General features: G+C 41.7%; 2 protein-coding genes across 2 annotated transcripts; one reads left to right on the forward strand and one right to left on the reverse strand.

The window, feature by feature from the left end:
* Positions 1-12,823: 12,823 nt before the first annotated feature.
* kcnc4 (potassium voltage-gated channel, Shaw-related subfamily, member 4) lies at positions 12,824-50,409 on the reverse strand. Its single transcript, XM_088921890.1, has 3 exons — positions 48,258-50,409; positions 21,579-22,515; positions 12,824-20,851 (listed from the first exon to the last, which is right to left on the reverse strand). The coding sequence occupies exons 1-3, from the start codon at positions 48,861-48,863 to the stop codon at positions 20,631-20,633; spliced, it is 1,764 nt and encodes a 587-aa protein (XP_088778016.1). The 5' UTR covers positions 48,864-50,409; the 3' UTR covers positions 12,824-20,630.
* A 12,246-nt stretch (positions 50,410-62,655) lies between these two features.
* rbm15 (RNA binding motif protein 15) lies at positions 62,656-70,257 on the forward strand. The gene has a single exon (XM_088922176.1). It carries the CDS (start codon positions 62,847-62,849, stop codon positions 65,457-65,459), a length of 2,613 nt encoding a protein of 870 aa, XP_088778302.1. The 5' UTR covers positions 62,656-62,846; the 3' UTR covers positions 65,460-70,257.
* The last annotated feature ends 1,832 nt before the right edge of the window (positions 70,258-72,089 follow it).

The raw sequence follows: 72,089 nt of genomic DNA on the forward strand, positions 1-72,089 counted from the left end.
GGACAGGTCAGAACTGTGGACAGCTGAATCACTATTCAGAACTAGCTCTTCATCAGGAACGAACCGGTCCTCTTCCTGACTTGCTGGGATCCACAGTCATCTTTTCTCCTGTGCACAAACTTTGCTAGTTAAAGCCAACACTAACTAGCCGGTCAGTGAGCATCAGCAGCGCACCGTCGCAAGCCGCACAGCACAGCCTGGCACGGAGCCAGAGAGCGCGGATTGGACAGCAACAAGCCTGCAGCTGATTGTTTGTGCCTGCAGGAGATCTGAATCCCCAGAAATTGGATGAGTATTCAACTTCAATGCATTACAGCTCGAGAATTCAATTGCTATCCCAACCAGTTGATATCAATTTAATTCCTAAGGGTTATGTACTTGTTTTGAGTATCTAATGTAGAAGTTGTAACCAAGTTCACTTTACGAAACGGTCTTAATGAATGATATACTGAACGTATGTCCTCTTGATGTGTAACACTTCGTAACTGATTGAATATATACCTTTTGTATTCTGATAACCCTCTCGATAAGATCTGTTAGGTTTATATGCATATTCTATGTATTAATAAATTTATCCTCGTGTATTAGTACCTGTGTGTGCGCGTTGTTTGAGTTATGTCGCGTGGTTGGATTCTAAAGCCATCAAAAGAATCAACTTTGTGATTTACTGCTACAATTGATAATTGTCTCAGTAAATGCCCAAACCCTACAGAACTGGTGCCTTCAGAGAGCCACTATGATTACATATTTGGCGTCCCTGAACGGCTATGAAACACTACATGTGTCTGTGTAACAGGGTCCAGAGTGCATAGCGAGTCCTGTGTGATAAGAGCATAAGAAAATAAGAATGGTTACCAGTGACAGGGGGTTATGCATAAAAAGTGCCTCTGGCTCTCAGTTTTAATTGCGCTTTCATGTAGTTGCCACTGCTATCCTTTGGTTTTTGTTTCACTGTTTATTCTAAAGCAGTCCACTGGGTTGACTTTGCCAATGCCTGCTGATCTCACTCCCTGTGGGACTGTGATCCTGGGAGTCCTGGGAGAGTTCAAACCCTCTGAGCTGAGGGACCTGACCAGGGGGCTATGTGGTTCAGGGGTGTTCAAGAAGCAGCAGCTCAGATCTAGATTCCAAAGGCATGAGGTAGACATGGGGGAATGCTCAGCACTGAAAGAGTCCCTTTAAAATAACAATGATCACCCTGGGGAGTGATGTGGCAACTGTATCTGGTTTGCTCTGTAACACACTAGGAACTGGAAACACACTAAAAAAACATGAGGTACTGATAACTGTTATTACTAAGGGTTTGGTCTGGGCTCCCTCTCTCATGTTTTGCTACAGGGGTTGGGGAAAATGAATGAGTACGTTTTTAGTTCTTCCATTTTTGGCTATTAGCAGAGAGAAAAGATTTGCATTGTTCTTGCTTTCTGAGGTTGATAGGTGTGATTAGCTGGGCCCGGTGCAGTTGCTTCTCGTGCCCTAGGTACCCAGAGATGGGACAAGGGCCGGTTGTGGGCGGTAGCTCATGACATAACTAGTGCTGGCCCTTTTCCGCTACAGAGTATGGGGATAGCTCTGATCAAGAACAGCTTGGTTAGTTAGTTGATCCAAGGATCTCATCTAGTCATGTCTTGAAAGATCCCAGGAAATCTGCCTCAACAACTTGGCGGTTTAGCATTTCACAGTCACCCACCACTTTGTGTGTAAAGAAGTGCTTCCTGTTTAAATGTTTATTCGTGTTCCAGGGTCACATCTTCAGTCCTGGCATAAGAACACTCAATCCTGATCTAGTCTCCAGACAGACATAAAGATACAGTATAGGAAAAAAGCATAAGATCCACATGCCACAACAGTTGCATTATTGCGAGAAATCAGCAGCACACAACACCTTTAGTCCCTCTGGGATAGGAAAAAAGGTACAGACGTTTTGGAGCCCAAGCCCCCTGGTACTTGGCTAATTGTGCCCTACTATTCACAGCACATTAATGAAAAAAATGCGAAGCCAGTTGGCAGGTGACCCAGCCTGATTCTGTTGGACCAAGACAAACAGCAGAGAAGGAAATATACTCTTAATATGCAATTAAATTTCCTGTTACTTTTGTGCGAAACTTGGAACTAGTTAAGAAAAAAAAATGGGTTCCAAACCAGAAATTAACGCGGAAAGAGAGACTGGCTCTGATTATGCATACCTGACAAGTGAGTAATAAGGAGCACTGGCCACCAGTCTGGATCTCCACTCTGGTAAATCTAGGACTGGGAATAGTGACACCCTGGAGCACATCTCCATGGCAACCCTTTGTGTCTTCATTTCCCTTTAGTTTGTGTTCAGGAGAAGCTGAATGGAGAAGACTGTTTGAGGGGAGAGGAGGCTGTTAGAATACTGATGCGCCGAGGTGTCTAGGATACAGTCTGCAACAGGACACACAGCAAGAGCTCCTGGAGCCTGATTGGCTCATTGCTTGTCTTCTTGTTCCGCTGCAGTTTCTCTCCTAGGCTCCAGCTTATTCTGAGAAGACCCGTAGAGTGACTCTCGTTATCATGGAAATCACGAGAGCAGCTTTTTTTTTGTAGTTTGAAGGAAAGTGCTTCTTCAATTTCGGCAAAACTGCTTTTCACGGATTCTTGCTGCTTAAGAGCTGTTTTTAATTTGCTGTAATGAAGCAAGTGAATCTGTTGCACAGGAAAAGCGACAGGCCACGGACTTCAACACTGTCGCACATACAGTAAAGAACAATGACAGCACACTGCAACAGGGAAGAATGTAATTGGTCCTTGCTGGCAGCAGCTCTTGCTGGCAATGCGCAAGCTTCCAGGCGGCTGGCAAGGTCCAGAAGGCCACTGCAGCATGGCACACTGAGAGTACCTTGCCAGGCTGGAGCCCAAGCCCACTGGTGCTCAGTTAATTGTGCCCCTACTAATGAAAGTAATAACACAGTCTAGGTTTGAATAGGCCATTTCTGGAATATAAGGCTCAACTTTCACTCCTCTGCTAGCTGAGACACTAATGGATTTTATTCGGACCTTAAATGATAGAAGCAGGTGTGCATACAGAGAGCCAGGAATGGAGGCACAAAATGAAAGGTACAGAACACGGACAGGATGGGAGTATATTGCAGTGCACACACTCACATAAGAACGATTTAGAGAGATCATTTAACCTACAGTAGGAAGCATGGAAACCAGAGCACCTGGTGAAAACCCACACAAACATGAAAACTCCACATATTAGAGATCTCATCCCAGAATCGAACCCAGGACCCAAGCAATAACAGCAAGGCTGCAGCACTAACTGCCACAGCACTATGTCAGCCCCCCTTTGTATTGCTGCCTCAACATATCCAGAGCCCTATTAATGTAAAAGCCATTAGTGTCAATGTGTGCTGGTTGATGAAAATGGATTTCCCAGCAAGGAGGCAATGATAGGGCGTACGGATGAAATTGTGATTAAGCTGCTATTAGCAAGGAGGACGGGGGAACAGATCTATTACCTGTAGATGCTAAAGACTGCTTGCCTAAGGATGGCTTTGACAAGGGGGAGAAAGAAAATAGCCTGCAGGTGGGTTTAATCCTAATGTCCCTTACACCACAGCCAGCTTGGAGGATGGACGTCTGCCTAATCATCTGGCAATGGCCCCTGTTTTTAGTGTGTGTGTGCAACAGCTTCATTGCACATCTGTGAGACCAAGAGGGAAAAGATGCAACATCACAAGTGTACCAGTAATTGAATGACCAAGTATTCCCTTCTGCTGACAGGACATTAAATGCTCTTTCCTATCAGAATCCCATTTGGGAGCCTGCAAAGATGCCAGTTCTTAACTAGCAGGTAATATTTAAATTCTCACATGGTGCTCGATAACATTTACACTGAATTCTCTACCATGCTCTATCTTGCAGGACGGTGTGCACTGCCCTAATTTCAGCACACTCTGAATGTAATGTAAATGCTGGCTCTTACAGACATGCTCCTAACAATGCAGTACTGTAGTGGGCTTTGCAAGACACTGCTGTAAATTATGTCAGTACAAATGAGAACTAGTTAGGGGACATGTGGTAGAGGGAGTTGCACAACTGACTATGGTTTGGGAGACCGTAGAGATAGAAATGAAATTGATGTCACGCTCCTAAAAATGCCAAACGTAATCCCAATTGGTGAAAATAAGTAAATAAACTCTTAGGAAAACAATTTATTTAGGGAAAAGTACTTTTGAAAAGATTGATGCATGCATGCAAACAAAAATAAATGAAAAACAAATAGCAAGTACAGCTTGCACACACAGCGATAAAACAGCTCCAGAAAGACCAAGCCCAAAACAGAGACACAGGCGCACCTCGAGTATCACGTAGAGCACCATGAGAGGATCTTGGTCTGGAGTATCATACGGGACCTGATTCTCCTGTTTTTAAGGTCACAAATGAGGAAGAACTAAGGGAAAACTGGATGATTCTCTTTTCTGGGGGGGGGGGGGGGAGAGGGGGGAGAGGATGGGCTCGCTGCAATGTATGTTTAGCTTTGCAGTTTGCTGTCAATAATATACTGTATGCACTAACGAGTTGAGAACTGGTGTCAGCAGCCCCTATCCCCTGGCAGCTACTTTAGCTGCTCAGTAATTAGGAGTGAAAGTGCTGCGAGCTGCTTGGCAGCGGTGAGGATTGGCAGGGCTCAGCCGAGCAGAACCTTGGCAGAGACCAAGGCACGGATTTTTCTCTGTCTTCTAACAAGGAGAGGGGTCCATATGTAACATGTACAAGACAATGCAGCTGCATAGCTTGTGCCACTTTCCAGTCACGCTGTTTATGGCAGATTTACATTCTTTTACGAGGTGGTCAAACGCACAGAAAACAGATGGTTGGACTGATGGATCTGGGTGTGGGCGACGGTTCACAGGGTGTGTTAAGTATTAAAGGATTCGGTTCAGAGATGGCTGGAGATTTGGGGCAAACAAATTTGAAAGAGGTGCATTTGTCTGGGTAAAAACAAGCTTGTTCATGGAAAAAAAGGCTGTTAGTGCAGTGTGGAGATACTAACAGATTTCCATTAGGAGGCAATATTATACAGTAGGTGTTATGTTACTTAGGGCAACAACAGTTAGTTTCACTTGATGAAGTATCATTCAAGCATATATAATATAAAAATAATAAAACCATCATACCAAAGCACTCAAAAATTAGTTCCTGTCTGTGAGTGGAGTTTCTCATTTGTCTCCCCCCATAAAGGCACGTACGTCCAGGTTCAGAGACAGTTTCTTCCCACAAGCTGTCAGATTACTGAACTCTACCCCTACCGCTGGCTCACATGGATGTGTTTTTTTTCTAAGATGTATATTATTTAACTTGTTGATGCTTCTGCTGCTGTTCTGTGTTTTTGTGTTAGGTGTTTCCTTAATGTCTTTGTATTCTTTGTATTGGAACATACATGCAACTGCGCATTTCATTGCACTTGTGCATCTGACAATAAACTGAACTGAGTATACAGACGTGCACTAAGCGCAGCAACAGAGGCGTGTGTGCCGAACTTTCAGCTTGGCTAATGCTCAGTACAGCAGCTGACAGGAGGAAAGCATGTCCTTGGGTTCTCCAGTCCCCTTAGGAGTCCTGATTGATGTTCCTCTTGAAAGTCGCTTCCAGGGAAGAGAAGCAGTGAGTGCGGTGAGGTCCTCTCGCTGGTGTGAGGGCAAGAGACAGGGAGATGACACAATCTGTGGGATCCGCCCACCATCGCGCCACCACCCCACAGCCCACAGCTGGGGTTAATTGAATCCACAGGCACAGCTCATCCTTCCTCACTCCCAGAGGCAGCGCGGCGTCAAGCTGAGCTTGAAGGGATACAGCTGGATAGGCTCTTCCCTTAAAACTGCACAGAGAGGAGAGAACTAATCGGTAAACTGGTTGTCAGCTGTAATAAATATCACCCCGTATTTGACAATTAACTCAGACCGTGAGCTGGAGATGAAAAAATCAAAGACGCTGAACAAAGAACAAAAGGAACTACCGAGACCATTATTGAGTTAAATATTGCTGGACTCTGCCTTTTCTACTGCGATGACTCTGGGATGAATGAAGATCTATATACCCTCACTCTCCGTCAATGTTCTGTTGTCTGAGCTTTCTTTTTAATTGTTTCAAAATCTGGAGTCATCCCAAATGCCACCAGGGAAGGATGGGAATAGCTGGGGAGGTCCTTCTTGACTGCAAATAACCATTTCCGAATCGCTTTGCTGGGCTCCTGCAGGCTTGAAGTAATATCAGTGAAACAAACATGTCTCCTCCAATCACTGTGGACTCTCTTTTCATAGTGTGTCAAATGGTGAATGGCTCCACCAGCGGGCACGTGAGTGGGGCATGCCTGCATATCTCACTCCCTCCCTCCCAAAGCTCATCTTTAGAGCTAAGGGTCAAGTACGAAAACAACTGGCAAATTCCAGACTGGATGGGCAGATCATAAAATAAGGGCAACAAGGTGGCGCACTGGTCAGCATTGCCACCTCACACCACTGGGGCCCTGGGTTCAGTTCTAGACCTGGGCTGCTGTCTGCGTGGAGTTTGAATGCTCTCCCTGTGCTTGCGCGAGTTTCCTTGAGGTGCTCTTGTTTCCTCCCACGGTCCAAAGACATATTAGCAGCTTAATTGTCTGCTTGGAAAAGTGTCCCTGGTGTGAATGTGTGCGTGTGTGCGTGTTTGTGTTTGTGTGCATGTGCTTTGCAATGGGCCGTTGTCCTGTATGTCCAGGGGTGTAGCGTGCCTTGCTGGAATAGACTCTGGCTCCCCTGCGACCCTGAATTAGAAGAAGAGGTTATGAGATAGTTGGATAATGTAACAACAAAAAAATAGGCAATCCAAAAATGGAATCATTCATTCTTTTTTTCATTTTATGCCCTTTCCAAATCTGGAACCATCAGCGGGTCATTTGCTGTGCCTCAGTGAGTCTTTCATCAACACAGGTGTGACAAAATCAGTGTACACACCTACATTCTGAACACACTGTGAATGCATGACTGCCCAACATGCTGCAGTGGGTGCTATTGGTCACATTGCCAGGGATACCTGGCACTATGGTATTAATTCAGATGAATTACAGTGGCAGATGGCTAATGAAGTAACCCAGACTCAAAGTGACAGCGTCTGAACTAAAGGCCTCAACACACATCCATGTGTCTTTTGTAGCTGAGTCACTCTGAGCCCCCTTCTTGGGAGATTTCTATGGACTATAGGGCAGTAGAGGAGTTTTTGTGTACAGAGCACATGGATCCCTTGTGCTGTGTTATTGCATGGTGTTATGCATAACTGCAGCTGTTATTCTCAAAATTGTGAACTTTGGAAATTACAGCATGCAGTCACTCTTACTTTTGTACTTGAAATTTTATTTTTTCCAGTATCTATTTTCTAATAATTTCCTCTTAGATAAAAAACAAGAGGCCCATTAAGGAATTTTAATGTGTCCAGTTACCTGCAAATTAAATAAAACTATCAGCATTTACTATGCGTATGAGGGAAGAAGTGAAAATCTTAATAGCTACAGGATACATAAGATGCAATGCACTGCATGGTCCCAAGCTGCGTACTGACAGCTTTAGTGTGGTTTCTGTCCCTATAAAGCCCGTTTTTACCCTCCTTGACATGAACCTGCATTGTGGGTGATAGAATAATTAGTAAGCTCTACTGATATAGGGGGCAAAAGGCAACTACATTATTTAGTTTGTATATACCAGTTCTATTGGTACACTTCCAGTCCTAGATTGTTGCAATGTCAGCATATTTTTAATTCCAATGAAGCATCTAATTGAGGTCAATATTAACTTTACTGTACCAGTTTAAGAGTTTTCCAAGGTCTTCAGTTGCTGGCAAATCAAACAGACCACAAAAATATGCTGGAATCTGGCTCTCTGGAATTTGCTTGATCTATATACATTCAGTTCGGAAGGAAAGAATCCCAGCACTGTCTCCCTACTAAAGGAATAACACATTCCGATTAATCTACAGTAAATTACCAGCTATGGCTTTCCTAGAAGACACAGCTCTGCGATTTTCCACTGCAGGCAACATGCCCATCTGATTTATTTACTATAAAGTGGCATTGTGCCCACAGTGGAAAAAAAGGACTGCAATCTATTTCCAAGACCTTTTAGTTATATGTCAGTATCAGGATTTTCTTTCAGTATTAATCAAACACTTCAGAAGACTTAATAAACCAAGGGAAACAAACATTAGTTTGGGGACCAATTGCTTGAAACAGCAGATTGTTCTGGTCTGTGTGCCTGGATGGACAGAGAAGATTATGTTCAGTGTCGTTTAACCGATGTTCCCCCCAGACTCTGCCCCCCCCCCAGCACCTGGAGGGTTAAACTCAGTTAGCTGTGTGACCTGGCTTAAGCCGTAGAAGAAGAGCTCTCCATGGAAACCATGTTCGATATCACCGTGGCAACGCTCTTTATTTACAAAAAAAAGTGCCCTCTCTGGTGGTTAACATGATCTCAGTCTCTAAACAGGAGCAAGCAGTGTCTGTTTTCACAATGACTGCATTATTTCATGCGTTGCGGCTTCGGTAATACAATAAGCACGAGGATACGCTTCACGTTGGGAGATTTAAACTTTCCTTTCCTGAGCAGCTCTCTCGTTTCGCTGACAGGGAAACTCTCCACAGAACCAGGTGGCAAGTGGGGAGGAAATCCAGCAATTAAACACACTTGCAGGTGGCTGCAGTGCATGCTGATCACCAGGTCGAGCAAACAGAATTGGAGTAGAGGGGGGCAGGGTTTCAAGGGGAAGAAATAAATAACTACGACAGCAGCAACAACGCAGACATTAATTGGCACTGAAAATTCTGCATGTGGAAAAGTGCACAGAGCATCTTGTCTGTTTGGAAAAACAAGGCACCTTTAATAGACAAAACTGTCTTTGGACTCCCAAGCTAAAGCTATACCTAAAATAAATTTCCTTCGTCAAATATCTTCCTAACTGAAGTGCGACTATCCTCAGCTTCTTCTTCTAGCTCATTGGTATTTTCAGTCAACGACTGACTGGCACTACAAACAATTGTTTAAGACTGTGGTATCAACCAAAGAGACTGCAGCTGAAGCACAGCTGTTGAACCTGGGGGACTCTTTGCTGAAATTCATCTGCTACTTATGGTGCACATGGCTATTAAGGCCTAGTTAACAAACAGAGCAGCAATCCCCATTGTTAGTTTTGGACAGCATCCGTGTCTGCTTGTTTCCATTCTAACTGAGCTCCTAATTAGTAGAATGTATTAAGTATTGGCTTAATAAGCATTAATTACAATGTTTTCCTATATTTCAGTCACTGACATTGGGTTAGTTGTTGATTAAACGTGCAGGGCTGTTGCTCTCTAGAACCATAAGCAAGGATCACCTGATTAGACCATTAAAAGATAGGTGGGAATACTCTTTTTTGTCTAGCCCTCCAGCTAGACAATAGGCATATAAAAATGAAAAAAAACGTAGTTCTACATGACTGCTAACATCAAAGCACGAAGAGGCTCTCTTGCAGCCAGGAAGCTTGTAATGTGCTTGATGCAGATTGTTCCTTTAAGACGTTTGACAAAGACATGTCATGCGATGGCATATTACACTTCTTTATCTCATAAGCTTTTAATTTGTGTAGTTACATACTGGAGAGTCAATCACCTCCTCGTCATTTTCAATTGAAACCAAGTTAAATTCTTTTAAATTGGCGAATGGACACTGGCTTAAAGGAATAGAAACGTCTGAAGAGAAATCATTCCTACCCATTGTAAATTGTAAACACAAAAAATATATATAAATCATATATACAGCATATACTGTACACTCATATGTATTCATATATAAAGTACTTATACCAGTGAGAAAATGAACAAGTTACTCCACAGCTGAAACAGTGTGTTTTTTAATCTGTTTGTTCCCACGTATACTGGCGACACTAGCTGTTGCTTGTTTTAATAAACACTACAGCGCTCTAGTTTCAGATACATACACCCAAAAGAATGTTAGACTTCAGGTCACTGCCTTTGGATAATTGTTTAATTGCACAGTGTTTAATTGTAGTAAATGACTGGAAATTTATCTGCCACAGGGTTCTTTCAGAGTCGTTTGCGTTAGACACAGGGATGCTGGTGGTAAAGTGCACTGTTCAAATGAGTTCTGTTACAGGATTTCTTCCCAGAAAGATGTATGGCCCTGTGGTGGCTTTCATTGTGTAAAATTAAATTTCCATACAGAATTATAAAGAACGAACAGCAAACAAGTTTACAAATGTGCTTTTACTTTTAATATATTTATGATAAAATGCATTTTTTCTGCACCAATCAAATTCTGATTTTTGCCTGCCAGCAACTTAGAGGAGCAACACACATACCAATATATGACTGATCAGCAACAGTGACAGCAAGATAATTTTATCCCCAGAAAGAGAATTTACTTTTAATTGGAGAATTTAGTTTCAAGCGGGCAATCATGTGTTTTTCTTTGGCTCTCGTTTCGTTTTCATTGCTCAGATGAGTCATGCTGTTCCATGCACACTAACCCATCCCACTATAAGTCCCTTGTCACTCTCTACAGCTCCAGCACATCTCATCTCCTATGACAATGAGACTCTAGGTCCCCTTGCACAGGTGAACACTTGGAGATGATGTTGAGAGATTGCAGTAATTAGTATTACCTGTCCTTCAAATCCTCAGTGGGAAGTTCCTATAAGTATTCGCTTCTATACCAATGTTTAAATACTCATGCTATGAATGTTCTAGATCACACGTGTAAACACATAATCTTCCATCACATAATCAGAAGACAGAACAGCACCATCTCAAATGCCCCCCCCCGAAAGTAATTCAGCGGTGTTATTAATGTGTCATAAAGCATAGTGCACCTTGTGTTGAAAGGACTACAATTATACAATGCAAAAACTTGCAACTTGCAGCCACTTACCAGCATTGAATTATGGAAAAGCTGATCTCACTGTGATCAGGTTAATTGAGGCAATTAAAAATAAACATATAGGACAAAAATATTGGCTGATGGCACATGGTTCTAAATGCAGATGAAAATTGTGCAATGAGCCATCAAGTTATTTAAAATACAAAATTAAGTGTATCCTACTTATAATAATTGCTTTTCCAAAAATGTGCAATACAGAGAGATCAGGGGCCATTATCATATACAACACACTATGACAGCCTAAAGAGCTTGATTGAATTTTTAGAACTATAATCATTTAAAATAATTGAATCCACCCAATACAGAAAAAACCCAATATTTTGGCTGTAGAGCTTTCTTCAGGTGATGAATAAACCTGAAGCCTTCTTTTCAGCATGGAATGAACCTTTACTTGTTCCTTATGCATCCTGACACAGCTACCTACTTGAATATCAGAAAACTATTCCTGGCAGGGCTCTTGTGATCCAGGGCTTACTCCCATTGCAGGGCCATGGTGAAGGCAACGATATAGAACAGCCAATCAAATCTGGACAGCGTGTCTCTTGGAGATGGGAGGGCACAACATCTTGCGAAGGCCCATGCAAACTTCAGGACAACGTGCAGTTTCCACACCGAAAGATTACCAGGCTGGAATCGAACCCAGGACCCAAGCACTGTGAAGCAGCAGCATCAACTGCCACATCCCCTGTGCCTCCCAGTGAAGAAATCCATCTTGTATTGCATTTCCCTGTGCTTCTGTCTCAGTGAGTGCGGATCCCACATGTTCATGCTGAAAATGATCAATAAATAAAAGAATAAAAGACAACCCCCGCAGCAGGACACCCTGAGAAGAGGTGCTAATAATTCATTTTGCAGGCAACAGAGAAAGGCAAAGTGTCAAATTCCACCTCTCCAGCAGATTGGAAATATCAACCAGCATTGTTAAAGAGCATTAAAAAACACTTATGTGGATAGGATCCACATCCGATTCTACAGCAGTGTGAAAAAGCCTAGAATGTAAAATACTGGACTCCATCCAGGCTTCTGATGTAAATATTCTGTACAGACTCCTTTAACACCTTACGTGCCAGCTTAGCAAAACTTTACAGCAGAAGTTCTCAAGACATATCTTAGAGGTGAGGGACACACACCAAAAAATAAATCTCACACCTGAAGAAGGCACCATGGCCGAAACTGTTTTTTTTCTTCTTTTTTTCAGCATGGAATAAACCTATTACTTGTTCCTTTACAGTATATCGATGACCCCTGCTCAGTGAGTGTCCGCAAAAGCAAGCATGAGATTTTCAGGCATCGCTAGAACAGACCTCAACGCCATATGCTCAATACCACAATTTAACAATCTGACACATTTGTGAGAAGCTAATGCAAAGTTCATTATTTGGGACAGAAATATATTAGCTGTTCAATGCTCAAAACTAGGAATGTCTGCGCAGTCCAGGCAGGTTAGGAAAAAAAATGCTTTTTATTTTGGAGGACTTTGCCCCAATTTTTCCCCAAGCGTACAGTAGGTCTCGCATTCGAGATTTGTGATGTTGTGAACTGGTCTCTCATGTCTGGACGGCGTTACCTGTAATAGACACTAATGTGGGTGTACAGTAGTTCTACCAAACCAACGCTGGGAGAAGATGGGAAGTACTGTAGCTCTCAGCTGTGTTGATGCTGGATTGTAAATGGGAGGTGAAAGCACTTGAACCTTTCGACCTCCAAAAACTGGCAACCTGTTGAAACCAAAGAAACTCCTGAAAAGGCCTCTCATAGCGTGGGAAACCTACACTAGCTACACTTTAACCAGCAGCACAGGAGCAGAGGTCAAAACCAGAAGCAGGAATTACCAACAAGAACAAAAAAAAAAGATGATCACTGTGACAGGAACACAACACAGCACAGCAGACAAAATTGCATTTGGAAATTCTTTTTATTGGTATTCCGGCAGAGATGCATAGAAATACATGCCTACAGGATACAAGATTGTAACCATATTGCCTTAGACACTTGTTACAGTATATGGCAGCTTCAGGAGAAATCACCCAAGGCAGCAGCCACCAGAAGCACTGGGCTCCAGGGAGAGAGCCCAGTACTTAGAGTGGCTTGTCTCTGAAGAAACGTGCTGCTCACCCATTTGGTGCTTAAAACACAACAATAAAATAACCGCAAGCAGTGCAAACCGATAGAATACAGCGTGGTGTATCCATCTAGCTAAGCGTGCTTCCATCCTGTCAAGTACTTTGTTCGGATAGGTCAATTTCGAACAGCAAGCTGATTGCTGTGAATCTTCATCAGCTGTAGGACCTGTATACTGTAACATCACATGGCTACCTCCTCCTACTAGGAAGCGGTATTCAGTTACCGCTGGGGTCTGGTTTCAGTTACAGCTGGGTTAAGACAAAAACTAAAAAGCAATCTAATAATAATTCCTTACACTTAAATAGAATTTTTCTGGACAATCTACACAAACTGCTTTACAGGTACTGGGGACTCCCCTCGACCACCACCAATGTGCGCACATACAGCTATAGTGCACCAGTACGCTCACCACACAGCTAACAGTGGGGAGGAGAACACAGTGATGATGCCAGTTCATAGATGTGGAGAAACTTGGCCAGGTTAGGGTAACAATCCTACTCTTTTTGAGAGACACCCTGGCATTTTTAATAAGCATGGAGAGTCAAGACCTTGGTTTTAAGTCTCATCCAAAGGATGGTGCCCCCATCACTATACTGGAGCATTACGACCCACACAGACCGCAGGGTGAGCGCCCCCTACTGGCCCCACTAACACCACTTCCAACAGCAACCTTAGCTTTCCCAGGAGGTCTTCCATCCAGGTACTGACTAGGCTCACACCTGCTGAGCTCCAGTGGGCTGCCAGTTGTGAGTTGCACTGACCTCTCCACCTCTTCCCTTTACAGACTGAGACATGGATCTTGTAACCATTTACTGATGAGATTATTATTATAGTGCTGACAAACTCCAGGAAACGGTCATTTTTTTATCCAAGTTAAAATATTATACAACGTACATATAAAATCAAAACTTGAAAAAACACAATCAAAACCCAGCTGTCACGGTTTCAACATAGGACCTGGAGGTAGCCTTTTGTTTTACAACATAAAAAGGCCAATGAGAAGTAATTGGTAATGTACGATAAACGTACGCAGCGTCTTCAAATTGCTGATGTGGTCTCGGCCTCTTTGACCCCATCGATGCCGCTGGGCTGTTTTCAGTGGAACCGCATCCTCCACAGCGCTCCTCGGGCTCTTTGGTCGATTGTTTTTAACTGTCAAGCTTTTTTTTTCTCGCTGAGGTATCGCACGCTGTAGCTTGGAAACACCGTTTCTAAGAAATACAGCTTGTACTGTAAGTTACCGGCGAAGGAAGCAGCATGCGTTCACACTTTTACTGTTATGTTTTAAACCAGGTAAAACCATTCAGCCGACCAGAATCCGCGAGACAACTTGGAACAGAGGATAAAAGATTTGAGTCTAGTTCACAGTCACAAATTACACCGTAATATTCAAACACACATTTCCATTGTATTCTAGGATACATTTAGTACGTTTTTATGGATGAAAGCCTGACTTGCACTGAAATACCGTCGTTACATGTTCTTTTTTCTTCCTCAAAAGAAAAATAAAATAAAGGATAATGAACAACAGTTGAGATTGTCCGTTACACAGCTGAAACAGCATTGTTACACCAAATGCGTGGAAGGTTCTTGCGGCAGTTTTTTAACGTTTTTTTTTGGTAAAATAACTGTCGCTGGGTAACTTTAACTCATGAGAAAATGTTAACAACAACGTTAACAATGTTTAAAGAGTTACTTCAATTGAATACACCTAGTTAGATGTTGCCTATATATCAATTACACTGAAGAGGTTTGCTACTTTCTGTCATGATACACGTTGTACAGTGACATTCCATGCAGCACATGCAGAACATTGGAAACAGACAGATGTGTACACAGTGATGTCTTTAGAAGCAATTACATCATAGTCAGTATAGGAATGTCCCACCACGAGAGCACTGATGTTCCGATTTTGGAGAAAAATATTCCTTTTTGACGTTCTCGGGGTAACACTATTGCACTACCAACTTCTGTCCAGTGCTTGCTCACCCTAACGCGATCGCTACCTATCAGGAAGGAGCGGCGACCTCTGCTTGAGAGCTCTCAGCAGAAGACAAGAGGGCGTCGCTGCAGTTTCGAAATACAGAAGTGTATGAAAACAAACAAAACATCGCCTGAAATCCCTTTTCTATTGCACATCAAAGAAGGATAAAGCTTAAGAGAACCATTCAATTCAATTCTGAAGTACGAACCTCAAAAAATATTGCTGCAAAAATATACGATCCTTTCTGGAAAAGCAAGACAAGTATTGCTTTTGGTAAAACGGAGGAAACACAAAAAGGAAAATAAATTACAAAGAGGGTGTTTTGTCGGATTTCTTTGATTGCAGATTTGCAAATGTGCAAAGGCAGAATGAAAACTTAACGGCAGCAATGAGAAACTTTGCTTTTTTCAAGGAAAACCAACATTCGTAGCTGCAGATCATGAATTTGTGCAGCTAAGAAAGGGTTTTCTCAATAGACTTGATTAATGAAGTTGTCATCACTATCGCCTTGCTGATACTGAATTACAGTCTAAATTAAAATGTCAACAACACGTTTCATCGTCTTTGTGCCAGAACGTGAATATTACATCACTGTGACCGTGGGTTTGTGCAGATACAGGTTTTGCAGGGAACCTGTGAGCAAACAGCTTTTGTAAGCTTCATTAAAGCAGGAATGGGGAGCTGTACAGGCTGACACTGAGTTTCGAAGTTCAACCCCAGCAGGAATAACGTACAGTATGATGACATAACTGATCTATTTGCAAAACGTCTGCTTCAGTGTGTCACGTATTGAGTTAATCCGCGTTATGCTGTTCAAAGATGATAAAAGAGAGCAGTGCTCTTAAATTTCTCCAGAGTGCTTTCTTAAAAAATAACATAACTAAAATACCGAAATCAACAGCGCACTCCAATTACGGCTCCAAAACGATTTCATTGAAATAAACGAAGCAAGAAACTTTAGGTCATTTCAGGAATCCGTAAAGTGAAAGGGTTCATTAAAATACATTTCTAAATAAGTTATCAGACTGTTCATTTACTGGTGCGGTATTCAAAGACAGAAGGGGAACATAACTTATATACAAAGGGGAGGCCGAAGGAACCGAGCTAAGCAGTAGTATCCACGGTTTATGTATCATACAGTGTCTGCGGGTGTGTTGAAAGCCATCAACACACACAGACCTGGAGAACAGCAACATCTTTGGAGCCGAATACTGGAACCACACACCTTTCATCAGATTTGAATTCGGAGACCTTGACTAAAATAGTTGTCCTGAAATAAAATGCAGAACTCTGGATCAAATATATTTACATATGCATAAAGAATCTTTGAAAAGTAACAGGAACTCTAACGACTGTTCCGCCTTAATTTATTATTTCAAAAGGAAGCACATCCCCTCAGCTCTTTTCAAATGTATTCCTTTGTAACTTCAGCTTGTTAAGGTCAGCTTTCTAAATTGAGTTTGTGCAGTCAATTTGGATCGACAATGGCCGATATCACTGTTCACTGATATCCTGCAAGACAAGGCCGACCTTCGGGGTCATGAAAAACATACATATGTACTGTATTATTTTTAATGACGGAAAAGTCAGAAGATCCCAGGAAGAACCCTTCAGAGGAAACCACGTGGAAGCGTCACCTTGGAATAAAAGCGCAGTCTACCCCTCACGTCTTTATTATCCGTGTTACTGACTGATATGCATCATAATTATACAGCAATCATCCAGTAATTAATATGTCATTAGTAAGTAACTAAGCACTTAATTGGGTTTACAGTTATAAATAGACTCGGGAACAGGGCATCTATTCTTTATTTAGAAACAGAAACAAAATGGTTCTTCTGAGAGTTCTTCTTTTTTAAAAAGTAAAATGCCCAACAGGAGGCCTAAGAGCACTGAAAAGCAGCAGTACATAGATGATACTGTGATCAATTCGTGTCCTTTTGTAATTATCAGTAAACCTAAGTGAGATTACACGTCAAGTATAGGGATTTAGTTTCAATCCCAACCCACATGGCAGAAAGTGAAGTGGAATTAACAACCAAAAATAAAATACTATGAATGTCTTCCGCTTATAACATTACATCTGGAAGAATAGCAGCTGGATTGTTTTTGAAGTTTGCATTTGGAGAGTTATTACCAATATTATTATTGATAATTACAGCATAGCACAAGCCAGTTGCCTTTTGCATTTCCACATGGAAAGATTTTGCTGTGCACAGTGCATTTTTGAAATGCCCATCGCACACCATGTTCATGAAGAAACCATGGCAACCAGGGACAGGACCAATTGGGTGAATGATGCAGGGCACCTTCAGACTGGCATGTAATTGGATTGGCTGTCCTGTGCAGAAAACCCACTGAGGTATAATTAAAATGATCTTTACGGGAAGGGTCCTACACAGAATGACAGTATTGAAAGGTGCTACTCACATCCACAGGTGAGAAGGAGAATCTCCTCTATGTCAGGCTGAGACAGTCTTTAAGATGCAGCAGGACAGGTGTGGCAGCAGACATTACTGAACAGATTGATATCAGCCCCATGCTACACTTGACTTTGGATTAAATCTAGTTGACCTTACTTGATCACTTTTATGTCTCAACATCACATTTTATCTGGCAAAGCATTTTTATTCCAACTGTGATCATTGTTTATACATTGAAGACTGCAAAGGATATTCTTCTCAATCTAAATTTAGCCACGTCCACAGCTGTATGGATGGGAATCTAAATTTTCCAAAGCTCTTTATCCAGTACAGGGTTGCGGGGGGAAAGGAGGGATACACCCTGGACAGGATGCTGGTCCATCAAAGGGCACACACAGACACAAGCATGCACACACCCACACCGGGGCCAATTTTACAGAAACTGACAGTATACCTTTGGACGTTGGGAAGAATCCAGAGCACCTGGAGGAAACCCAAATGAACATGGGGGGGAATATACAAACTCCATGACCCCCAGGAATTGAACCCGGGACCCCAGCACTGCAAGTCAGCAATGATAACAACTATGCCACCATCCTGCCCTCTAGTTATCCGATCACAGTTAATTATTCAATTGATGATTTGTTGGTATATCCAGAAGCATGGGCTGTAAGGTGCGATAGCACCCTGGTCAGGACACTGCTTGTTTGCAGAACCCCCTTACTCACAGGACTAGAGAGGCACCAACTAACTCAGCTAGCATGTCTTTGGGAGGAGGGAGGAAACCACATGGCCACAAGAAGAACATGCAAACTCCATGCAGAGGGTTTCACAGACTGGAGTCAAACACAGAACCTGAGAGCTATGAGGCTTACGAGTCACTGAGCTGTCCTAGGCATATACAGTTGTTTTACAGGGGGCAGGGGCAAAACAATACAGCAGATGCTAGAATCCTGAGGGATTCATTGGTATGACTGAAATCAGGGAAGAAAATATTTTGGACAAATTAAATAAACAAGGCAATTAAGCAATTACATCATGCACTGGAGCAAAAATTCAGAAGTGCCCCCGAGTGTAATAAACAAAAAGAAGGTGAAAGAAGCACACACACACACACACACACACACACACACACACACACACAGTTTACACACACCGCTCTCTTCTGTTGGAATGGCTGAACTAAACCTCTGAAGCTGCTCTAGCCTTCCAGAGGATAGAAAACAAAACAGAAGCTGCCTTTTCCTTCTTTCCTTTAAGTTAAGAAGTGGAAAGATTTCATCTCGACGGGGACCTGCCGACTGAGATACTCTTATCAGCTTGTTTGTCTCAACATTATCTTGCTAATGAGTTTTGACTGAAGTCTGCACCCAAACAATATCAGCTTCCAACAATCACCTCCCCCCAACACACACACACAGCACCACTCTCAGCCTCCTTCAGATTTGGCCAATTGCAGATAAGACGGTAAAACTAAGTGTGCTCACCAGAGTGCTTGCTGAGCCTGACAGCAGAGATCCATTCTTTCCAAAAATAGGGCCTGAACTGAAGCTTTTGTGAATGAATGCACAAGAAACAAAATGTGGAGCCAACACAGACCTTAGTGCAGAGATTAATTTCTGCTTTTGAAAATCTGGTGGGAGTGCTTCTAATTAAATACACCTTTTTTCCCCATTCACATCCCCTGGCCTAGCATACACATCCATACAACCTCAGAAGACACTTTAATATTTAATTCGTGCAAAACTGAATACTCTGTAATTACTTTTTGCCTTATTAACAAGAAGGAAATGTATGGGGTTTAGCGCAGAACAGAGTTATTTCAGAGAGAGAAGAATAAAGGGTTTTTAGTGGCTCTTTATTAAGATGATGGGTTTGACTGGTGCAGCAATAAAAACGTTTTCTGCAATTCTTCGACAAGCAGATCAAGTTGTAGTGCTTAGTTTCAACAAATGAAAGCCATATGCTTATTTGAAAGCTACAGTTGTACAGCTACCCATTTAAATTAAATGTAATTGCCAAATCTATGTACTGCTGCTCTTCATTGGAATTCCCAGAGTCTTAGACACTATCAAACAGCAAATGTTTGAATTTCTCCAGGTAATAACAATCCAAACATTACACCCAATAGATATATTACTGGAGTATATTGAAACTGAGTGACCATTCAATTAATGCCTTGCTGTTAAGAAACCCATGTTGTCCAATTAATGTTCACCACAGTTCTGAGATTAGCAGCAACATTCCAGAGCTGCCAGATGTGTCAGGGAAAAAGTAATTTCAGAAAAAAAACAACATCTTTTAAAACAGGGTTTTTTAATGCACATTTTTGCATTAAGGTGACTGGCTGTAACATGTATCAGGCAGAGCAATAACTGCAAGTCAGCCAAATTAGTTTGTACTATAACAATGTGACTGGCCGGGTATTAGTAAGACAATGTATAGCATACCTATAAAGAAGGCTATAGAAAATGAGTTTTTTTTGTTATAATAAGTACAATTCTAAAATTCTACTTCGAAATTGGTATATAGTTTAAGGGGTCTAGAATGTTTTGGTTAGCTGTTAATAACTAAAATAAAACAGAAAATGAACTGAACTGGCAGATAAGTAACAAACTGAAGTCTGTGTAGATGGATTTCTGTGCATATATTGATTTCAATTTACTGTTAGCCACCTGTCCTCTTGAGACAGGTTTGCACATGCATGACTTGAGGCATGAGGTGAAGTGAATGACAGGGATAAAAAAAACATCCTATGCATTTCAGTTCCTCACCCCTGCAAGGAGAGAAGGTAGAAGGTACTGAAGTACATTGGAAACTGGCTGTCATGCTTGTAAAAATCCACCCTTTTCTCTTTCCTATCCCATATCGCATTGGTTTTCCTCCTAACCAATGCATTGTGGCTCCCTCTGGGCCTGGGAATGTGAAGACATGCATGTGGAGTAATGCCCCCAAACTCTGACAGAACGAAGGAGGTGTGTGAGCAGAATGGGCCCTCCTGTTTCCTGTTAGTCCTCACCGCTTCTATGCAAAGAGTCAGTCAGTAAAAGCAGTTCCTTTGCAAATTGACTGGGAATCTGAAGAAATCCAGTCAGTCAGGGCCGCATGGGAGATGGGTGGAGGGGAACTCCCCAGGAGGGGAAACTGGCCATCAAGCCTATCCTACACACTGTCCTATAGGAAGTTCTCTTTTCCGTTCCTCTCCCAGTTACCTGTACCAGTGCGGACGCCGCCGTCGGCAGCACAGGAGAACTCTCCTGCTGTCAACAGGAAGCAGGTGGCCTCTTTCTTGTTCTTCTCCCTAGTGCTGGAGCGTCTCATTGGCCACTTGTCGCCAGGGGACAGGGGCTCCTCTTCTGACATGACCACACCAGCATCGCCATTCTGCTTGGAGTCTGTCAGACCAAGAACAGGCCAGGTCACGATGACGTCATGGTCACCACTCTCACTATTGATTGGTACTGAAATGTTCTGCATTTTGGCTGCAGTTACATTTACTTAACATTTTACAAAAAAACAAACCACCAAACCTTACAATAAGTGCCTTTGAACTTTAAGATAAGATTCTCAGATTAACATTAAAAAAAACAAGCCTGCTTGGTTCTGCATGGTTCATTGCAAATACCCAACTAAATGAATATTTAAAAAACAGCATCTAAATATATTCCTTCCATGTTCTGGCAGATTACATTTTTTATATTCTTTGATATTAAGTTCTCCCATCTTTTTCACAATCAATTTAAAAATCAATCAAGTTTTAATTGCTTTGTGCAATTAGAACAAAATCACAATAGATTGCACATTCTTTAAACGATGTTAGGTCACTCCTGTTCCCCTATTCCACCCCCATTCAATCCCTACTCAGAGTGCAGGGCAATAAGAAGGTGAGGCTCAATACTCTTCTTCATGGAGATCACTGATCATACAAGTTGCAGCAGCCAATCATACCTAACCTGCATATATTCGGGAGGTGGTAAGAAACCAGAGGACCTAGTAAAATCCCATGAAAAAACAGGGTGAACAGGCTGGATTTGAACTCGAGATCTTGGAGCTGTGAAACAGTACTGAACATGTGCCTGTGTCTTTGAAAGTTTAAGAGTTGATTTGAACGGTACTCCCTACCTGAGCGATTCCTTCCGATTGCCTCCTCTGTTGCCAGTGGACAGGTGTCGCTCTGGGTGCTGTCTCGGGGAGAGCTGCTCATGGACTTGCCAAAGGTTGGCGAATCTGGCTGGGTGTTAGGATTGGGATTGTGCTTTTTCTTCTTTTTTGGCAGCTTCTGCTTGGCCATGGCCAAGGAGTAGTACATCCCAAAATTGTTGACAATGACGGGCACGGGCATGGCGATGGTCAGCACACCCGCCAGAGCACATAAAGCACCCACAACCATGCCTGACCACGTCTGGGGGTACATGTCCCCATAGCCCAAGGTGGTCATGGTCACCACAGCCCACCAGAAACTGATGGGAATGTTCTTGAAGTGAGTGTGTTTGTTGGCCATGGGGTCAGAAGACGTGGCTCCTATCCTCTCAGCGTAGTAGATCATGGTAGCAAATATTAGGACCCCCAGCGCCAAGAAGATGATAAGCAGGCAGAACTCATTGATGCTGGCCCTCAAAGTGTGGCCGAGCACTCTCAGGCCCACAAAGTGTCGGGTCAGCTTAAAGATCCTGAGGATCCGCACAAAGCGGACCACTCGCAGGAAGCCCAGCACGTCCCTGGCTGCCTTGGAGGACAGGCCACTCAGCCCCACCTCCAGGTAGAAGGGCAGGATGGCCACGAAGTCAATGATGTTCAACAGGTTCTTGATGAATAGAAGCTTGTCCGGGCAACAGATGACACGCACCAGGAACTCGAAGGTGAACCAGACCACACAGACGCCCTCCACCATAGTCAGCACAGGCTTGGTCACCACTTCCAGTGTCACCACCCATTTTGTGTTGTTGTGGACAGTCACCAGCTCTGTGCGGTTATGCAGCTCATTGAAGGCCTCGTGAGTCTCCAGGCAGAAGGTGGTGATAGAAACCAGGATGAAGAACAAGGACACAAACGCAATGATCTAGAAGAAATGAAAAGAACTGTCAAAGTGCAAGCACGGCCCTGGGTGAAATAATATTATAGCTCTTGTAGTTCGTTGCAAAGCAAGTATGGTTTTCATTGCATGTGCATCAGTGATCTTCAGGTAGCACTATGTACCTTAGTAACATGCAATTCTCAATGGAGATCAACGGTGAAACACAAACCGGAGGCCACAAGTGAAAACTACACAGAAGTGCATTTAAAAGTGAGAAAAGGAGGCACTTCCTAACACAAAGAGTTGTAGCTGTTATCTGAATTATTTTAAGAAACAGCTGGATGAGCACTTTTTGCAACTTTTTTATGTTACAGAACACAAAAAGACGTGCCACTCTGTAAGTTTATGGGGAAATTAGGTTTCAGAAATGTATGGATTTTTCATGTGTGGAACACAACCAGCCCATAAAAACAATAATTTTGTTATTATTTAAAAGGTGATACTTTTATAAGCGTAACTGTAACTTCTAGGTTACTTGCCTATTTAATAATTTTGCAATTTAGATACTTTATCTAAAACCACATAGAGGAGAACATTCTCTATGTTAAAATAATGCTGATTATTTTTATATGGACCAAAAGAGAAGAAAGACATGCTTTTATTTTTAAAGTTAAGTTAATTAATTTGAAATTAGTTATGTTAAATTGCCACACTAAAAGAAATCAGATGTAATACAAAAACATTCATGGTTTTGGTAGGTGTTTACAATAAATGTTGATTAAATTAAGGACAACTAAACTATTTTTGTTATGTCTTTAACATGGACAAAAATAATAAAGTAGGAAACCCCACAATGTAATATTAAGGAAACATGAATAGGTAGCTAGGATCAAAACACAATTTAATAGAAATTAGAGCTTGAGAATCCAATTTGTGAAAAATGACAGATGTCACCTGTGAAAGCATTTAAAATCTTCCTTGCCGCTCTATTCTGTGTAGTGATGTCCAGTGTTCTGACACTGAGGGGAATCCTGGGACTAATCATTTTCTCCCATGGAGACAGGATTTGACTGAAAAGAAGCTATGGTATCTAAAGAAAATGAACGAGCTGATAAAAAACCTTCAACCACCACTGAAACATGAATCGAGTCCCGAGTTCAACTACACAGAGAAAGGAAAAATGAATGTTTTGTGAAGACTGATTTTTTTAAATCACATTTCTGTATGTTCACATCTCTGGTATGAATTAATTTATAATAACAGGTTTAATAGATTAGTTTTCTCTTGTAAAGAACCGTAGTTTATGTATTGTTTGTTTTGCTCAAAAGAAATTGAAAAGACTTTCTACATTTCCATGAAATGTTACTAATACATAAAGTGGTTTATTTCAGGTGTCATAAACAATTGATTTTTTTGCATTTTTAAACTGCTGCAATGAATGTGACTAGAAACAGGAAAATTAGGTCAAAAGAAAGAGGCAGTGAGGAGAAAAAGACCCATTTAAAACCTGCATTTGGCGTCCTTGTCACAGCAAATATTGTTCATCTGAGTGCAATTTTAAACGAAGGAAAATAAACCTGGCATTATAAACCTTGACATATCATAAAATGAAAAATGGATTTAATTAAAAATATTTAATGCAAGGAAATAATGACTGTGTAAAGGCTTTCAAATTGTGTGCATAGAGAGCATTGCACAGTACACACAGGCTTATTCAATTAAGTGTGAATGGAGAGCTTCTGTTCTTCCCTTCTGTAATCAAACCCTAGCCAGCATACATTTAAACCCACAGTGTTGATTCTAGAGATAATGGAATAAGATATAATCACTTCTGACAATTAATTAGGCAAATCTTTCGGTAAACAGACTGTATAGAATCCAACCCATGTGCTTTGCAAAACAACAACACACAAATAAAAACTGAGCAGTGAGTTGTGCAGGGGTTTGCATTTTGCAGAAGAAAGAAGGTTCTGGGGAAAAAGCCCATACTGTTGACAATAAATTTGATAATGCAACACCTGTCCATAAAAAAGGAGGCAAAAATTGAACCAAGCAATTACAGACCAACAGAATCACTTCTATCACACACCTGTGTTTGGAAACAATATTTAGAACAAAACCTCAGGATCATCTGTTTGGCATGATAGTTAACATGGTTTTAGCAGCGTGACAGACAGAAAGAGCATAGGATATGGCATATTTAGATTTTTAAACTGCTTCCGATAAAGTTCCATATAAAAGCTTAATTCTTAAGTTGAAGTCCATAAGTAAAGAAGTGCATGTATTTGGATTGTCAATGGATAGAAACAGGCAGGACATTATTAAGTTGTGAAAGCTCAAATTGGGGTGATGTACAGTAATTAGAGGAGTAGCACAGAAATCTGTATTAAGACCACTGCTCTACCTGATTTCAATGAATGATGAGTCTCGTATAGTTAGTACACTATTCAAAGAGATTTAGGAAAAAATAATAAGATGACATTTATTGTACGCAATTGCGGTGCATTACATTCAGATAGCAAAAATGTAAACTATGAATAAGGTTGAAAGCACCAAGTAATAAAAAAAATCAAGCATTTGAAAAAGTTGTGTTTATACTGACAAAAAGGTTAGGATATACAGTACAGTTGTGTATAATGTGTATCAAAGGATGTTTCTTTACAACTGTACAATGTAACAGTAAGATTACATTTTAAAATATTCTGCTCAATTTTTGGTCAGTATGTAGCAAAAGATATTGCTGACCTGGAGTCAGTGCTGAAAAAAGTAAACCAGGCATAAATGAATATCTAATTCTGCAGACTGAGGGAAGTGAATCTTTGTAGTTTAGAAGAGAGAAAACTACATGGAATCCTGATTCCAGTATTCGAATTCCTGAAGACCATGGGCAAAGTTAACCCACTAGACCTCTCCTGTATCAACGGTGAAAGACAAACCAGAGGAGGAAGCCATAGGGAACGGCACTGCATACTATGACCCTCAGATCAATTAGCTATTAGTGACCAAATGGACTATATGGGCAGGCCGTCTTCCTCACGTTTATTACCCTTCTGATGTTCAAATGCTGAGTTAAGTTCTATGATAAGGTGATCCAATGATTCCAATGATCATCAGGACACATGAATAATCACCTACTTTAGGATGTGATCTGAGATCAGACATCTGACTTCTCTGATTTTTAATGCAGAGGAGATTAGCCAAAGTTACGCATCAGGGAGGTTGAAAAGCATGAAGAAAATGGATCAAGCTGACAACCCTGGGAAACGGAGCTAATGAAGTTATATGAGCTTAAGCCGCTAATGATCGTGAATGTTGATATGCTAACAATATCTTACTGGGCACCAGCTAGAAGTGATTCTCAATCAGAGAAGATTTATGAATAAAGTGAAGCTGTCAGGGCCTCATAGGCTGGAAAGCACAGAAAGGGCGACATGCCAAGGAAACGTGTCTCTGAAAAGAGCACTTCCTTCTTCACTTCCCACTTTGGTTGGTAAGAGAAAGTTCAGGTCTACAGAGGGTAGATGCCGACATGGCCTCTACACTTGCTGAGAATTGCATTGGTTCATAATTGTAAAGCACTCTGAGCTGATTGTGCTGCATGACAAAGTAACTGGGCACCTAGTTTTGTACCTGCAAAAGAAGCAGGGTTTCAAGCTCAGTGGCTACCTTGTGTACAGGAGCATTTTCTTCAGAGCAGCAGTAAGGCAAACTGCAAGAAAACAGGATGTTTTCCACCAAAAAGTGGACAGTGCAGTGATTGTTCTGGAAATTACGATCATGAGCCAGTAAATGCCAATGAGAATAACTGTCAAGGGCACTGGTACTAGCCAGGTGTTTGTGCAGAGAATTACTGAAGAAAAGATTTCGCACACACAGTCATTTCAGGGCAGATGTTATCAGGAAGAGATGTGTCAGGGTGGAGAAAAAGGGGGGTGAAATGTGTTGTCAATCACGGTGATGACACCAAGAACTACTATTTTTATCACCTGGAACAAAGTCTTGAGTCACCAAAATATGAATTCCTAAACTGAGAAAACATTTGACTAGGGAATTTAAACTTCATCTACTGTGTTGCAGTATAGGATGTTGTATGAGTGCCTGAGGCCATAGTGAACACACAGCTCTATATTTCTGACCTCTACCTCCAGTACTTACCTACTTAAGCAATCAACTGCCCCATCTCTTTATTTAACTAAATAATTCAGATTATTTTTTATCTACAATGACCATCCAGACTGCAGCAAGTGGTCCTCCAGTGTATTATTCTTCCAAGGCCTCTACAGTCACCAGAATGTAGATATTTTCAAAGAGGACTCTTGAAGCAATGATTTTGCTGCACAGCCACAGCTCAAATAAGCTCGTTTTGGAATAAACTGCTCCAGCTGATGTGGCATCAGTGCAGATCGTTAAGATACACTTAACAAACAACCCCGTTATGTGCTTTGAGGTCATCCAGGACAGTAATTGCAGTGTGTATGTAATACTAGCTATCGCCATTTTCTAGTCAAAAGCTGTCAACAAGATCATCAATCTTGCTGCTATAGTTATCCTTGTATGAAAACAAGAAAGGAAGAAGCTTTGAAGCATAATGCACTTTATCATGCTCTCTAACCTGTTTTTTAAAACAGGTTTCTTTCTCCTTTCCAGGAGTTGGAAGACCCACCGGCCTTACTCTGAACCCGGGCTCTGCTCTGACATCTTGCACTGTCCTGCTGGACCCACTCACCCTGCAGCCTCGTGCTCTCTGCTCAGCGCAGGCCCTGCAGAGAGTCGCCAGGTTCACCTGCCTCACTGAGGGCTTTCTTCTCTGCCTGTGGTCCAACTGCAGGGCAAGCCCGAAGGGAAATGGACCACTTCCGTAACAGACAGAGATGCTCATGAAAGAGAACGTCCTTTAAAAACTGAAGAAAACTACAGTCCATTCTGGACTGAATGTAAGCTGATATATTTCCCTAGGAAACTGAAAAGCAATGAATTGTCCCGTGATGGGAGGCCAGCTTTCTGGAACAGCAGAAACAGATACTGGGAGGCTCCAGGCCACAAGGTACTCGAGAGATATTGATCGAAACCTGTCAGGAGACGAGCTGCAGCCACCACAATCTGAATTCACCGATTCTTTTGCTTTTTTTATATTGCTCATTTCAGCTCGGCTCTCTACAGCGGGACAAGAGAGGAGAGACTCATGCGCCTTCCTCAGGCGTCACCTGTCACCTTTCGCAGTGGGAGCCAAACCGAACCAACAGCAGAACAGCAGGATCGGCTGCGACTGGAAGAGTGTCGTGTCTCTCACTGGGCGCACACTGCCTGGTCTTCATAGTTCAGAAGGGCACAGGTAACCACTGCAGGGTACTGAATGTCTGAAGATACTCTGCCCAGCTCCACTCGCCCAACTCCCACGGTACTCAGCCACTATATAGGGAATCCTAGCTGCACAGACCTGAGCCATCAATGGTGGCGCTACAGGAATCAAATGAAACCAAAAAATAAACGAATATACTATATCCCTCCTACTTTTCACACTTAAATATCCCATTTATTTTTTTCTGTTACAATTTTACAATGTCTACTGCTAAATATTCCAGCAGAAAAGCACAGACTTGAATTGGAGTTATGGATAGGATGGATAGAAATATGGGAACAAAAAAAACAACTATTTCCCGTTTTGTTTCATTACCAGTATTTCTATGCACCTGTACGAGGAGTCTCTCATGTATGTATAATTGCACCTTTTAGCAAACATTGTTTTATCAATGTACGATTATCCTTAAAGGGAATAATAACAGGATGATTCCGTCTTATAACACCCCTGTTAGAAATGAAGATTCACATTTTCCATACACAAAATGTTTAAATCCACTAAACAATGCTGGATTCATGGATGATAACGTTTAACCCTAGTTACAGGAAACCTTATCCAAAGGAACCATTTTCACTTAATACAAAATAGGTCATTGACCTAGCCTTCAGATTTCTTTACATATAGCTACAGTATGAATCGTTCATTCAAAGCCAATGCCATGAACATTTTTCACATTCCCTAAAACATGAGCTCAAAAATCTGTCTTTGAGGGGACTATAGCCTAAACGGTGACATACAAATGTTTGCCTGGAAGCCTAGATCATTAGGCGGAATTACGCATTGCTTTCTCAATACCTCCCGCCTACAGTGGCATATTTATTTCTTTAATTTGATTGATTTGGTTCCTATTCATAAGCTCTGTCTTGGCATTTGCACGTGGAACTGTAAGTGCAGGGCATTCTTCACTGGCTGCCCTCTGCTTCTAGTGATTTCAGCTCGTCCACTGTTGCAGAGCCGGCAGATTTGCCTCATGCCTCATCTCCGGCAGAATCCCTTCAGCAGCACAGCAGCCCCCCATGTCCTCCTGCGAGGCTGGGCTGGCAGACACAGGCCGTCTCGGATATTACAGCACATGGCTGCTGGCCAAGTCTGCTTTCCACAGAGACGTGCGCTGTCTTTTTATTCCGGCTTTATTAATGCAGGGAGTAACAATAACCAAAAGTAAAGGCAGCTGGAGTAAAATAATTAAAACGGTGCTCACAGATCACATACAACCAGCACCAAGGTATTTTGATAAACAGGTGTGCGTGCCTGATATTTCAAGCTCATATTACAGTTAACAGGGAGTTATAGTCCAATGCACAGGAGACTGGTTTACACACTCCTCTGCTCATTGTATGTTTGTGAGTCCCCTGTGAATTGCTGTATCTTGCTACAAGACAGGCCAGCATACTTGGAATTGGTGTTCTCATGCGTTTCCTGGCTAGTTCATATGTTGCGTTGTCTCATTATTATGTTCCTGCTGTATGTACTCCTGAGTAAACACCCTGATTGCTGAATACAGTGCTATGCAGCTATTCCAATGAACACTAGAATACACAAGAGGGCAAATTATATGAGAAAAGAAAGTCAAAGATATAAGCCCTCTGGTTTCTGGATACAATAGTCAAACTTAAGTGGCTTACCCCCCTCAGTTCTGATATCTACCTCAGCATTTCTTTTGCAAAAGAGAAAACAGTATTGTCTAACCTTGCAGGTTGAATTTGAGCTTTATTTTGGGGATTACGCCTTCATGTTTCTCCCGTGCCTGCGTCCGGTGCTTCAAATGGACTTTTAGAAAGAGGAGGTTCAAGTAACACTGCTAATACTCAGTTCTGCACATGAGATCCCTCAGCTCCAGTAATGAGCTCTGGCAAAAGGTTTTCTATTGTCCCTGTTGCTTTGTTTGCATCTGCTGGCTATGGGGCTGCCAAGTCCTGCCACCACACCGTGCCACAGAATGCCTGGAATACATCTTATTCCAGACAGAGAAGATTCTTCATGGCTGCAGTCCTCTGAGCCCTAGTCATTAGACTGTGCCCGCGGCCTGCTGCCAGAAACACAAGCAGAGCAGGATGATGCTACACCCAGTCCTGATCATATCTACATATCTGAATATGTCCTCATGTGCAGCAGCTGTTGGTGCAAAGCTTTCATCTATACTATTGCATTGCATCTCTACGATTTTCCCACAGCCAGAAACCATATCTTAGCAAGGTGCTCATTATAATGAAGAAAACAGACTGATGCTTAAAGGCCATTGCTTAAATACACCACTATACCCACACTGACATTTATTTCTACAATAAATAGAATAAAGCAGTGTGTGCCTTTTTTCTTGTACCTATTCTGGCTCATCTGTGAAATTCTACTGAATGCTTTCGGTAATGCACTTTAGTTGGGTTTTGAAATTCGAATACCTAAAAGCACTGATCTACCTCTGGCAGGATACTTGCACTTTGAAAAGACAAAATCCTTTTTAAAAAGTTCCACCTGTTTTACTACCATATTTGCAAGGATTTCATGTCATATATTTGTGCACGAACTATGCATGAATAAAGCAGTACTTTTTGCTAGTATCCCAAGTGTTCATTCATCCAGGACACATGAAACAGAGGAATATGTGTGATCACTCCAAGAAGATATCCAGACTCTAACCCCTGGCCAATTCATGACTAGCACTAGCTTTCCATCATATCTAGAGTCCTTTCTGCAAATTTACGCCTTTGTGTCTCTCCATACATCTTCCTGTCAAAGCACCAACTGTGTACTTGACAGCTTGATTCACTTCGTTTATTTATCTATTTATTTCATCCATCTAGGAAAGTGTTACGTTCATGCATTTTAAAAAAAATGAGAGAGGAGAATGTACACCAAGGATAAATTAACAACCCATTTATCAGGTTGTCGGATAAATTCAGCTTACAGCCAACAGTAAATGAGGCGAGAGATACAACAATTTCCTATAAACATTCTCTGACGGGATGGAGTGGATTGAACTGGGGCCTCGTCTGTCTTAGCTCCTGATTGTCTGTGTGCGTGTGCTTCGTCTGGCCTGAACTGTATTGTACACATTGCCGTATATGTCCACGGGATTATAAATAAGTGCGACGCTTGAAAATACCGAGATCATTTCAGCCTGATTGCATTCTGAACAGCACACCAGTAAGTAAATGCATCTGAAAGAAACATTTCAAACAAATTGCATGGTGTTGTTCTTCCAAACATAAAGCACAATGCAAATTCCACTTGATTCACAGATGAAGCGCTTCATTCATGATGAGTACATTACAAATATCAATTCTCTGCCTTTAGTACTTTTGAATTATTAATTTTTGTGTGTAATGGTTTCAATTTCCTAGGCATATCAGGGCTGTAAGGGGCTGCCCAAATTAACAGTACCCTACACCAAGTTTCAATGTTTCAGCCTTGTTGCAGTTCATTTCTGAAGCTACTGCAGATCCATAAAGCCTACTGTACATCTCATTGTCTGCAAATATCTGCAAATACCACAACTTCCCATTGTGGAGGCACACAACTAGCTAAGCTCCACCAGGGAGTGACTGGCAATAGCCAGGGATGTCCCGGAAACAGGTACTCCTGCAACCTGTCAAGTGCTTGCAGGCTTGCCGTGACATCTATGAGAGACTTAGAGCTGATTGGAGGAGCTTCAACTCTGCTGTCAGGCACTGCAGAGCTTGCAAAGTGTCAAATAATGAATGAAATAATGAAAGGTGGACATGGCAGGAGCTACTATGTCTTATTCTCTCTAAGGCAAGTGCGTCTCCTGCCCCCTGCATAATCCTGCTGGCATTCGGATGATTAAATCTGAGCTTGATGAGCGAAGATTTCCTTTATTTCAATATAGAAAAATTATCAATCAAGTCAGCCATGATGCACATTTCTATTTCTAAAGCGTACCAAAGCAATCTGGAGTGCTCAAACACAGGCCTATCAAACCAGTCTGAGTATTAGTGGTGTAACCAGTTTGTAGACAGCTTGCCATTTGATATATGCAGTACTAGATAATCAAGCTACCCCGTGATCAAAGACCTGCACTGAAACAGATTGCACAAGATGATATTTGACTGTTCCTGCTGTATGCCTTAAAAAAGGCTTTTTTTTTTTACAATCAGCACTTCACTATTGCATTTATTAATGTCTGCGATTCTTATTAAATAAATTTGGAGTGATTCTTTGTCGTTTTTTCAGAGCAAGTTGTTTGGCTTGATAGTGAACCGGTTGGGAACGCACACTTTATATTTTTAAGCCAGCAAAACAAAACGGTCATGAGCCATCCGTTTCCCCTGCGAGTCAAGCGTTATGACGCCACCCTGATGCGGCCTGTACAAATGACACCTTCTGTTCTCAGAGCCAAGACCCCTTTGCAGAAGCTCTTTGTGCTGGATATGTGAATCACAATAAACATCCATCCGTCTAGGCAGAAACTAAGTACACAGACCCACGCGAGCTGCGGGCAACAAGTATCAAATGAAATAAATGACAAAACTGAAGAGATATAAACACCTCCAGTAGCATGTAATTTTCTAAAGGCCTTGTTCAGACAAAAACACTGTTTTACTTGCAGATTACTAGGCACTGACTCTAGATAGCAATGTAGAAAAAGGAAGTGGAGACAGGCTATTGAGCAGTCTGACAATTCTATTTCATTACATTATACAGTGTATGATCCCTAGCTTGTTGACATACTGACAATAGAGGAATGGCTGTTTTTTGCAGGTCTTTAGCCTGCCAGCAGTGTGGAATAGTAGTTAGGGCTCAGGACTTCTAAGCACAAAGTTACGGGTATACCACCCAGGTAGGACACTGCTGTTGTATCCTTGAGCCAGGCATCCAGCTCTAGAGGAAAGTGTCAGCCAAATAAATTATTAATAATAAGATTCCTTTCACTATTCCCACAAGGTCTACAGACAGAGAAACCCCATATTTAGAATTGTGTTCTTTCTGAAAAGAATAAAACCTCAGTTTGAGAATTACTCAGCAGGAGAATGAATTTGAAAATATATATATATTGTAAAATACTGAAACTCTGCCCGAGCTCTAAGATGTCTGCTCCATAGCTGTCAGCACTGGGCCACTGCACATGCAGAGTGACAGAAGAGTGCTCTGACTTCAAAACTCCTCTCAAGCTTCTCAAACAGTTCCAGGGGGAATCAGAAACAATTTTCACATGTCCACACTAGAAATAATGGCTTTTAACACCAGGGCATAGCTAAAGGGCATTCTTTTTTTTTCTTTAAGCTGGAATACCTGTAGGGACCAAACAAGGTGCTCTAAAAACCATCCCAATTCATGGAGTTCTCTCATGGGGGAAAATGTTCCTCAATACAGCAAAAGTCCCTGCTAACAGAACTTTGTAATTGTGTCTCACTTGCACTGAAAAATGAAAGCATTGTGAGGATAAGCCAGGTGTGAACTGAATTGTCAAGCTTTGTATTATTGTTAAAAAAAGCACCATAAATTATTAATGTTAACTGAATGGGAGAATAACACTAACAGAATTAAAGAACTCAGGCACTGTTTTCATTGTGTGATCTGTCATCAAACAGAAGGGCAGATTTTTATCTTGGCCAGTGACAAATGCACCACAGATATGATTGAAAAAGCTTCTCTCTAGATTATCTGCAGCTGGCTCTTAGTTTTGACACATTAAAATGCGATCATTTCAAAGATAAAAATAGGAGATACGTTGGGTTAACTCAGGAGAGAAAGCTCTCAGGCTTCTTTTACCTCCTTCTACTGAGAATAAATTAATTTCAGGGGCACTATGTGAAAGAGAATATTAACAAATACAGGTGTGAACTGCGAGCAGGTGATGAAATTCAGAGACAACCAAAGCAGCAGTACAAAACGATAAGGGAAAAGCATGTAGAGGTAAAAATGAGAGGGCATTCAGCCTATCTAGCTCATTTGATCACTAATTAATTAGAAGGAAGTCAGGATACGTTCTTCGGCGATATGACTGTCTTGATCCAGGCTCCTCAGCCATTTGTGTAATGGTCCTGGTCAGGGTCTTAAACACAAACCCACTTTAATTTCTTTACTTTTGTCCTCTGGTGTCCTTGCACATTCTTAACTCCCTCAAGTCCCCCCTTAATTCAATTGGTGAATCAATTTCTCACTTCTCCATCTGATCTGCTGTGTAGGAAGGCTTCAGGCACATAATAGAAAATGTCATAAACGTTTTAACAAATAAATATCACCCAGGTGGGAGCTGCACTTCAGTCAAGGGTGAAGTGGGTCCTCTTCTATATGCTGTGTATATACAGTATAAAGTGCTTGGGAGTCACTTGGAAAGAAAAATACATTATGAATGTAATGTAATTAAAAATTGTTTTCAACGTGAGAAAATCATAAGAGTGCTTGAGATTCCTTAATTTCAATGAGGAAAGTATAAACACAATGTTTTAGGACACTTTTTAGTGCACACTACATAAGAGAGGTTAGTGAAGTTAACTGAACCAAGAATATCACCCAGCTATTTTCTGAAATAAAAATATCTCTTAATACCTATAAATAATATATATTATTATCCACCAAAAAGCAAAGTATTCGTAAATAGGAAAACAAGATCTTTAAAGAGCTGTGGCATGTTGCTGGACTTGATCTAATTTCATAACATACGAAACTGAACTGAAATCATAATAACAATTATCATACAGCATCACTGCATAAAATGAGCTTTTTAAGGCACAGAAATTCAGCCAAAGGCACTTGATAATGAAGTGATTTTACAGTTTAGCCATTTTAACTGTTTTGTCTTTATAACATCAGCTGTGGGCATAACAGTTCTCCTAAGCACTTGGTTTAGTTAAGCACTGAATGGTTTATAACCAGGCTCAACAGCAGAGCAATCTGCACAGTATCCTTTCCAAAGCACCGAGGGATGACAGCGGCACACTGAGGAGCTCAGAAAGGCAATTGCCCTTGGTCATAAAAGGCACAGTCAGACACCTTAAAATAGCATATAATGGAGTCAAGGTTTCTGCTCTGACAAACAGTAAAATCAAGAGTGGTGACATTTTGCACAGGTTTTGCACAATTTATAAGGTGGACAATCTTCTCTCCCTTTATTACTGGATGTAGAAAGGAGGGTCTGAAGTTCACACTTCTCCAGTTCTGGTTGGAGATTTAGATTAGTAATTGGGCATCACTGTTGAGATTCCCAAATACTGAGCAGTCTATTTTGTATTGCAACGCAATCTGTCCAGAAAGAGACTGTTGCAATACTGAGGCAGGGGTTGACAAGACAGTCAGAGCTATTCTAATTTAGTTCAAATTCAAAGCAAAAATTCAGAAACGTTGAGCCTCTCCAGTTGTAGAACCCAAACCACAGACTGTAGCATACTTCCATCAAGATATCAAGAAGAGATGTTCTTGCACTATACAACTAGATCTTTCTTGCAATGCACAGTGTTTAGGTACAGTAATTAATACTGCATTGGACAAAACGGTGTTAAAGCCCTGATCCCAACATATTTTAATATTTCCTAAGGGATACATTTAAACACCAGTGCATAACAAAGTTCTGTGACAAGAATCCTCAGTAGGGTTAGTCAAAAGGCAGTTCTTTCCAATGCTGAGTAAACCAAAGATCTGTATTGGAATATACAGTTAATTGAATATGTCGAATACCCCTGCCTTACAGACGTTGAGCACAGCCAGATTTTTAATTGATTAATTGACTGATAATGAGTTAATTGGATATCTTAGCACAGGACCTGCTTTGGCACATGTGCTGGACAGCAGCCCCTGTTCCGCAGCCATCGCCACACAAAATGCACCAGTACAAAATGCACTGTACAGCAACACCGGCCAAGCAGCACTTTAAAGACCAGTGGTGGGGGAGATTAATAATTCATTCCCTTGTGCTGGTTGAAAACAGGCCTGTTTACCGCGCGGTGAACAGCATGCTCCTCCCTAAAGGAAACTGTGGAAGCAGCAGCAGCAGGATTCAACGGAAGCTTGCACCTGTCATCCAACTAATTATGTGGCAGCAGCAAAAGTTCCTGGAAAATATGACACAGTGTAGTTAAATATAAGCAATTGTATGCCAGTGTGCTGTGGAGGTTGAACACCTGTTAAATACAGCTCTGTCTGCAACCTGCCCTTCATGTTGGCTTGATCTTCTCCATCTCCTCTAAAGCCCCGATTATTACAAATATTTCATTACTGAGCACCTGAAACTGTAGATGTGGAGAGATCCTTTCTCTGCTGTCCACTCATTCTCAAGGGAGAGACATTTTGTTTAAAAATGGCTACAGAAAGAAAGCAAAGAAATGCCTTTTAATTGTTTAAAAATGGCTACAGAAAGAAAGCAAAGAAATGCCATTTAATGCCATTTTCCTCTGTGAAAGCCCACTTTCCTATGCAGGGTGGTAGGAGTGTGGGACAAGCTGGCCAGCCATGCGATTGAAGCTGATACTTTGGCTTAATTAATGAAACGGCTGAATGAGATCATAGAATCAATTAACTACCAACCTTTCTTTTATAACCTTTCTCATATTCACACTCACCTCCACTGCAGCTTCTCAACAATATCATGACCAAAAATAGCACACTCACACCTAATAGGGTCAGCAGTGGTCAGGGTTCTGGAAATACAATTGGAATTTTGTGGGTTTGAATTCCAGATGAGACACTGATGGTGCATCCTGGAGCAATACACTTTATCAAAAATTGTTCAAGTAAAATATCCGGCTCAGTTAATGGGTGCAAACCTAAGCTGCTTTAAACATGTCAGCCAAATCAATTAGTAGCAAAGCAAAACTGTATTCGATGTCTGGGTTTTATGTTTCATTTTAAAAAAAAGAAAAATATGTAGACAACAATTTCAGAATGTGCAATTATAGAGGTACTGCAGATCCTGACCTCGCTAAAATTAATAAGACATGCATTATCACTGAAGCAAACAGAAAGAAATGGCCCACATGCAAATAAAAGGCAAGGTACTCAATGTCTGTGAAAGTGCCCTGTATTCCTATTTAGAAGTACAGTAGTGAGTCACATCAATCTCATCTTCTCTGGTTAATTGCTGTATGTCAATACTGACAAAAAGCACTAAAACAAAAATCTCCATAACTTTGGAAGATTTTATTGGCTTAGAGATCTGAACATGCTGCTCAGTTCTGCAGATTCTGCACAGATCCACATGGACTGTTTGTATCACACATCTTGAAACGTGAACTATCCCGTAGTCAGCCTCCTCAAGCTTAACTCACAACACTATGGAATCATTCTTACAGAAAACAAAAACATTTTAAGAGAGAGTTTTAAAACAATCCATTCTGTTTGTTGATTTGTTTGAGATTAAATTCATTTTAACGAAGCTAAATTGGAATTTTGACTTCTTGTATTGCACAGTCATTTTATCGTCCTTTTAGTTTGTTGGAAATATCAATGACTAAAAACGTGAGTCAAGCCTGTCAACTTTTTCTGGCTATACTCCAGTGTTATTAACGTGTTTGTCACAGTGTCTATAAGAAAGAGGATTTCACAACTAGAGTTCTTTCAGCATTCCATTCTTAGTTTCTGGACAATGTCAGGGAAATAATCTCATAATAGCCAAAATATTGACAGTGAGTCTTTAACTCCTAAATCTACAAATGTCTACAACACAGACTTTCAAAATTGGGTTCTGGAGCTCAGTAGAACATTGTTGAAGCCTGTGCAGGGAATTCACTTACTTTACATGTAAAGCAAATGTCCCATTCATGGGCCACTCCAGTTACTACACACTTCTACCTGCCCCAGAAGATTAAATACATTTCAAAATGATGAAAACCTAGCATGCCACAATTCAGCAGACTGCATTCTTATAACCAACATGAGAAATGATAGTTTTTATCACTGGTTGAATAATCTTCTGCTTGTTTTCAAATAGGCAACAATTAAAGTGACCAGGTGACAAGGAAATGGGTTTTAATGAATAACTATCAAGAGAATCATGATGGAACCCAGGAGTTTAAATCTTTATCTCTAATTAACTTGGGAGGACTTTGGAATTCAATTCATTTTTACCTTGCAGCAGAAATAATGCTGAAAACATATTGAACTACAGAAAGTAATGCACGGAAATTCACATTTCCGTGCAGAAAGTAGGAGGGACATCAGGTTGCAAAAATTAAGTTACAGATAATTATGAAGTCTGGAATTTGCTTTTATGATGTCCTTAATGTCTGCAATACAAACTGTCATTGCTCACATATGGCAAGCAACGCGATATGACCATATGGAAACCACTTGGCAGTTAAATGAACTGCCAATCAAAAATACAGCTTAACACAGAAATATGTTTGCCTAAGGTTTTTTGTTGCAAAGCACTATGAAAAAGAAAAAAATAACACCTTTTAAATTTGAGAAAAGTTTAATGTAAATAATCCAATTAAGATACTGAAAAAATCCATGAGTAATTTTCAATGTAGTGCTAATATTAATGTGGATAGTCACTGCACCGGAATACAAATGAATGCTCAACATCAAAGGGTGGTCTTACTACACATATAGTACACAATCTTTCCTGTATTCAATTTCAGCTGAGCTCAGAATGATCTAATTGGATCAATCAGTTGCTTAATCTCTGCTAATTGATCATTTAAGACTGCTGGGGATGGATGCTCCTTCACTGTAATACAACAGTGATGAGCAATAATCTAGAAAAATAATTGCTTGGGTCATATGTTTCTTGTGCATAGTGGGTCTTTCCTGCTTTTCTCCCAGGATGTGTGTACTGGTACGCTGTTAGTGTACAGATCTTCTTTAGATAAACAGTAAAACTGGCTCTGTAGATACTGCAAATGTGCTTCACTTTACCAGCTGAACGTTACCCTGGGCTACATCTCTGAACAGTATTAAACCAAATTGCTTTGACTTTTCATTGCTTTTTATATCCCATTGCCTTTGACTTCAGGGAAGGTTTTTTTTCGTTCAATAATATCAACAGCATTAGTGTACCAGATCCAGAGATCTGCAGAGGAGCTCCCTGATAAATTGGAGAAGCCAGGAGCTCTGTCAACATTGTCTGATAGCTCTTCTAATATCACAGAACAGCCTTGCAGAAAAAAAAAAAACGGAAAGGGCAGGATTCTGTTTCAGAAACTCTCCCCGAGACAGGCTTGTCTTTTTTTAACAAGTTGCTCTTTTCGAGAGCAGATCAATTTTACTTAATCTGATAATTAAGAACAGCACTATGTCTGGTGGTACTAAGCTTGAGGGTGCACTGAAGCCAATGTTTCAGGGTTTCCTCAATGTTTGTGGACCAGAGCAGCCCAATCCATTTTAATTTTAGCCTTCCCCCTTTTTCAGCCACCCCATCTGCAGGAATGCTCTTGCAGTGGTATTATCGGGGTTCTTAATTAAATGAATGCCTACAGACTGCATTAAACTTCACTGTAAGGAAACAGAATTCAAGAGCACCCCTGTCCAGGAAAACTGCACAACATTTGAATAAAATTGCAAGGACAGCTCTGTGACATCACTGCGGTGTCAACCTAAATAACAGAAGCAAGCTTCTGTACTACAGGTTTGCTAGCTTTTGTCTGAAAATATACATGAATAATATTGCATGCAAAATAATTTTTAAAAATGCAATTGAACAGCAGATGAAGTGTTTATAAGCTCGTGCTCGCTCATTGCTGTATGCGAGACTGCGGTTGACATCTGGAGAGTTCTAGCTTGGATGTGGGTCATTGACACCTTTTATTATTTAAAATGTGCTGGGCTGTTCTTTAAAATAGCAGGAAAAACAGAGGGAAGGCAGTGGAAAAGCTCAGGCACGGGAGTACGATACAAAGCTGGGTGGATAATAAAAGAATACATTTCAAATAGCCTGCAGCACCAACAAACCAAACTTTTCAGATGTTTCAAAGGTACAAATCAGACAGTTTGGATCCATTACTGTTATAGTACAATTTAATGACGACGTCATGCAATTAACCCAGCAGTTAAGTGGCTGCTGCACAGCAATTTACGAGCAGAACTGCCATTGAAAGCAGTTTCCCTTGCAGGTTTTTCCATAGGAAATTAAGAGGGAGTTTTTACGCATATTAATGGAAACAAAATATAGTTTGCGTTTCATTAGACAATTTGCCTTGCAGCTCTGCATGGCTTTCACCTCATCATATTTTTAGAACTGCCTGTGAACCTGCAGGTGACAAAGTCACTGAGAGCAGACGTTGAGAACAAGTGCCGAGTTAACTTCTGTGTAGTAGTTTACTAGAGTATCGCAGGAGCTGTGGGAGTCAAAAGCTGGAGCAAATACTGTATGTTCCTCCAATTTAAAACAACCTTCTTGCCATCTTCTTCCTTCATATCTGTTTTCAAATAAAGCAAATTCAAGGCATAGAAGGAGGAGGAGGAGAACAAGCAGAATGAGAGAAGTGGAAGAAGAAGATGGAAGAGGAGGATCAGAGGATGAACAACTTGAAGATGAAACAGAAGAAGACAGTTGATAAGGAGAAGGATGAGGAGAAAGCTGAACAAGAGAGCTCCTTATAGCTCTCAGCCACAGTGGAAATAAATGGTGATGTTACTTTGAGATTTGTGCACACAAACTGAAACGATTGTAAGTTTCATTGAACGTGCCGACAGTGGTCAGTCAATTAAAGACCTTTTCAGAGCTACAGTACCAGAATCTTTTCTGTTGCTGCTTTGGTGAAGCATGACACTACACAGAAAAATGGAAAGTCGGCAACTGGCTGTGGATCTCAGAAAGTATTCTTGCAAATCGTTTACTAACAGTGAAAAGGGAAAATCAAACTCTCCCCTCCAAAACATCCAAATACACTGAACAATGAGGAAACAATCCAACAGAAATAAATGCGCAAAAGAAACCAAATGGTCTTGCATGCATCTGCCAGCCTGATATGAACACTTTTGTGCAGTGGAATGAAATATTTTTCTCACAAAGACAGAATTAATTCCACTGAGCGGTTAAAAAAGAGGCAAGCAAGACTGAGGGAGAATTACTATAAAATAAATAATCCATGCTATTATTACTTTTGGGCTGGCTTTTTTAACAGCAGCATCTTCAACCAAGAAAGGAACACAAGGGGTTGGAACAATAATAATCTCACGACAGTCTAAATGCTGAAAGAGTCACAAGGGACCAGCATGCCTACCATAATTTACACCACAGCCATTGCATCAACAGACTTGATTTTAACTTCATACAAGACTGTCCAAGCCTATTTTAAGATTAGGGGTCTCAGACTAGTTGAAATATCAATTTTCTAACAGCTTTATACAATACAGGGTTGCAGGGAAACCAAAGCCTATCCTGGCAAGCAACGAGCACAAGGCAGGACACACCCTGGATGGGACGTCAGTCCATTGTGGGGCACACACAGACACTCACTCACACCAGGGCCAATTTTCACACTATGCCACCTTGCCACACCCTATCAATTCAATTCAATTCAACTTTATTGCCATTATACTCACACAGGTGCATAGTATAATGAAAAGTGTTTCTCATTAGTCACTCAGGTGCAGTATATAAGTAGGACAGAAGATAAGACAATAGACTAACACAATAACAATAACAGTAACGTGTAAGAACATAACATGTAATCAAAACTGTGCAAAATCCGCAAACAGAGAAAATATAACAGGACAAAAACAGTGCAAGGTAAATCGGGGAACAGTGCGAAAATAGTATGGTGATTAATAAATATTACAACTAATAGTTTTACTGGGCTATCGAAAGGACAGTGCAATTTTGGCTTACATGTCGTGTGTGTAGTGGTGTTGGAGTACAGTCCTTGTGGGTATAGGAAGAAGTCAGGAGAGATCATAGTATGATGGGAGGGAGTGGGGGCGTCACCAACTTGACGGCTCTGGGGAAGAAGCTATAGCTGATATATACATAAGCAAATGTTAATATTAAACATCTTCATTAAAACTACTACTAGAGTGGGGGGGTCAAGCAAGCCCTACAACCAGTGATATAAAAAAAGCTTTTGCTCTACCCAAACAGCCGTGTCTGAAAGTAAAAAAAAAAAACAGAAGATGAATGCGGCTCCAGTACACTATTTGCGCGACCGAATTGTGATACATTTTCCAGTGAATTTATTTACATAAATGGTCAGAAAATGAAAGTTTGGGTGACAAAAGGACCAGAGCTCTACCATGATTAGAAAAGCATTTCAAATGCCTCACAGAAAGGAGCATCAACCTGTTACGATATCTCTCGCGAGTCTCTGGAGGCTCCAGGGAATAACCGGAGATTCGACAAGAGACTCGCCAAGATCTAATTCTGCGCCGTTCGTGCTTTTAGTGGTCATAGTGCCGGGGCGTTCTCGGATGTGCAGAGAGTATCTTACTGGTTCTTCCAGAGCTCCCGGCTGCCACCTCCCAGCCAGAGTGACAAGAGGGGACCGAGCTGATGGCCCCAGACTGGGGGATCGCATCTCTCTGCATAGTTTGTGCAGACGTTGCATTTCCGACAGAAGACTATCCCGTCTACCGAGTGCCGGCACCCCCCCCAGAATAACAGTGGCATAAAGCCAGGTCTGTAAGGACATGACTCACTAATTACAACAGGCTGCACAGCCATATTGCTGTATCTGACATCCCAGTTTCTTTTGAGAAGCAGCTGGGTGACACGATCAGATCAGTTAGCTAGATGGGCTGAACATCTAGAACCTCTCTGATGTCCTTACAGCGGGAAACAAACATCCGGTAACTTTCCTCCTGCCCCCCCCCCCCCCCCCCCGATCCACTCACTAGAGAACAAAAGAAAAAAATGTTTTATGCTTTCTGCCACTACAGGCCACCTCTTAACATCTTGCTGTCAACAGAAAACTGAACGATAACAAACGGCAGGTTGGACCTGTAAATATTTAAAGGCTTGGATGTTCTTTGTATAGACATATGCCCTCTGGATTAGATTCAGGCAGTAAAGAAGCTAGTACAAAAATAAGAGATGCCTTAATAATAATAATAAGAAGAATAATGCTAATGAAGATCATATGTTCCTATATGGAAAAACACTATTCTGCAAAACTAAAACTAATTCTGAGTCCACCAGTAAAACTTATAAAATCCTACTCTAATAATATGTTAGGACATGGGAAAAAAAGAGTCTTAAGTAAATCAGCTCCACTGCCTAGTAATTAGTTTTTTAATTTAGGACTAGTAATTATGATAACAACAACAATTGATCCTCACCCCAGCATTAGCCACACACACACACACACACACACACACACACACACACACACACACACACACACACATCTATACAGTTCAGAGACCCAGAGACACACACAAGTGCATTAGAAGCGCCCTGCACTGATAGGCTCTCTGGGAGGCTGCAGATTATAGACTGCCCGTGTCGCGTCTGGTCTGACGGTGCCCGACCCCGGGCCGTGCACACTGGAGCAGAACGCACAGCGCCAGCGTGAAGGTCGATGTCTTTGTTCCGAGGAAAACATGCAGAGAAAAAAGGTTAGCTTTTTAGATAGAACCGTGGCCTGATGTAGCTAGGGGGTGAAATAGATTGATTAGGTCAGGTCCAGAGCCAGGATTGAAGCGAGCACTCTTTCAGGGAAAACGAAAACTGCCAAGCTAGAAAGTCACGTGTGTTTTTAAATATGCCATGGCAAAGACAGGACTAAGAGGTGCTGTTTAATTATTAGTATTATCTATTGTTAATAATAACATTTACACACAAAGCTGGAGAGTGCTCCTAAATATATACAAATACATTAAAAAGGCACTTCTCATCCAGGATCCTGAGCTCCTTCACATATTTGACTCATTTTATCCACCAGAGATAAACCTTTAGGGCATACATTAGTGTTCCCTTTCGCTAACCATGAAAGTATGAAGCCAGGCCTATGATTCAGGCAACCTTTATACATTTTGACATTTAGCACGAGAAGGTGATTTTGCAGTCATGTGGTACAATGACACACCTCTATGAATTTGACCCAAGGTGGGAAAAATGTCCCGAATGAATTGTGATGCATTGTGGACAAATATAAGGCACTAGCAGAATTCATCTCCCCTTGCAAGATACAAGGTCACAGTGACGCAGAACATACGAACATCAAACTCATATTTGTCACAAATCCCACTAAGGGTGCCTCTAATTGTCTCTAACTTTCACAAGAAGTGGATTTAAATGAATCAGTTTCAATGAACTTGTTGGCAGTGGCAGGAAGCAGTGATTAGCCACAAGCAACATGTGGGTCAGTCTTGCATGGCACTGAGATATTAGCAGAGAGTGCAGCTCAGCTGTCACAAAGGCAACATTAATGAGCTCCAAGTGACTGGTTTGCAGCCAGAGCATATCTTGCTATGGGTGTATTAATGCTGTTATATTTTAACTATTATTTTTCCCTTGTAATGACACTACAAATTTAAATTCAAGGTATTTTGGGAACTATGGACTCCTGAAAATAAATTTCATTACATAGTAAATTATAATGCAACCAGCATTACACAAGTATTTCCTTTTAATATGCGTGTGTGTGAAAGACAGCGCAAATCTAGCCATCTAGATTGTCATTGATCATAATCTGGACAATGACTAGATTTGGGCTGTTGACTTAGATGAACTTAGATTGTCTGAGCGGTGAAGAATTAATTTCTATGGAGCCACTGAGAGTGAACTTTCAGTTAAAGGGGCAGCCCTGCACTCTTTCCCAGTGGGAAAAAGTGCTGTAGGATGCGTGTTGGATAATGGCTCTTTCTGTAGTGATGGCTCAACTGGCTCTCACACAGTGCCTTCTGACGGCAGTCACTCAGCCCTGAACGGAAAGATGCTGGGCAAGTGTACGTGTGCACTGAAGTGTTTTCACACTCCAAATGTGTCAAGACTCCTTACTGAAATGTGCAAGTCATAAAGCTATGCCTGCACCCAACCCCCAGCCTCCAACCAACCTAGCGGTTCATTATCACTACTTACCTCCCAGTTTTCTAGCTGGCTTGTGTACTTTTTTTTTGCCTAACAAAGCATGATCTGAAACAATGCAGGCAAGATTTTCTAATTCCACAGAAAAAGTCTTTAGGAGAAATATAAAATCTACATCTGCACACTCCCTCCCATGTCCAGGTGTAGGAGTCAGGTATCAAAAAGGGAAGAAAGGGAGTCACATTAAGGGACATGTGCCCACAAAGAAAACAAATGAACAGTAAAAAAGACAGATAAGATCACTTCAGGACTATCTCCTCAATGTGTTAGCATATAGGAAAAAATATCAGGGGCCAGGCTCTATCTTCTCAGTGTGGTCTTCACACAATGATACTTGCCAGCACCACTCTGACACTGCAGAAGAAAACCCTGAAATTAATAAAACTGCCCCAATCTCACACGTTATGACAAACTATGATGGATCTTGCATGTTCATACCCTAGCCTCATCAACCCATCCAAATCCAGCACACTCCAGCCCTTTTTCCTTTTACAAATACTGTCTGTGGTGGAAGGCTGCGATAGCAGCAGCAAATAAAAGAGATGCAAAGCTCTAAGCTCGCCTTCACATGATTTAATTACAGTTGCTCTACTGTGCTAAACCTGAACAAAAACAACAAAACAGTAATTAAACTAATGAGTTGCAATTAACGAGCCAAGAGTTGAAAAATGTTCTAAAATGTCCAAAGAGTGCTTGCCTTTCACCAAAATGAATCACCAAACTCCTAAAGCTTGAGAGAGCATGGGTTATTATCTCCAAAGACATTTTAGAGCTTTTGCAGTTCATTTTGCTCCTGTTTCCTTTTCATAGCAGTTTAAAATCAGATTAAAAAGATTCTACTTATTTTTGTGGAAATATGTTGATATTTCTTCATCCAAGAAGTACAACTTGTTAAAAATATGCAAATGATATTAAAAAAAAATAACAGCAGAGTTGAACCCAGCCTTTTCCATATATACACCATCACTGCTAGATCTTTGCCTGTAATCAGCCCTGTCAACCTTGCAGATAACCTTGTGCAGTTGGTGCTTCTGGGAAAGCAGCCAAAGCAACCACACAGTCTGACTCGAGGATGGACATCCGTGGAAAGTAGCAATATCCATTTTGATGCAGACATGCCTGACTTCTGTATTGATTCATCATGTCAGGCAGGGAACTGTCATGACTGCTGCTTGACCATTTCCCCACTGTGTAACAATGATCAGCCCCCATCCTGTGTCCCGCCATGGGCTGAATGGGTATAGAATAAGACACCAAAGCAGGAGGGAGGTTGCAAACAGTGCAGCAAGGGGCAACAGACCATGAGAGAATAATGGGCAATATACGAAGGGGGTAGAGTTAGTATAAATATTGCTTGCAATTGCACCACAAATATTTGTCAACCTCTTCTGTTTCCATAAAATAACACAGCTTATCCCAAAAGCCAAAATTCCAAAAGCCTTGCTAAAAGACCCTTGTGTGCTGAGCCCCGAAACATCAAACATGGAGAAAATGAAAACTCCTCAAAACCTGCAGTCACTGTTTTGTGCCTCCCCAAACCCTCACTGTACACCCTTCAATGTGATCTTCCCAATGAATGAAAGTAGTGCCCCCCGCCCCACACTCACACACTCTTGACCCTCATTCTGTCTTTCTTCCAATGCATGAGTTCTCTAATAGGCAAACAAAGCCCCAGCCTTCAGCTGCAAGTCAATTTCCAAACAAGCTTAAAACCCACCACAGCTGGCTGTGATCAGATCCATCTCATATCCCCTTAAGGTTCGCTAGATTGCCTGTAATTGCCTGAACAGTTCCCTTTTCACCTGCTTTTATAGTTTTGAAAGGATGTCTAGCCTGTCAGAACCCTATATGACTAGCAATGAGATTGCAGTTACAAAAAAAAAGCCTGTCAATATGATAGTGTGTAGAAATTTCAAACCCTTTGTCCGTGCTTATTGTGCTTTTAACTTAAATGCTTGAGTGCTGTCATTAGTGTTGCATATGTGCTTTTTCTAACCATTACCTTTTTTGAATGCGCTGTGAGTTTGGCATTCATAGCTAATTTCAGTTTGTATTTCTCTCTAGAGACATTTGTGCATTGCCTGAGCAATTTTATTCCTCTCTAAATAATCTTTATAAATGCAACATTTTTTTACTAATTAAAATCAAAAAGGAGTGTGAAACTCCATCAGGTGCGTTCTGACTACTGCTGTAATGTCAGAAAAGGAAGAATCTGAAATTAAGCAATTATTCTTGCATAATTCGATATTTCTTTAGCCACTACAGTTTGCAGCGCGCACACACACCCCAGACATGCGCAAAGCTGTCCTAATTTACTAAGCCCCTAAAGAGCACAGGTGCACAAACATTAATAAGCAAAGAATCACCACACACAAAACGAAGCGGTTGCTATTTCAGGACCGGCTAACCAAGGCCACATTTCTTAATGAAAACCATCCTTCATTCAAAAGCTTGCATTGGGTTGGAAGTTGTTGAATACTGCGCATACCCACCCCCGTTATCATGATCAAGAACAATCCAGTTCATTCTTACAAACGATAAACAAAGCAGCATGGATTTTACTAAACGCACAGAGAACAATAAAACAATATATTATTCATACCTCAAATATTACAACTGTTGAAATTTAATAAATGAGGATTTGTATTTCATAAGAGCTTAATCTATAAATACAACGCAATCATGATAATGATTAATTAGCGCGATTTCAAAGCACCAGTTGAAGCAAATTATCCTTTTATGCTTGTTTTAGTTTGTGTTCTAAGCAAATGACAGTAGATTTGTTTACTTGTAATAATATGGGCTTTAATAGATCCATTCTAAGAACTTGACAATGATCACATTTAGGTCTCACGTACTTGTTTGCCTGAGATCCTCTTACTCAACCGTTAAAACTAAAACCACCTTTTGTTCAGAATACGTTGCGAAACCAGAAAATACTTTTTAATAATCAAAACAAAGAGGATCTATAATCTTACGTAACCAGAAAACCATGTTTTAATCACTTTTTTTATTTGAAGAGTTGTAAGTAAACTTCGAGATAGAAGAAATAGACTTTATATTGACTGCAAGTTATACAAACCTGTTATACATCTGAAATAACGTTTATTGAAACTCAGCACTACTGTGATATATCCAAACGCCCCATCGCTTGCTAGTACAGTACATCCACCCTAATGAAAGTGTCAGTTCTTAGAGTCGTCTTCTTTCCTAACAGCGCAGTGTTCGCTTTTTTTTACTTTTTGGGTTACAGGTATAACAGCACCATGTATCATTTGTCAGCAGCTCTTCTCTTGGATGTATGAAAAGTGTTTTCCTCTTACCTAAAATGCCCTTAAGGAAACACCTGTTGAAGAAAACGTAGTCTGGACATACAGGTATTTTAGGTAACGCACCTGTTCGTGTAGAGGCATTAGGTTAGTAGTATCCGTTAGAAACAGCGCACCATGTTTCCCCATACCGACCCCCCGACTTACAGTATTTACAGCTAAACGTTTCTGAGAAACCTACCCTGGCGGCCATTGAAGAGTAAGGGTCTTCGAAGAGAGCCCATATTTTTGGTTGCCACACTTCCCAGCAGCCCCGCGACCTATCCGGGCAGTCATCGATGCCCAAGCGCCTTGGCAACTCTCTGTCGTCCTCGCCGTCGTCCAGGTCCGGGGCTTCGAAGATATCTAAGGCTTCTTCTGCGTCTCTGTGCTGGCGGTAGGTCATCCAGCAGCAGGGCTCCACGTCCGTCTCGTCGATGCCCCAAAACGCCAGCTCTTCCTCGAACAAGGGTCCGCAGACATCTGCCGGGCAGTGGAGCTTGCCAGTCCGGTAGTAGTTCAATACATAGGCGAATATCCCCGGGTGTCGGTCGAAGAAAAACTCGTTGTGACGAGTGTCAAAATCAAAGTTGCTCTGAGCGTCTGGGTCGGCTAGCCAGGCCAGCCGGGTCCCGGGGAGAGTCCTAAGAGTACTCTTGTAGGTTTCGTGCCTTGTCCCGCCAACATTGATGACTATTTTGTCCGAGTCTTCCCCCCTGCCCATTTCTTCCTTCAGACATGTTTTGGATGGAGGTTTGTTGCCAGACTTGCGCCCACGGTAGGATGAAACACACACGGAGCTGATCATAGATTTTGATGGAACGGCTGCACTTTTTAAACACCCTTTAAACACCTACCAGCGTTTCAGCTTCTTTTTTCCCTAGCAGCGAAACCTCATCTGCATGAAATCATACAGTGCGTTTAAACTTTAGGCGGCTGATGGCTTCTGCAGTAAATGTCGGAGCGTGATACGACCCACTAAAACGTCCCTCCAAACTGATGATAAACCCTCACGGTAATTATAAAAATAAAGTGACTGTAAGTGTCACCGAAAGAAACGAAATGCAATGAATATAAAAATAATTCAATTACAGCACACAGACATATGCTTGTAATCCAAACACAGATTGGGACTATCTAAAAAATTACGTTTTACTGCAAAAATAAAATATTTTGGTCTTTAAATGTGCAACTGGAGTTGTCTTTCTTCTTCAGTGAATATAAAAATAGACTTTTTACATATGCATTTATCAGCAATAATAGCAGCAACAGGCGACGGAATAGTTACTTCACCAAGTATATAACATGTATACGGAATTTTGAATAAAAAGACATTGACTTCCTTTAATCCAGAAAGAAATGAAAAGCTACTTAATTTATATCCCGATTGGCAGAATGATATAAACTGAGACAACAAGCTGTTTGTCTTATTAAAATCGTGCAACTGAGCCAGAAATTCAACAGTTGCTTCAGATTAGGAGGAATATTTTACGATGCGTTTTTTCTCACCATCCAGATTACTTTACTGTCTATGGTGTTAGATTTGATGTGATCTTACAATAGACCAAACATCTAAATACAATTACAGACGCTTGTAAAAATATATAACCTTCTTATATTTAAAATGCTTAACAGTCTTGTCCGTACGTGTAAGATATGAACCTACTATATAAATTAATTTTCGTTCTCGCTGAAAAATTCCAGTGAATGCAATACACTACGTTCTTGTCTCACCTTCCTTGGAAATGAAATCCATAAATATTGATCGAAAAGACAACGCCAGTACTCGCCTTTACACATGAAGATTACTTTCAAAACCAGGTGGATTAAACTACAGCTCGGCGATCCAGATGACGTTGTATTTTAAGAAGGGAGCTCTTAAAAATCCGTCTTTTTCATCTTTGGAATAACAGTACTGACAGAGAGGGTACAGACAGGCTCAAGATTGTTTTTCAGTAAAGATCTGTTGCTTCTCCACAACTAGACTATATTCCCTCCCATAAACAGACGACACGATCCGGAGGGATATTTTGTGCAATACAGCCAACCGGTTAACTCCTTTTTTCCCGTTTCGCTTTCCAGAGAGAAGATAACAGTTATCTGAAATTGAACAACCTATCGTTTATTTCCCCCTTTCCCACCTCCTCCTCTCGTAATTGCTCACAGATAATGAATAAACCAGGCCGACTTTTAACTCAGTGTTGTGGCGCGTTAAGGATAATGTTTGTCAGCTGAGAAGTGAAAAAAGAAAACGTCTCCCCCCGCCTCCTTCTCTCTGGTGCTCTGAAATTCTCACTCGTCCTCAATCCGTTTACCGAGCGCTGCTAGAATTGTAACCCATTGAACGGCCGAGATCTACCGTACTGCTCCGAATCGTACTTAGGGCGAACCACCCCAAACTCCACCTGAGCGCATCCGCGGTTCAGATAGCGTGTCAACGTACGCAGTTGAGGATTACAAGCGCATCCAACACAGCAGCGACAAACAGTCTCAACTCGGCGCTTTAAAGGGCAAGTGAGTAGAAATTCACTACAGGGTAACGGTTCAACATTAAGCCCCTTCTCCTGTAAAAGGTGCCACTGGCACTTGAAATTATTATTACAAACAAAAAGGCTATGTTCAGCCTGTTGGTTTAAAATTACCTTCAGGCAGATAATTGTAGCGACGGTGCCATGATCTGATCCACCAGGCCAGAGTTGAGTATAAGCACGAAATATACTAAAAACATAAAAGATTGCACAAGAATGATCATTCGGCTCATTTGATAATGACTCATTGATCCGGGGCCCTCATCCAGGTACAGGCTTCGACCAACACGTCTTGGTAACTCGTTCCTTACGCCCAGAAACCTTTTGCGAAACTTGAGTGGTTCAGGAAAACCCTTTCCAAATGCGTGGGTCCGTTCTATTACTTAAAAAAAATCACTTTTTAGTATACATTATTCGAAATATCCAATACTTTCAGGGCACATCCCTACTACACGTGTTGCTAAGCTAACGAGGTGATGTCACCTTTTAAGGTTAGAGTTTTTTTTCTGTTCCCGAGTTTTCGCTCTTTCGGTGAATGAGGTATATGTAGTCCCCCTACCTATCAAATTAGTGTGGTCGTCAAATCTGATCGATCATGGAACTTTGTTTTAACCGTTAGTCCGTAACAGGTAACTTCTGGGGCCAGGTCCAGAGACTACACGCGCTTTCTTAATAGGAATTTACTTCTGAATTCTCTTTGTCCTCGGTTTGCTACTGTACAATAACAGGACTCTGCTCTCGGCACACAACGGGGCTGCTGACAAAACAGATCAGAGGCAGACACTGGTGGAAAATCTTTTATGAACAAAAAGAAAGTGTAACGCCAGTTTATTCACCATTATGCGAAGGAGGACTGATGGAAACGTGCTATTTTTGCTTCAAAGAAACGACTGCAACGTTTGCATCAAACGCTCGAACCGTATATCAAGAACAAGGGCTTTTCCACGTCTCTTATACAGCTCCGTGAAGTTGCTCCCCTACTGACAGCTCAAACAATGAAACCCACCCCATTCGTTAATGCTACGTTTGTGCCGTTGAAAGTAGCGTTTGTGCTGCTTTCGTATCCGAGATATAGCGCCTTTTTTTTGTCGGGGTCGTGACGTCAGTCAGCCTCCCTACAATGTCGTAGGGAAACCAAACCGGTCTCATTCGTTAGTGCTGCGTTTGTGCCGTTGAAAGTAGTTGAAAGTTCCCGAGATATAGCGCCTTGTTTTCCCGGTGATCACGTGACCATGCACGGTGACTTTGCCCTCCAGTGACCCCGTCTGCCGAGTTCAAGCGTCTGTTACCGGTGCGAGAGTAACAGTTCTGCAATTGTGTTCCTCTGTTTGCACGGGTGGGGGACGGGGGTGGATTTTGCATTTAATATCAGTGTCTTCTGTGCGTTTGTGTGAGCGGGAAAATTAAATTTATCACGAATATCACATACCAGAAGAGTTGCGGGTGTAGTCTCAAAAAGCGAACACTAGCAAACAGTTGCATGTTCTTACCAAGAGGCTTTAACGAGCACGTCTTAGTACTTCGTAGCGGTGTACTTTTAACGTGAAAAAGAACCAGCGTGTTTTTAAGGGGCACTACGTACAAGGTTGTCGCGGGTAGTAAATAACACATCCGAGAAGCAACACTGGAAAGTCCACCGTCTCACACCTGCGGACCGCGGCAATATAGGAAACTCATTATTTATTTCCACATAACAGAAGTGAACATATGTCTGAATTCTTTAATAAACTGTCATTATCCGTGTGTTTGTATTTACAGGGGTCTTATGCACAAACATGAAGCGATGAGCTCACAGTCCTTTTATCTTTGTGTTTCTGGTCAGTCATTGGTGTAGAATACAGCGTGAGGGCACACCTGCCCTCTGAAGACACCGGTATGGGTGCCTGTGTTAGATCCTCAGGTGAAGTCGAGTCTTCTGCAGTCTGCAATGTAATGACCCAGACATGTTTGCTTGTCCAGCTCCATGAAGTTGCCCACCTGCCCGTCGAACATCGCAAACGACGAAACTCACCGCAATTGTTAGTGCTGTGTTTGTGCCGGTTTGTGTCGCTGTAAGTAGCGTTTGTGCTGCTTTCGCTTCCGAAATATAGCGCCTTGTTTTTTCGGGTAATCACGTGACTATCTACAAGGAAGTTCACAGGTACCAACAAATTCGGTACTTGAACTAATGACTGATGAAAACAATGGGGACAATTGTTTTCCGAGTCTGTCTGGTCGGGTGGGTGGATGTTTCAATATATTTCAATATAGCACCTTCTATTCCTGGCTGTGACGTCACTCTGTGAAGTACAGTACAAAACAGCAAAGTCACGACCACCAGATCTTTCAGTTGTGATCTTTTGATCAGTTGACCCCAGATTTTACAGCCTTTACACGAATAAACTGTCTTACATTTAGGGAGGAGTTACTATGTTAGTTCATTGGGTTAGGTGTTTTCTTTTAATTTTTAACCATATTCTCGAAAATGGATTGCTTGTGTACTCCTTTCATTGGTGAAGAGACACCAGTTTCCAATTTACCGCTGGTACAACACGAGAGCCCATATTCAATTTTTTAGGTATTAGTTTCAAGATCGATATAATTTAACAATAAAAAAAACAAAATTGAAAGCACGAGCATAATAATATAATGATCATAGACTTTACATTTCTATTCATTTTTTAAGTACAAAGCGGAAGGTGTTTCCCCTACCTTAAATATACGATTACAGTTGTTCAAATACCACGTATTCATTACAGAAAACAGCGGAGACAGTTATATTGCAAATAAAAAATGTATTTATTTCGAAGAGTACGGGACATTGTGAATCAATAAAGACGTAAAAAAAATAAGCCGATGTAATTATTTTGCAAATAAGTAAAGCATTTGAAAAATAGATTCTCATCGACAGTAAACAAGCCGATCCACATGGCGCTGCTAGCTTGAACAGCTCTCAGACCCGTGATTGGCTAAACCCCCGAACAGTTCGGGCCGCGATTGGGTGAAGAGTGAGAATCCACACTCTGATTGGGTAAAGCGCCACAGCGGAAGTTCTGAGTGTAACGTTGTGCTACATGAGCACGCTGGATATACAGTGTAACATCCACTGGTTTCCAATTACTGATCAATCTAAGAGAAGTCGCACTGAGGTCAAAACTGAATAGCAGACAAAGAATGTCATGGCATCCACAGCGCGTTCACGACTCCGATAGCATGTCACGGTAGGAGTGCGCGCATCACGATCACATCGCTATACCCATTGCGACTGGCGTATCACTGTCATGACACCACTGTCGCGACATTAAGTCCATAAATCGCGATATGACATACCCCGACAAAACGCCCCCCCCCCCCCGCCCCCATGTCGCGATATGACAAAAACGGTCACACCCATGTCGCGACATAAAGCCCATATATCGTGATATGACAAACTTCAGCAAAAGTGCCCCGCCCCCATGTCGCGACATGAAAGGCTCTATATCGCGATATGACAAAACCGGCCACGCCCATGTCGCGACATGAAACCCATATATCGCGATATGACATACGCAAAAGTGCCCCGCCCCCATGTCGCGACATGAAAGGCCCTATATCGCGATATAACAAAACTACCACGCCCATGTCGCGACATGAAGCCCATATATCGCGATATGACATACCCCGGCAAAAGTGCCCCGCCCCCGTGTCTCGCCATGAAAGGCCCTATATCGCGATATGACAAAACCGCCACGCCCATGTCGCGACATGAAGCCTGTATATCGCGATATGACATACCCCGACATAATGCCCCGCCCCCATGTCGCGACACAAAGTCCATATATCGGGACACGTCCTATCTGGGTATATCATATCCTGATATGAGACCTTTGTTGTGACAGCGGTGCCATGGTGGCATGGAAGCAAAGCGCCAGTCGTGATAGACACTGCAGTGATATACATGCCTTATACATGGGGTCCCTACATGCTGCGGAGGTCTTGTCGCGATGGTATCCCACAGTTACGCGTTTGGCAAGAGCGTGTCACGGTAGGGAAAGTAAAGGAAAACGTGACTTAGAAAATAAAAACTATAGATCTTACAATCACGGTGATTTTACATACATTACAACCACAGGTTTATGTCATAAATGGTTCACTTGTTGGCATGCGTCATGTCTTAGTATTATTCACATCTAAGGAGGCTCATATGTTTATGGATATAGATTGTCTTTAAAATGTTAAGGGTACGAGCTAAACTGTAACAGAGCGCTTGAACTCGGCAGACGGGGTCATTGGAGGTCAAAGTCATCGTGCATGGTCACGGAAAAACAAGGCGCTATACCTCTGGAACGAAAGCAGGACAAACGCTACTTTCAACGGCACAAACGTAGCAGTAACGAATGAGGTTGGTTTCATCGTTTGTGCTGTCTGTAGGGTGGCCAACTTCGCGGAGCTCTCATTTAAGCGAGTATGACAGGTGAACTAATGGTTGCGTAATGGAAGACAGTAATGCAATTGAAAATTAAACATTATAATAATCAGGTAAAAATACTTTGACACCCTAAACAAATATTAATCCAGTACGAAGGATAAAATCGACGTTAAACAATAGCTTCGTCCTAAAGTCGTCTTCATGTCATCTGCCACACTGCTTCGTACGTTTAAAAATTGTTGTGACAATTAAATGAGCACCCGCAAGTGTACTGGAATGGGTCCAGTCAGTGTATCCACAAAACTTTCTGCACCCGTGGTGAAAATATTAGGCTTTCGCACGAATCTCTCTGTCAGGCGTTGGATGATGTATCAGCCCAAGCCAGCAGTATTCCTAGGTTTCGGTCTCCTTTTAATGCTTCATGATATGTTGCACGTCCATGCCCTTTTCAGTATGACGAAGTTCTGAAATAAATACCACCGCTTCTATTAACGGCACTGCTGGCTTTCTACAACGGCTACTGCCGCCCGTTCTTTCACCAGATTAAAAGCATTTTCGTCTTCTTATACACCTGCAGCTATAAAACAAGAAGAAGGACTTTTCACACTAGCATTTGGAAAGGGAGACTTAAGAGTTACGACAGGCATAGTTAGTAACCTTTCCTGGCTATAACATTTAAATTAACTGAATGTCTTGTCCACTTTCCTTGTTAAGACAAGGACAACGAATATTTTAAGAGCTGAATATTTTTTGTATACCAAACATGACAGAAAAGGTGAATTGTATCGTTTACAATGCAGACTCAACCTGGGGTTTTGTTTAACAGTGACTATTATCTATTTGAAACACATGATGATTAATGAGTCATTTGCTCTTATGGAGCACTGGTTGTTGCTACACAACAGAGAATGAAATGCGATTGATAAGGGTACTTCTGTAATTTTATTTTTTATCTGCATGTGGTTTTACAGATAAGTGTTAGATGAATTATACTTCAGTACGACAGCCTTAGCATTTTCTGAATCCATGTATATAAAATGGTCATTATTCAGTTTCTGTACTGTTTTATTAACAATACAATCTCCAGCTTTTGATTATGGAGAGCCAAGAGATCTATGGAATTGTACTGGAATCTCCCCTGAGGCTTGTTTTTGAGAAGTGCCAGTCAGGAAGAGTATGAATTGAAGTGGACAACACTCTAATGGTCAGGCTGGACTCATTATTTATTGAAACAACAAGCACTTGATTGTAAATGCACTTGATGGATGTTTAATAAAACCATTGTACTGCTTAATTTGCCATTGTGCTGAAGCAGAGCAAGCCACAGAAGAGGTACTTTACAGCCACATTGCTGATGCCGTCCAGAGGCTCTTTGACTTTCTGATTGGGTTTTGGCGATTCAAAGTGTTTCTTCCCCCCAGTGACAGGCAGATTCCTGCATTGTGCGTTGTTCCCAGGTGCTTTAGAGATGTCTGAAACTCACGGCCATTTGCAAGAGACAAAATATGGAAAGCATGTGAGTATCAAGACCATGACAAACTATTTGAAACAAATAGTATGTTTTAAATGTAGAGTCTCCTGTCCATCTATCCATTTTCTAACCATTTCTTCCAATTTAGAGCCGAGGAGGAGCTGGAGCCTGTCCCAGGAAGCAATGGACACAAGGCAGGGTACATTGTGCCAGTCCACTGCAGGGCACATAGACATGCACACACTCACAATTAACCTACAAGTATGTTTTTGGAGTGTGGGAGGAAACCAGAGCACTCAGAGAAAACCCACATGAACACAGGATGACCATACAGACTCCATGATAGACTCCAGATAGGACCCCAGGGCCGCAGCACTGTGAGGCAGCAATGCTAATCCCTGCGCCACAGTGCCACCTGAGTCTTCAGTCATTATTTTGTTTAATTATCCACCCACTCAATGTGTATCCTCCAATAATTTAAGAAGGAGCTTTCTCACAATGGCCCCTATGACACGCTCCAGCTGTCACATCTCTTCATCTTTCGTCATGCTGCAAAGTCCACAGCGCCTTGTGGGACAATTCAAGCTGGTTAGAGGAGTGCCCTGCCTCTTACGAACTGTAAGCTACAGGAGTGTCTGTTTCACTGACTGATTCATGACCCCGGAGTGTTGCCACATACAGTAGGTAATCCAGGCCACACTGGCTGGTGACACGGCTCTCTCCTGAACGTATAATGTCTGGACCTCTTGTGGCTGGCTGAACAAATTGAGAGCCCCTCTTGAAACATTTTAATTTCGACAAAAAACAGCAATATTTCAGCAAACCTTTTTACACAAGTATAATGTCTGAAATAAGATGTTGTCCTTAAATAGGTTCTTGCACTAGATTTCCTTGCAGTGACCCAGAGACTATTTGAACACAGGGACAGTTTGCTCTGGTTTGCTGAGGTAAAGGCATTTTGCAAACAAGCAAAACTTGAAATGTAACAGAGAGCAGAATAAAATTAATTGAAGCTCTCAGTGCTCATCAGAGAGAAGTTGTTGTTTCAGTCGATACCCATAATCTTAATTCTTTAATTAAAAATCTGCTTCTCCTTTTCTGTTGATACCTGGTGAGTAGCTATCCTTGCCAAAGCCAGCCCCAGGGAAGCAATCCCAGGCAAACAAACCTGACTTCTGAACCTTGACAGCTGTCCACTCCTGCACAAAAAAAGGAGTGTCCCAGGAGCTCCTCACTGGTGCTGTGTTTCCTTCATTGAATTCCAAAAGACACAGCGAAGGTGTTAGCCATGAAACGGAATTTTACTGCTGCTGCTTTGTCTCAATGAACGTCAGTCTCATAATTATTCTTCCTGGAAAAAGATTAAAGGAATGCCCTTAAGAGCAGGACAAGTTACTCTGTAACTGGACTCGATTATTTATGGTTTGTGCAAAAGCTGTTCAGTTGCTTTTCTTATGTTATTTCCATGGTTTATCACAGTAAAATAGAGCTTCCCTGGGCCCTTTAAGTGTTACCTTTCTGATTTTAATGCTTTTTGTAGTAACTGAACAATAAATAAAACATAAGTTAATGGTTTAATCTATTTAGTCCTGCCTTTGCTTCTCCTACTACTAATGTTTAAACCACTAATCAAGCCCTCAGGATTTTTTTCATGCCATGTAAGCAAATGTTGACGTGAAATCACAATGACTCAAACATTACATTAATAAAGAGAGCATAATCTTAACATCCACCCATTTTATAACCGCTTTATCCAATATAGGATGACGGGGTAGCTGGAGCTTATCCTAGCAAACCAGCAAAGCAGGATAATCCCCGGATGGGACACAGGTCTATTTGGGGGCACACACAGGCACAGGCACACCAGGGCCAATATTCCCAGAAGCCAATTAACTTACCAGCGTGTCTTTAGACTGTGGGGAAAACTTGAGTATTCAGTGAAAACCCATTCAAACACCAAGAGAACATACAAACTCCACACAGATAACTCAGGAATTGAACCCAGGGCCCCAGTTTCTGTGAGGTTGTAATGCTAACTATTGTGCCACTGTGTCACCCCCCACATTAACAAATATATATCTATCTTTATAGCCAGCAGCTATATCACCCTGCAACTCACAGCACTACCTACTAAAGCTCAGCAGGTGTGAGCCTGGTCAGTACCTGGATGGGAGACCTTCTGGGAAAGCTAAGGTGGCTGCTGGAAGAGGTGGTAGTGGGACCAACAGGGGGCGCTCATCTGTGTGGGACCTAATGCCCCAGTACAGTGACAGGAATACTATACTGTAAAAAGGCGCCATCCTATGAATATGTAAAACTCAGGACTCTCTGTGGAACTTCCCACAAATTCCAGGGTACTTCTCAAAAAGAGTAGGGGCGTTACCCCAGTGTCCTGGTCAAATTTCCCATTGGCCTTTAGCAATCATGGCCTCCTAATAATCCCCATCTATGAATTGGCTTCATCACTCTCTTCTCCTCCCCAGTGATAGCTGATCATTGTGATCAGAGTGTGGTGAGCATACTGGTGCACTATGGCTGCCGTCGCATCATCCAGGTAGGGCTACACATCGGTCGTGTAAAAAGTCCCCAAAAGTCGAGGAAAGTCCCCATTATCTCTAAAACGCTTTGAGTGGAGTGCCAGAAAAGTGCTATATAAGGGTAAGAAATTATTATTAAATCATTTTTAAAACAAAAGAGATGGAGAGGCAGGTAACAGGGGTTGTTTCCAATAATAGCCTAACAATTAAGATGGCCTAATCAGAATTCACCCAAACCATCAGCTTTTATGACATTCATTATCTTGTTTTAAATCATGTTCGACTTAAGCCACATGAATAGAGTGGTGAACATGTGGCAGATATAATCAGTAAATAGTTACAGCAGCGAGACAAGAGCGACATTGGCAGCTGTGTGCTGATCTGAGCCTTAACTGAGGCTGCTGCCTGTAAGATAATGGAGCTGGGCTTGAGGAGCAGCTCATTAGTGTTTGGAGGAAGATCCACAGCTACAGTGACTGTTTCATCAATGAAGCACATCAGTTCTTGGGTACAGACTGCAACAGCACTGGAGCTGTTGCTGATCCAACTTGGCAAAGGCTGAGACTTTCCATTTTTCAAGGCTTTTATTTTCTGTTACAAGAAGATTACCACTTCACTTCTCAGTTTTTTTTTCCACAGATAATTTGCCCTGTGTTACAGAATCTTGTAAGCGGTAATCTTTTTCAACAACAAATTTATAACAGCAGTCTCAGTGGACTCTCTGTATGAATCTTATGAAGTTATCTGTGGACAATGTTATTGTTTTCAAGGTTTGAAAAATTTGCCATGGTTGGATTGATCTTGTGTCAATACAATAGGAAACAAAGGGTGTGAAGAATTAATGGCCCATCTTTTTGGCAGCCACAAGACAACTACAGAGGGAGATGACGGGAAAGAAAATCCATCAATCTAGTTACTGATTTCTGCTAGGCCAAAAGTTAAAGATGAGGCTGGGGTGGCACAGTGGTTAGCATTGCTACCTCAAAACGCTGGGGCCCTTGGTTCAATTCTGACCTCGGGTGCTATCTGCGTGGAGTCTGTATGTTCTCCCCATGTCTGCATGTGTTTCTTCCAGGTGCTCTGGTTTCCTCCCACTGTCCAAAGACATACTATTAGGAAAATTGGCTTCTGGGTAGATTGACCCTGGCGTATGTTTGTGCATGTCTGTGTTTTTTGTTTGTGTGTGCCCTGTGATGGACTGGTGTCCCGTCCAGGGCGTGCCCTGTCTTGTGCCCTGTGCCTGCCAGGAGAGGCTCCAGCTCCCCCACGACCCTGAATTGGAAGAATTGGTTAGAAAATGGGTGGATGGACAGATGAGATGAGATGAGATGAGATGAGATTATGCTGTGAAGCTCCGAGTTAAAATCCTGTTTAAAACAGATGTGCTGATTACTGCCTAGCAATAATTGTAAACCTCATAGGCTACAATACTACCGTTAACCTCACCAGTAAAGAAACACTGAGCTTCTTGTATTGGCATATAGTCACACTGAGAGGCATTAAAAACACAACTATTATGAACAAATGCATTTGCTGGGTTTTTTATCAAGTTTCATACAAAATATTTGTACCTTTTGTTTTAACTCGCTAAAAATCTTGCTACCACTTGGTAGAGTACATGAATGAGAAATACATTTAGATTATAATATTTTTAGTATAGTTTAACAAAAATATTGATTAAACATAATAGGGTATTGAATAACATCATTGGAAATGGTGGGTGTACAAATGTTAGCCAGCAATTGTATCACTTAATTTTCCATCACACACTCTGGCTATTAAAAATACATAAGATCCGTTCAAAAGCCATTTTAGCAATTAAAATGGTCATCCAAGTAGGATGATTTTGAACAAGTAAAAGAACATAAATGCAGTTCACGGTTCCCCCTGCTGGTGGTTTGTAGACTTGTTCCCTAAGTAAGACGCAGTCAGCTGTATGATTTGTACATTTTAATTTAAAACATAAGCACATTTATGTCAATACTTTAGAGTAATTATACTGCTTACAAATAATAACAACATTGTAAGTGTTTAAGTAGCCCACTGATTTCACCTCTGATCCCTAAACGCTATGTCTTTCGTTCCAACCGAACAGAGCCCATAATGACTTGACTGAGTTCACAGATCTGTATTACTACTGTTATCAGGTTTTCAACAATGGAGGCTTGCGTACCCATTTAAACCTGGCTGCCCATTATCTACTGGGCTGTTACTCTCATAGACCACGCATTACTGTCAGTGCACAAGTCCTTCAAAACCTTTGTAAAGACACTGACCTGCGAATATTGCTATTGCTAAGCTGCAAACTTTGGAGAACAGAAGAATATTTCAAACAATAACAGGAACAGTACGCATGAAGAATGTTATGAAATTTAACATTCAGATCAAATGAAAGCTGCTAAAAAACTATAGGCCTACCATACATAATGCCATGCAATACACCATGAATATCAGCAAGGGTTATTCTCAAACGAGGGACAGAAGGCCCTGGGAGATTACAAATAATAAAATTCTATTATTTTGATCCTTTCGAAAATCAGGTTGCACTCGTGAAAACCCAGGAAAAGTAGGTTGCATAAACTTACTGGCGCAGGAAGATATTACTTACATTTAAATGTGTTTCTAATACATTTTTGTGATTTGTACAGTTTACCTTCTAACAACAGGAAATGGTGTGCCCGATTTAAAAATCCCTTTAAACACTTCATAGCCCTAAATTACTCCAGATAACGACTGATTTTTTTTTCTTTAAGAGGAGTCTTATATTAGTTACATATATTTCAGGAAGACACATAATACTCAAATACACATTTTCATTCTACAACTAAATCGATGTAACGATACAGATAGAAGACAGAAAGTATAGAAAGTATTCGGGTTGATAGACAAAGTATTAAAATGCAGGAACGCCCAGCATTTCTCGAACCTCTTTAAATGTATTTATTTATATTGTACAAAAAAACAATTTGTACTTTGGCTGATAAACTGTTTAGCACGCTTGGTTAAAACTACCACAAATACAGTACACGACATGTAACTGAAAAGAAGAAAAAAAACTTACTTTGTTAGACGTTACCATAGCCACGACTCACTAGGGTATGATGTACCAGCTGTTCCGAAAGTGAGAAACTGCAACAGTGTCCTCGCCATTATGGATTCTATTCTACATAGAGTGACACATAATGCACCTACCAATACTGGAGCCCTAATGGCTGCCATTTCCAAAAAATAAAAAAAACCTTCGTAAAACAAATATATGACGGTAGCAGAAAAATAAAAGCTTACATTAAATGAAGACATTGCTGTCTTCTTATGCATAAATAAAATGTCTTAACTTTATGTAAAAATACATTTTGTTATTTAAGAATTAACATCGGCTTGGACGGGGCAAAGACCCAAGTCATGTGGGCGGGTGCTTTAAACACATTTTGTGCCAATAAAATAAGCTTAATTTTGAGAAAACGATTCCTGTCTAAAACAACGTTATTTTTACACAGCGTATAACAGTGCCAAAAATTCAACCTCTTTACAATTTCTCAATATATATGCAGCGTGCTGCGCCTGAAGCCGAGTCCCATAAAGCAACACAAAGACCCGTATTGAGTGGCATCACTCTCAGCCAATAACATTCTCCCAAACGACACAGTTCCACCAGTAATAACGCGAAGGCGGGGTCTATCATGTGTTGTTCCAAAATGGCGTATGCGGGTTTTTTGCTGAAGGGACAGTGAGGGGTGGAAAATAACTTGAATATTTGGCAATAATATAATCAGAAAAGTAACTAAGGGTGGCTGCCCGTGATAACGTGTTTAGTGATTTGCTTTTTTTGAGTGAGTAAAAGCCGGCCTGAGGGAACAATAGTTAGAAGATGAAGGGCAAAGAGAGATCACCGGTGAAGAAGCGCTCTCGGGCCTTGGACGACATCCGAGACAGAGGAGGAAGCCACCCCACCAGCAAGAAAATGGGGACCCTCTCAGCGGCCGGGGGCAGCAACAATGGCAACAGTTCCGTCAAAAGCGAAGGGGGCTCCGCTAGGAGGAGTCTGCTGGCCGAGAAAAGAGAAAGTCGGGACTTCGACGGACACGTTTCCAGCCGGGCCGGGGGCAATCACAGCTATGTCAACGCCGCTGCTAGCTCCAGCAGCAAGAACCACAACAACCTGACTCTCGACCCGGCCGCCACCAGGACCAATTCCCGCGGGGAGCAGCGGCCTCCGCTCACCAGTACCGAAAGTGAGTACAAGACTCTAAAAATAAGCGAACTGGGCTCGCAGCTGAGCGACGAGGAAATAGAGGACGGGCTGTTTCACGAGTTTAAAAAATTCGGGGACGTGAGCGTTAAAATCAGTCGGATTAACGACGAAAGGGTGGCGTTTGTCAACTTCAGGCGGCCCGAGGATGCCAGGGCAGCCAAGCACGCCCGGGGAAGGCTGGTCCTCTACGACCGCCCATTGAAAATCGAAGCTGTGTACATTAACCGGAGAAGAAGTCGCTCTCCCATTGAAAAGGAGGCTTATGCAGCAGTGGCGGGGCACAGACATTTACATGCCCAGAGACCTCTGTCCCCCACTGGGCTTTGCTACAGAGACTACAGGCTGCAGCAGCTAGCCCTGGGTCGCCTACCCCCTCCCCCGCCCCCACCTTTACCCAGAGATCTGGAAAGGGAAAGAGAGTATGCCTTCTACGAACCCCGGGCACGCCCAGCTTACAACATCGCGGAACGTGCCGCCGCTTTCCGTGAGGAAGAGTTGATTTCGCCAGAAGATGACCAAAGAGCCAACAGGACTTTGTTTTTGGGGAACCTGGATATCGGCGTCACCGAGAGCGATCTGCGCAGGGCGTTCGACAGGTTCGGGGTGATCACCGAGGTGGACATTAAACGGCCCTCCCGTGGCCAGACCAGCACGTACGGTTTCCTCAAGTTTGAGAACCTGGACATGGCTCACCGGGCAAAACTGAGTATGTCAGGTAAAGTGATCTGCCGAAACCCCATTAAAATCGGCTACGGTAAGGCCACTCCCACCACGCGCTTGTGGGTGGGCGGACTCGGACCCTGGGTTCCTTTGGCTGCACTGGCCAGGGAGTTTGATCGTTTTGGTACCATTAGGACTATTGACTACAGAAAGGGGGACTCGTGGGCCTACATCCAGTACGAGAGCTTGGACGCAGCACAGGCAGCTTGCACCCACATGCGCGGTTTCCCGCTGGGGGGACCGGAACGGCGGCTGAGGGTGGATTTTGCCGACACGGAGCACCGCTACCAGCAGCAGTACCTACAGCCCTTGCCCCTGCCTCACTACGACATTGTGGCGGAGTCGTTTGTGCACCGCGCTGCCCCGGAGTCGCTGCGGGTTAGGGAGAGGACTCCTCCGCCCTTGCACTTCAGAGAAAGAGAACTCTACCCGGCTGCCGATTGGGCTGCTCCTCCGGTCCGGGACAGAGTGAGGGCGGCTTTCGACCCCCTGGACCATCTGGACAGGGAGCGCAGGCCGCGGGAGGCCTGGTCCCTGGAGCGCGAGAGAGAGCTGCAGAACCGTGACCAAACGCGCAAGCGGCGGCTGCTGGAGGACAGCCGCCACCTGGAGCGCTCCCCTGACAGCAGCGAGCGCGCCCGAAGACGTCACTGTCCCTCCCTTGAGCGCAGCCCAGGGGGGAGCAGTGGCAGAGACGGGGGGCGATACAGTGATTCAGAGCGGCCCCTGCGCTCCGAGAGGCCCTCCCCAGCACGGGACAGGCATGCCAGCCTGGAGAGGGCTACTGGGGAGAAGCGGGGAGGAGAGAGGTTAAAAACGGTCAGTGCGGGGGAGGCGGCAGCAGGCGGAGTCGGCGGCGGGGCAGGATCTGGTGTGGAAAAAGAGCGCAAACGCAAGATCAGCGAGACCAGCAAGAGCCCAGCCAAGAAGGAGGAGCGCTTCGAGATGAGCTCTTCCAAGGGCAGCCAGTCGCTGAAGCAGGAGGCAGGCCAGAAGCTGTGCCTGGCCTGGCAGGGTATGTTGTTGCTGAAAAACAGCAACTTCCCCTCTAACATGCATCTCTTGGAAGGTGACCTCAACGTGGCAACCAGCTTGTTGATCGACGGCTCTACAGGTGGCAAAGTGGCCCAGCTGAAGATCACCCAGCGTCTGCGTCTGGACCAACCGAAGCTTGATGAGGTTACCCGACGTATCAAGGTGGCAGGCCCCAGCGGCTACTCTGTCCTCCTGGCGGTACCAGGGAACTCCGAGGGTGGGTCGTCTTCATCTGAGCCAGCATCCTCCACCCAGAGGCCGCTGAGGAACCTGGTCTCTTACTTAAAGCAAAAACAGGCCGCAGGAGTTATCAGTCTCCCCGTAGGTGGCAGCAGAGACAAGGACAACGCTGGAGTCCTTCATGCTTTCCCTCCCTGTGATTTCTCTCAACAGTTCTTGGATTCCTCTGCTAAAGCTCTTGCCAAAACAGAAGAGGACTACCTGGTGATGATCATTGTTCGTGGGGCATCATAAGAAAGAGAAAAAAAATCTTGTAATCTATCCACAGCACTGCATGCGCTCTGTTCTGCATTATGGGATACAGCAATCTCTAAATCTGGGGGCTGCAGGCCCTCAGATGTCTTGCCAAAAAGAAAAACACCTTCCTTTTAGAAAAAAAAATATTGATCCACAGGTTTTGGGGGTCCAAATAGCTAAAAAAAAAAGCTCTGAAAACTTCAAATTCATTGTCATGCATGAAAAATTGTTGTTGTGTGTCTGTTTATGCTGTACCCAATCAGATGTTAGTCTTTCGGGTTCACTGGATTAAGGAAGGTAATGGCAATGTGACACAGTGCTCAGAAAAAATGAACAGCAAATCCATTCGAAACTAAAATTCTCTGCAAGTCACCTTGATTTTGTTTTAGGTCATTGCTTTGTTTCATGTTTTATCATTATAACTTTCTAGAAGATAAAACATTTGGACTTTTTATCATCTCAAGGATAAAATATATCATTAGACTTCCGTACTTAAGGCTTTGTCAAACAGTATAAATTAAAGTTTACAGCCCTTCTAAAATAAGTATAACACTTAGCAGCTTAGCAGTAATTAAAACACCAGTAGTGTTAAACTGTTAGCTAATGATGGCAAAGTTTATTTGCTTGATTTGCAGCTGTCCAAATATAACGGGTCTCTATTTTCTTTGTTTTTTAACAAATTCTCTAAAATATCAGAATTACTACAGCATTTAAAAAACATTGCAATTTAAGAGTTTAAGTACCTTGCACATTGCTCAGTGAAGTGCTTACCTACCACTCTGGGAGACCCCTTGTAGAGTTCAGCATTTCCTTGTACACTTAATAAATTGTTGACTTTTATTTGCATAATTAACCATGGTTTACTCCAACAGTCAAAGCATTCATAGAATGTGGATATGTGATGACCTACAAGAACAAATACATTTGTATCCAGTGCAAAATTTCTTAAAGGGGAGCTTTTGTTCATACTAGTGCTGAATGTTTTTTTTTCAATGGCATATTTCAACATGTGTGATCTAAAGGTTGATTCTGCTCTCAACAGTAGTGCTGTTGTACATCCTTTGCTTTTTTTTTCTAAAAGGGTTGCCTCAGCATGGTCAGCTGCTGGTGATTGGTTATCCCATAATGCATAAAGATCTTCTGAAATGACAGTGTTTCAGTTAACTCTCAAGTAGAAAAAACTACAAAGCAAGCCAGTTACGAAAGATGATTTGCATGCAATCCTCTTGTTTAAAATCTTCATGGTTCCATCATTTTTTACAAGTTTATCTTGTTGGTGAAGCTAACAGTAGCACTGTAGCTGGGAGAAGGATGTTTCTGGACAGCAGTGTCTTTGCTTGTAAATCATCCTTTATGGCTGGACCTCAAGCTGAATGTTTGTGCTTGTATTACTTGGAGAGGAATATCTGGTAGGTTTTAGTCAACACTTCAGTGTCATTTTTCTTTAAAGAAACACAGCAACATTTTTTTTAAACAAGAGGGGGCAAAGTTCTTATATAGCTTAAAGTCTGATCAGGGGACCATATGTCTCCTGCTATATTAGATTCTAGGTGAAAACATTGTGTATTGAGAATTGTTTTTTACTGTAATTGCACAAAGCTGTGTTTCATTTTTTTAAAAAGATTAATCACAGGCTGATTTTAAAAAAAGCCATGTCAGCCTTCTCGGTTCCCAGGATTTTTGCATTCATAACATTACAACACAGGTGTCAGAGCACTTACACTGCATCTTGAAGTCCAACTCTGTAGCATAACTCATTTCATTTGGGATGAGCATGAACTGTTAGGACTTGGATCACTGCCATTTTGGTTCTCTTGTAGTTTTATTATACTAAGAATTCCACAGGTAAGGGCAGCTAGGTGTAGAAAATCAAAGTGTTGTCCTATGTGTTTTTGGGGAAATGTAGCAAATGAGAAATCCAGCTGCAGGACTTAGGCGTACTTTATTCACATGTTCTGAAGCAAATGTCAGCCTTTTGCCTTTTCTGTTGTAGATTTAAGTAAAATGACAAACCTTCCCGTGTGTTACATTGCCATAGAGGAGTGAATAATTATTCCCTCCTGCTTTACATCTGTGAAGCTGACAACCTTTCTTTCTTTGTTTTTATTTTTGCTTTTGAGTGTGGGCTTGGCACCAGCAGCTATTGGAGTACAGGATGAATGAATAAGGGTATAAAATGCAACAGAGGTTTTAAGTGCTTGTGCACATGGTTTACAGACCAGGCATTTTAGTATGAGCATCTGTGCACTATGCCGTAAAGTGAGCAGCAGGCCAAGGAATTAATGGAAAAATGTGTGTTAACATAAGGTTGGGGAAGATGGTGGGATTTCATGACTGGATCTTTTGGGCAGACTTTGCTAATATCAGCTATATTAACTATCCCCACAGAAGTGCTATAAGAAATAACAATTGTTCTTACTGGAGCTCAAACTGTAGCTCTGTAGAGTAGGGGTGTTCCTTACTGTTTAAATGCCATCTAAAAAGAGATGTTTGCCTTCTCATTGTGAGTGTGAAGCATTGCACATGTAAAACAGCTTTATGACTTCTGTCTTTCATGCAGTGGAACGCTACACATTTGGGTATATTTAATCAAAATTGTGATTATGAAATCCTTAAAACAGTATTTTCCTGCTTGATCTTATCTGGAACAACCCATATCTTAAAATCTTTCTAAAACCTTTTCAGATTTTAATCCTTAGTATTTCATTGTGGAATGTGTCTGGGGTACAATACAGTTGTCTTAGCAGAATGCAAAATTCAGTAAAAGAACTCCGTAACTGCCTGTGTTTTCTAAATTTCTTTTATGTGGTTGCCTTATGTTCAGAAATATGAAAGGCAAGAAACATGAAAGGCAAAGTGGAGTTTTCTTAGTTTAACTTCCTATACTTCATCCATGCTATTCTAGTGGGTAATTATGGACAGTAAACTGGTCATTGATTCTTCACAAAGCTTTTTACTTTATATTCGGTGTTACCCATTCTCCTCTACAGAGAAGATCACTTTGAATTTTGCAGCCTGCTTAGATAAGATAAAAAAAAATGGTTTCACTCCTTTTCAGCTCGGTAAGAATTGGTCAGGTACTTGGAGCATATTGAAAGGTCTCATTGTATCAAAAACATCTTTTGGGAAAATTTGTTTTAATGCCAAAGCAGTTCTTTGGCAAATTCTTAGCATTTGCTCTGTAAAGCACACATCTTAAATATATATATTTCATGAAATGTGCCCTTGTAATAGTGGTAAAGAAAAAAATGCATATTTAAAGTCATAGTTTTCTGCAAATTTAGCAAACCAATATGAAACCATATTTTTTAATGTGGTTAGGTGGGTGGTACTGCTCTGGGAAGCAATTGTTGAAAGGTTAAAATGACTGGAAGCCTGGTGAACAAAGGGGCAAAACAGTGTACAAGTCTAGTGTTGGTTATATGTAGGCCTTGCTTGCATCCACCTTCAATATAGATACTCTTAGATAGGCTAACATGAGGCTTGAAAGGGCAAGGGTTTATTAGCATAAACATGCTGGGTGAGACTAATTCCAATTCTGTTATAATAACCATTTGAAAGGGTAGGTTATATATCTGGGCCACGTGGTTAGCCTGTTAATCTTGGTTAATATTCATATTCCTGCCATACGTAATGCATTATTTTAATCATCTTTACCTCAGTGACTGGTTTTATGTACTAATGTAGTTCTTTTACATTTAGAGTTGAATATTTGAATGCAAAGTTGTACAGATCATTATCACTGGGACATTTTTAAGTTCATTTTCTCTAAAGTCAGTTAGTGTTCTTGTAGACATTTATTCCAAGCCTTATTTATGTCACAACAAACTGGTCACATTTATGACGTCTTACATATGGAAGAGTATAGATAAAAAAGCAGGTATTTTTCACTTGTCATTTCCTCTCAAATTGAAATTAAATTATACCTTTCATGAAACTGGTCATTGAGGTAGGATGAGTTTGCAGTCTATCATAATAGTAGGTTAGAAAAGAGTTTATTCAGTGAGATGAACTGAAATTGACATTGAACTGAAATTGACATTGAACTGAATGTATAAAGTGATTTGTTTAGATGAAAAATGTCTTTCCAAAGTATTACGTTAAAATTGAGAATATTGTAAATTTCCCTGAGCTGTCCTTACAATAATTACTGTTTTTCACAGTGGGCTAAAGGTGATGTTACAAGTTTCAAAAGAAGTATATGCAAATTTGAAGCTATGCCTGATCTCTCATTGAAAAGCGTATTGTTGGTGCCAATGCCCTTTTATGTTACTTTAATTTTACAGCAAATGCTAAACATTATCTTTGTAAAACATTTTTCTTTGTTGTTGCTGAAAACTTGGGTTCAAATTTGTCTGTTGGGTAAAATCACATGTACCAAAAAAATGTTTTTCTTCATCTGATGCATTCTTCGGCTTCAAGCAATTAAACAGGAGGACTGGAAATCGTCACACCATCACGATTGGACTGGAAAACCGAAAGCTTGTGTAGAATCATACATGAGCCTTTTTCATGAGGAGAGGAAAAAAGCTTTCTGTTTAGTATTTGTGCATTTTCACTAAAATGGCAGCTTAAAAGTTGTGTAACTGCTTTTGTGATGCCAGTTCCCGTGTTTTAAGTGGAAAAAATGACCTTTTGCTTTGTGCTGTGTACACCTGATTTCTGGAAAAATATATAAGGAAACCTTTCACACAGCTAAGAAGTAGCTGTTAACATACGCAGAAAAAAGTGCATAAGCACTTAGTTGATTTTGTTTCAGTATCAATAAATTGTGTTTCTTTTGAGGAAAAAAAAATCTGTTTCTGCCTGGAAGTGAGTTGAAGACAACTTTTCTGACCTTTTGTTGTTTTGCAAAGGAATCATTGCTGCACTTAAAAAGCCGCGTTTCCATAGGAGCAAAAACTACCCTTTTCAGACCAGGAGGGGGAGAGAAAGAGAGAGGGAGAGTGTGAGCGAGGGGAAAGAGCACCTTTACTGCGTGGTTTCCGGTATTGAGCACCGTGTGTTGCCCCTTTCGAAGAATTCCTGGTGTTGTCTTGTTAATTTTCAACCCCTGGCCTCCCTGCTTTGCCTTCCAGTGGAGGGGTGCTGTAATTGCTACAGTCATGCCATCCCTTGTGTTGCTAGAGATGGAAGTGTCCTGCTTTGCTAAGTGAGCATGGAGCAGGAGACAGATCCGTTCTTAAGAAAACATGGGGAAGTGGCAGCCCTGACCGTCCTGATGGTGACCTGGTTTTGCGATCAGCTCTGATTGAGTGTCCTGGGGTTTTTTTGCAGCACCTAAGATTTGGCCTGACGTTTCCTTTCCTCATTTGAGCAAAGGGATATCCTGAAAGAGAGGAAAAGCAAATCCACATATACCGTTGCTGGTCTCGCACACTACACTTGGGTACTATGCTAATGGTCTGCAACAATGTTCCTGCGCATCTGTGAAAGTCGCCTTGAGAGAGTCACCATCGCTGTCGCACCCTTACGTGATGAGGTGGGGCTGGTTTGTACTTCATTTTCCAATTTGAGGAGCAGTTTCCATTATTGTTTCATTTGTTCTTTTTTGTATTATGATTTTATTTTCTTTTTTCCCCATTCTAAAACTGAAGGAAGAGGAGTCCCTTGTTTAAGGGCTAGGAGCTTTTATTTAAAACACTTTTCTTTATTGTCCTTGCTTTGGTTTGAGCAGCTGGCGAGTCCTTTGTTCTACGCGATGCTATACGGAGATTGGAAAGAAAGTGCATGCATCCTGCCAGTGGCTGTTTTTTTCCTCCTGGCAACCCCGGCCACATTATCAACCCGTCATTACAACATCAGCTTCTTCCTAGTCATGAGAACAAGGAATTTTAAAAAAATCATTTCTTAGTCACTGTGTTGTCCTGTAGAGGAATCCATAGTTTTTTTTGGTTTTGTTTTTTTTTTCTGTGATTTGATGTCCTCAGTGCAAAGTGTGATCCAACTGGGAGCCCCCTGAGGCATAAAAGCTTTTCATCACCGACCTGCTCAAGAGGAAGCTGTTGCAGATGGCTGCCTTCCATCTTCAGAGAGGGCATATTGCTCACCCTTCCTAGTAATGTTTTAACTAGCAATGACACCTTAAGGGTTGGCGCAAGGGATCTGCCCAGAGACATCTTACCTGCTCTCTGTGAGATTCTCAAAGTTGTTTGGCTGGCTGTGGAAGACAAAATGGGCTTTGCTCCTAAATGCACTTGACAGCAAGACGGACGCTGGGCGTCGGCTCCTGTTCTCTCCTGGAGGATGGAAAGTGCATGTAAGGTAATGTGTGAGCTGGAGGGTTGAGTTAGGTAGCTGAAATCATTCAGCAGCAGCCCATTAAATAGGTAAGTATTCTGTGCCAGAAGATTTCTGTTGTGTTTTTTTTGGTGAAAGGTTTGCAACATTGTACATATTCAAAAACAGCTGATGGATTTTGTTAAGCTTGGAGCTGAAGTGTTACATGAACTGTGTTGTGATATTAAGTTGACGAATGCTCTTATCATTTTGTTCTGAAACAATGTAGCAAAGTACATTGAAGGTGCCCGAGAAGAAAATTATAGGTAGTATGAATAGATGCATTGTGAGTGGCCCCTTAAGGAAACACTTTAATCCTCTTAAGTTTTTTCAGTTTAGTACGTCAAA

The sequence above is a fragment of the Atractosteus spatula genome, chromosome 7 (assembly GCF_055471065.1).
Source record: "Atractosteus spatula isolate fAtrSpa1 chromosome 7, fAtrSpa1.hap1, whole genome shotgun sequence".
Taxonomy (NCBI): Eukaryota; Metazoa; Chordata; class Actinopteri; order Semionotiformes; family Lepisosteidae; genus Atractosteus; species Atractosteus spatula.

Coding starts and splice junctions, on each gene's coding strand:
- kcnc4 (XM_088921890.1), bottom strand. CDS start 48,863: ATGATCAGCTCCGTGTGTGTTTCATCCTACCGTGGGCGCAAGTCTGGC. Junction 22,516..48,257: donor ACTCTTCAATGGCCGCCAGG/GTAGGTTTCTCA, acceptor CATTTCTTCTAG/ATCATTGCGTTTGTGTCCTT. Junction 20,852..21,578: donor AATCGGAAGGAATCGCTCAG/GTAGGGAGTACC, acceptor TTGGTCTGACAG/ACTCCAAGCAGAATGGCGAT.
- rbm15 (XM_088922176.1), top strand. CDS start 62,847: ATGAAGGGCAAAGAGAGATCACCGGTGAAGAAGCGCTCTCGGGCCTTG.